The 72,089-nt window shown below is 41.9% G+C and overlaps 3 protein-coding genes across 3 annotated transcripts; all 3 read left to right on the forward strand.

Moving 5' to 3' along the window:
- Window positions 1-20,483: 20,483 nt before the first annotated feature.
- LOC114565160 (trace amine-associated receptor 13c-like) lies at window positions 20,484-21,775 on the forward strand. Its single transcript, XM_028593051.1, has 2 exons — window positions 20,484-20,659; window positions 20,959-21,775. The coding sequence occupies exons 1-2, from the start codon at window positions 20,484-20,486 to the stop codon at window positions 21,773-21,775; spliced, it is 993 nt and encodes a 330-aa protein (XP_028448852.1).
- An 11,227-nt stretch (window positions 21,776-33,002) lies between these two features.
- LOC114565161 (trace amine-associated receptor 13c-like) lies at window positions 33,003-34,315 on the forward strand. The gene is given in 3 exon segments (XM_028593052.1): window positions 33,003-33,178; window positions 33,497-34,223; window positions 34,226-34,315. Coding segments are annotated over 3 exon segments (993 nt in total).
- A 17,765-nt stretch (window positions 34,316-52,080) lies between these two features.
- Window positions 52,081-52,824, forward strand: LOC114565162 (trace amine-associated receptor 9-like). Its single transcript, XM_028593053.1, has 2 exons — window positions 52,081-52,352; window positions 52,560-52,824. Exons 1-2 carry the CDS (start codon window positions 52,081-52,083, stop codon window positions 52,822-52,824), a joined length of 537 nt encoding a protein of 178 aa, XP_028448854.1.
- Window positions 52,825-72,089: the final 19,265 nt, after the last annotated feature.

Here is a 72,089-nt window from a genome sequence, read left to right on the forward strand (position 1 = left end):
TAACTATGTATGTTCACTTTTCAACAGCACTAGAATTGTTGATATTCTTATATATATATATATATATATATATATATATATATATATATATATATGTGTGTTTGGGTTAAAGGTTTGTCAAGACTTATTTATTTCTAAATTGATAATATGAAGCATCTTCTTAAAGATATCATAGTGTGGATGTGGTGGAAGTGTCCTCAATGCAGACGGATCATTAAGCATTATTATTTTGAAAAAGCACTGTAGGATCAAATTAGGCCATATTATTTACTGTATTAACAAGCAACACAAGTGTCACTGAAATAATTGATATGTTCCCATTCTTGAACTTATTACTTGTCCTGAAGAATCCATACTACAAAGTGCTCAGCAACACGTGCGTCTGTGGCCTAAATAAAAATGAACGATGCCTCCTCATATGACGCAGCCAGGCGTATACCAGGAGACCAAAGTCAATGCCCGTTCTAAATGGATTCTGTAAAAAACAAATAGCTGTTTTCTGAACAAGCGCTCTTCAATGGTTTTGTTTTTAAGGACAACGTTAATTTCCCTGTTGTGGCCGTTTGTGGCGTTTCATTTCCCCGTTGTTGCGTCCCCCCAGAGCAGCCCAGTGTCATGGCAGCAAATCGTGACCTGTACACAAATCAATGAATCCAAATAACGTGACCATTTCCCGAACTGGCGTGAGACCGGGTTGCAGCACACAGACTAAATCCACGAGGCAACCTGAGAGCTGATGAACAGGTGAAACACATCAGGGTGAACAGATAATCACATTGGCAGGAAAAAAAAACACAAGGAAGGAAGTCCAACAACATCAAACAAGACAGGACACATAGGAAGTTCTAGTAGGCAGTAGATGTTGTATAAGGTGTGGTAACTCTCCAGCTGGTTCCCCATCAGCGCTGTAAAATGTATGCTTTATTGTTTATGTTACAGATATTAGTTTTGCTTATTGCAGTTGACGTTGGGAGGTGATGGCATGTGGCTACGAGTCATTTATCAAGATCGGGAAATCAACCTACCATTCTCCCGATGGTCAGTGGCCTGTACTATGAAGCAAGATTCGGGGATACTGAGGTAACTTCAGGTTCAACCCAGGGTTTTCTGTATCACGACGGTGGATCAGTTGTTACCGGGTTCAATCGCCGTGGTAACTTATGCTGAACACCTAACCTGGTCGGGAACAGGTTATGTTGGAGTTCAGAGATCAACCGGTGTTAAAGCACCGCCTACTGACCAATCAATACTTGATTGATAACGGTGTCGCCTTAGAAGATCCGGTGGAGCTCTGTACGCCGAGAGAGAGAGAGAGAGAGAGAGAGAGAGAGAGAGAGAGAGAGAGAGAGAGAGAGAGAGAGAGAGAGAGGTGTGCTCAGAAAAGTTCAAACATTTAGAGACCGACAACCCCGTTAACATTCCCTGATGGGTATTTTTATGAAAGATATAGATTTTCAGCGGAGGGAATTACGTATAGGCTATTTATCGGCTTGTTAAGCCGTGTGTTGACAATACGCACATCGGTTTGAATTATGTTTTTATATTTTTTATTTGCTCTCACGATCGCTTACCACTGCCAGGGTTGCAACTGAAATAATAAGGACAAGTGTAATTATAGTCAGATCTTGTGCCTGACTGATGGGGAAGTGATATTGAAGCGTTGTGATTTACCAGTCTACAGCGTTGGCTATTTTTTTGCCAGCTTTCCTCCTGCTTTAGGAAGCAGCAACTTAATAGTATTTTTTTTTGCCAGCTTTCCTTCCTGCATTTTGCCTGATTGGTCATGATTGGTCATGCTGTGCAAATGCCACCTCTTTTATGTGAACGCGCGCCGCTGGATTGGGAAACCCTGATGGTTGATTGAACTGGTTGATAACCACTGTCGTGACCTCGGTTGTTAGGGTTAGCGAAGCCGTGTAACTGAAAGAAATCCAAGACATGTTGATCTTGATTCCTAGTACAGGCCTCTGGTCGGTCAAATTTTCACCAACATCAGAGCAAACAGAGGAAATACGACCCACGGGAGCATTTTCTGCCTTCATATCTAACCCTAACTGACGCGGTTTTAAACAGTCACAGTTTGGTAAATGCACCAAAATACAGGAAATACAGGAAATGCACCAGCATTGTTCTACCTGGCAGGTAGAACAATGCTGGTGCATTTCCTGTATTTCCCTAGCCTCGTGAGACCGTCCTGATCTCGCGAGCTCCAGTTTTCCACTTGCAGATCAGTCTGGCATCTTGAGGTAGAGAAAATTTGGAGCCGTTAGCCAAACGACCGGGCCAATCAGCGTTGGTTTTGAGGTGGGTTTAGGTGGTGATAGACAGATGGTTTATCCAATCAGCTAACCAGTATTTTCAGACAGCGGTAGCCACTCGCTAATGCTTTTTTTCTCTTGGATCCTTGTTTTGGAATATGGTCCATGAACCTGAAATGGTTCCTTTTATTCCTAAATTCTCGTTACACAAACGGCAAATATCCTTTACCGACATGTTTGCATGCTGAGTTAACGAGCTATGCTTTGCCTGCAGCAGCAGGGGCGGGCTTGTGGTTGTATTTTCATACGCTTCGTGGATCTGATTGGTTGATTTGGCCCGTCTATCACCAACATAGGTGATAGACAGATGGTTCATCCAATCAGCTAACCAGTATTTCCGCCCCTTCCCAAAAGTTCTCAAACGGAAAGTTCCCAGATGGATATGCCGAGCAAATGCGAAGCAATCCATCTGGCGGAGTCAGGTTAGTATTTCACCTTCATCAGGCAAAACATTGGCTGATAAAAAGCCTGAGTGGCTGGTGGCCAAAAAAGTTAACTTCAGGCCCTGTTTACAATCATATGATATGAAAAATAAAACCTGCATGAAAAGTTAAGTTGAGTCAAGTTAAATGAGGCAAAGTGTGTGTGTGTATGCTTATTAGCAGAGCTAAAACTGAAGTGCCAAAACTCATCTCCCAATAGATCAGTGTTTGATGGGCTAAATGACCATTTACTTTGTTGTGTATAGTGGGCATCGTCAGACACACAAACAGTCAGGTCCCGTGGGATTTAATTTGCCTCTCTATGAACAATGTTTTGCAGCCCATTAGTGGCTCCTAAAGGGGTGTGCTGAACCCCTCTGGACAGGAAGTTTGTTCACACCTGCATGGGTTAGTCAGATGATGACATCTCGACCGATGAGGCGTCACTGCCAGCAGAGGTGTGAAGACAAACAAGCATCAGTATGAACTCATTAACATATGATGTAATCATTACTAAACAGTGATATTTTTTCAGTTGATACTGTGTCTGAGAATGCAATAAGTTAATCAAATTGGAATTTTTTATATTTAAAAAAAAAAGGGATTCAATTAGCATGTGTAATGTGAGAGGGGTTGCTGCCAGTCACAAATCCCCAGAGAATTATCTCCTGACTGTGCAGCTCCTCTCAGCTCTACAGTGTGTTTTTAACTCACTGGTATTTTGGTTGTAAGGCCCAAACCTTTACTGTTTTTGTTTGATTTCACAGCTCTAATGATAATAATAATAATTCCATACATTTATATAGCGCTTTATCATAGATGCTCACCACTCATCAGAGTCCATTTCAGGACTCTAAAACCCACTGTACCAAAGAGTTTGGTGTAGCTCAGCAGCAAATAGACAGTTAGAGACCAGCTGGTGAATAAAGTGGAGGATTTAGCAGGTAAAGAGGGTTGTAGTGCTGCCATAGTACACCAAAATGTACGGAAGGGGCCATAGCAATTGAACAAAGAATTAAATAAGGACACAAAGTATAAGAGCTCCAAATTCCGTGTAAGAAAGCAGGTTGGGGTGGTGGATGGGTCAAACAAACACAGGACTTTCAGCCAGGAGATCGGGGACCGTGTCCTCTTTGAAAATGAAGGTAGTGGGGCGTATTTTCTTGCCAACAATAGGACGTTAATTCACATAATGATCCTATGGGTCGTATTAGAGGGTGGGAATAAGAAAACTGTATTGTCATATGGTTTGGAAGACATGTTGGACCCTTTATTATCCTACTGGTTCTACTTCTGCATCTTTTGGTCCTGCAGGGTGGGTGGTGAAGATCCAATAGTGTTATTTTTTAGTGCTTAACAACAAGACAACGCCAGCCAAATTCAATCAGACTGCAATGGAGAGGATAGATGGGAGGTGGGAAGGCCCGAGGCTTGCTGACTGTTAGGCTATGCTCGCAGGCCGAGAATCTGAATAGTTATAAGTCGGCAGGAAATCAAGCAGGGGGCTAGCGTTCCACCTGCTTGACTCCAGAGAGGTGCTACAGGGCCCATGAAGGCACTGGAGGTCTGGGAGCAGAGTTTGGAAGATTTAGAGGAGACTGGAACAGGCTAAAGAGAGCCAGGTTCTGGAGCAGAACTTTCACCTGAAGAATGCCACTTGTTGGCCAAACTCTGGCACCCGCTCACAGATGGCAGTGAAGAGCTTCAGGAAGTAGTGCACAGGTGGATGGGAGACCGATGGTAAAGTGTGAGGGCATCTGGTGGCAAGTCTGGAAAGTTCCTTAGAAGTGCATGGGCCTGGGGGCATTGGCAAGAACAGAGGGCCTGACTGAGCAGAATAAACTGCTGAGGCAGCCGTCGAGACACTGAGATGGCCTAGCAAGATCAAACCAGACCGGCTGTTCTCATAAACCATACCTACATATAGCTATGAATAGTAAACTACTGTAATTCGTATGTATACCAGGTATTTATTACCGTCAGGGCCAGTGTCCCCCTCGGTATCCCCCTCCACAATGTCAAAAGTCAGTTTCATTTGAGCGAGCAGAATTGTCTAAGGATTAAAGTGCTTATACCTGCTCCAGACCATACTGTTGCATGTGTTCAGCTGGGTCGAGATCTGAAAATCTGGAATCTGGGGGTGACAGAAGATTGACAGAAAGGCAGAACACCGGAGGATTGAAAAGAAAAAGGATTATTGAAAGTCTTGTGGACTAACAGAGAAAGTGTAGGAGGTGACGTTGTGATGTGTAGAGCAAGAAAAGGACATCAGTGTCCAACAGAGACTGAGAGGGAGAAAATGAAGGGTGGGGACAGCAGTAGAAAGAGAGAAATCATTTGTACGACAGAGTTTGAAGCAAAGAGCTGAGGCCTCTCTCATCCTCCCACTGATGACGGAGACACAGGACGGAGCAGAGCTCTGCTTTCCACAACTCTTCAACACCTCCTGCAGGAAGCTGACATCTCCTTGGTTTAAAGTGATGCTCATTCACATTTTTCTCTACTCCATCTCTCTGCTCACTGTAGCTCTCAACCTGCTCGTCATCATCTCAGTCTCCCACTTCAGGTTAAGATTATTGTCTCAACACTTGAAGTTAGTGATATATGAACACTGTGTGTCAGTTTCATGGTCCTGGTATTGTGCATGCTGGCTTGATGTCTCAATGTCATGGCTTAGTGGGATATTTGAAGGAGCTATTGCTGATGTTATTATAATGTAACACATTTTCTTCTCATACTGTGATAATCAAACTGACTGCTCAGAATAAGGCCTGTTTCTACGACAGATCAGAAAAAAACTCGTGTGTTTTTGGAATGATTATTTCGATTGTTTCAGAAAGAACTAAAATAAAATGATTGTTTGTCATTTAGATATGAGGACTTGTTGTTTAAATGGTGCTTTTCTCTTTCCCTCCAGGCAGCTCCACACACCCACCAACATCCTCCTCCTCTCTCTGGCTGTCTCAGACTTTCTAGTGGGCCTCGTGGTGATGCCGGGAGAAATCCTCCGAAGAACATCCTGCTGGTTTCTTAGTGACTTTGTGTGTTTTCTTTATAATCTTCTATCAGCCATCATTCCCACATCCTCAATAGGTGACATAGTGCTCATATCAGTTGACTGTTACGTTGCCATTTGTGACCCTCTGCACTACATCACCAGAATCACTGTCAACAGAGTTAAACTCTGTGTTTGTCTTTTTTGGCTCTATTCTGTTTCCTACTGCTTTCTCTGTGTAAAGGATGACCTGACTCAACCAGGGAGGTATAATTCCTGCTACGGAGAATGTGTGTTGGTCGTTGACTCTGTCTTAGGAGCTGTAGATGTTGTTTTGAGCTTTATTGTTCCAGTTATTCTCATCATAGCTCTGTATCTGAGAATATTTGCCGTAGCTGTGTCTCAGGCTCGTGCCATGCGCGCTCACATTACAGCTGTCACACTCCAGCTTTCAGTGACTCCAAAGGCAAAGAAATCAGAGCTGAAAGCAGCCAGGACTCTTGGTGTTCTTGTAGTTGTGTTTCTAATGTGTTTCTGCCCATATTACTCTGTCTCTCTTACAGGTGACAGCTTGGTCAATGCTTCATCTGCATCCTATGTTCTCTTTGTGTTCTATTGTAACTCTTGTCTAAACCCTGTGATATATGCCTTGTTTTACCCCTGGTTCAGAAAATCAGTTAAACTCATTGTAACTCTTCAGATACTGCAGCCTGGCTCCTGTGGGACCAACATGCTGTAGAGAGGCTGTGGATGGACTGAGATCAGACTCGGTCTGAGGAAAAAAGGAATGGAAATGTTCCTACTGTTCAGTTATCAGTTGTTGTATACAGAATGTGAAAATATGCTTTCCTCTCTAAAAGTCTAAATTGTGTATGAACAACAGATGAAAGGCCTGTGCTTCAGCTTTATCTTGTTGTGTATTTTGTCTCTCTGATGCTGCTGCATTCAAAGAAACAGTCACAAGCACCATATACTATTAATCACCCAGTTTAATGCAAGCTTTAAATTCATGTCATGTATGACACTTGGCCCATTTACAAAGTTGTTTTAATCATTTCTGTTTAGTGTCATTCATATTTGATCCCAGTATGACATTTCTTGTCTTTATGACAGAATTATGTTTTATGTATATTAACGTAAAGCACTATGAAGTCCTATTGCGAGAAGTAAAAAAATAGATTAATTTAAAAAGACAGGATTATTTACAGTTCATCAGATCATTGAAGTCACACTTCCAGAGAAATATGTAATCATAGGACAGAGAAAGTTAAGTTTCACAAATTATGTAAAGTGTAATGGGCTGCAATTTTAAATCAATTTTATTACAAAGAGATCAGAATTAGCATCATTTATTTAATTTTACATAGCATAGTGATTTGTTGTGAAGTGACATATGATAATAAACAGACATATTCACAATGTAATATTGTGTGTTTTTATCGATTTTTCACACTGATGTGAAATGACAAGAGACAATAATGACATGTTGAAAACTAGGTGTTTTATTAGCCTTCATACTCCTGGGCATCTGAGTGGGATTGCCGCATTCAAACCTGCCCAAAAGAACCGCACCAAGGGGGAAAACCAACCCTAGTGTGATTCAACCAAACTAAATGAGCCAGCTGTTAAAACCTGAGTCTGTTTTTGGTGGTCCACTTTTCGGTCCACTTGGACAGATGCCTTCAAAAACACCCTTAGTGTAGCAGCCTGTGCCATGCAACAATTATTGTTCAGTGTAGAGTTACATTATCTGAACACTTAAACTGCCACAGTTATTCATGAAATGCTCTGCTGACTTGCCAGAAGATGGAGCTGTTGACTTGTATTTTTCAGGATAGTAATGAAGTAAAGCAGTAAAGGTGAATAGTGGGGTAGTCAAGTCAACCGAGTCCTCTTCAAGACAACTTAGATAATTGTTCATAATGTATGTGATTCAAGAGACACTATATATTTTAATTTAAGATAATAATTTTGCATTATGTTTTGTAATGATCCAAACGCAAGTACAGTGTAACAACACTGTAGGATCAAATGAGGCTATAGACAGGTGTCACAGGTGTCACTAAAAACACAGGTCTCCCTAAAAAATACAAATCTTCCCATTTTTGAATTTTATCACTTGTCTTGAAGAATCCACGGTACAAAGTGCTCAGTGACATTGTGTCTGTATTTATCATCAAGGGATTTATTGGAAATGTCCTCGGATATCTAAGGTATATGAAATGTGGCCAACCGCACTCATCCCAGAGCTAAGAAATATAGTACACCCAAAAGTAAGTGAAAGAGCAAGACACTCCAATGGGGTTATTCACTGAAAAAAACAGCTACCATGGAAACAGTGTTTTTTTGCACTTCATCAAAGGACCAAAAATGTAGTCTATTTAGCAAAATTGTGATAAGATGTATGTGGGTACATACACCACAAGGATGAGAGCACAATAGTAGCATCAGACATAATGATGACATAATCTTTAAGAAGTGTGAATGGATCAAACTGACACTCCAAAATCCACTATGAAAACTAAAGATCAAGATGAAAGAGTAACATCAATATTGAACAGGCTGGCCTGTTTTGTCAAGTTCAAATCAAGCTAAAAGAGGTGAAGAAAACAGCAAACACTTATTAGATAGTTAAGTAAAATAGGTCAAACTATGCTAAGCCAAATGAAGCTATGGACTCGTGTGCAGAAAGGGTTTTCAAGCAGGAACAGGTGTAAAATTATAAATACATGGTCTATAATCATAACCATACAAACTGTTATTTAAATCTTCTAAATTAAAATATCTTTGATTTTGTGTCTCCATTCCCCACTTAAGCATAATGCCAGAGTACACAGTGGCATGTTAACCTAGGACACAAACTAATGAGCTGATCATTTCAGACAGGTGTGTTGATGCTCTGAAACATCTCAAACATGCAGGGAAGGTTTCTAAAGAACAATGGCTGATCATATAGAAGATGTGACATTATGACCGTTTGAACTTTCAATCTTCAGGTCCAAAGGCAAAGCTGATCTCAGTGAGCTATTGTCCAGGTGATAACTCCTCTAGATATTTGGCTATATTTTATTGAGTCAGCCTGAGTTGACTCAATAACATGACTTTCTTTAACTGGAACTGGACTGATTGTTAATCAGAATCAGATGTGTTAATGCAGACACACATTTAAAATATGCAGGGCAGTTGTCCACAGCACAAAGCCTTATTAGATACATGTATAATCATCTTGCAACACCATGGCCTCGAACTCAGAACCTCTGAGGCCGAAGGAAAGTTCTGATCTCATGTTATGTTTACACGTAGCCGGCTATTTTCATAAAGGGACATTTCAACCTCTCCGTTTTCAAAAATAACATTGTGCCCAGCTGTCAGTTTTCAGAAAAGTGTTTGTTTACATGTACCCGTGTATATATGCTGCCAATGCCGTCAAGAGCATGCCAAACCTGAGGTGGCAGTGTAACAAGAAACTCAAGCCAATCTAAGCTCTTAGCCAATCAGAATCCCGAAAATAGCAACAACAGCAACAAATCACTTCCTCTCTCTTCTCTTTCTCACTTCCTCGGCTGCCTTAACCTCCGTTTGTCTCAGTTTACATGCAAACGAAGATTTCATGTAGCATGTACGGCTGATTTGTTATGAATTTTTAAAGTTTAGAATTTGAAATGGCTGTTGTAGCGCCACCCTCAGGACTGTTAGCACACAAATCGCACTGATTGCGTTTGGCATAGGAGTGGACTTATGTGCAAAGTTTGGTGAGTTTTTCATGCATGGGAACATGGATTTCTTTGGAAGAAGAAGAATACAGGCAAATAAAATATTGCCGCTGCTGGTTGGATGGTTGCATTAGAGCTTGCCACGATCGGCCGTGAGAGACGACAGAGAATTCATAAATTATGGACATTAAGTGTATCAATCTTGTATGTAACAGTTTGGATTTATTGCACAAAGACCCCGAAAAAACTCCGGATTTCCAGGCTGGATAAAAAACCATCTGTAAGGGCTATGATGAAACCAAAGACATCAGCAGAATGGCAGAACATTTCTTTCAACAAAATTGCCCAAAAATTAACACAGATTCATGAATGTACGTTGTATGGAACCATAATGATGGGAGCAAAGCAGGAAGTAAGGTGACGAAGTATAAGAGTGCCAGATTTCAGTGTGACAGACTGATCTCATTAAGTGGCGTATGTATGACACGCCAATCCGTATGCCATTTCAACGTGTTATTAAGATGCCGTTTGGCCTCCGTTGACCTACATTATGCGTGAATTATCGGCGTAGCGAGTAGTATGAAAGGACGGAAGTCCGCGGATGGGTAAAACACAGGACTTTCACCCAGGAGAACCGGGATTGCGTCCCACGTGTGGCGAGAGACGCAATCCCCACGCAATTTAAAGGGTTATTTCACCGTTGGGAAGATGAATATCTTTAAATTGGGTCACTTATGTAGTAGAAATGTGAATTTTTTTTTAAATTGGTGGCTTCTATGCCGAGGAAAGCCAGAGACCAACTAGAATATTGGGCAAGACCAATGGCCAAGTCTGAGTGCAATTACCAAGGAGTCCAAGAGAAATCTGAGGCAATAGGAAAATGTCTGGAGTCCAAACTCGAGTCCAGCCTCGGACTATGGCACTGCAAGGTGTGTGACGAATGAGTTAGTGGCAAAGGTTTACCCACATCCCAAGAGATACTTCTTAAAAGGGATATTTCACCATTGGAAAGATGATCTTTAAATTGGGTCACTTATGTAGTAGAAATGTGAACCTTTTTTAGAAATTGGTGGCTTCTAGGGCAAGAAAAGCCAGAAAATGTGTTTTTGGCTCATGTGGATGAAAGACATCAAATCCCAGAATGCACTTGCTTCGCTGCTTTAGCGTCTACTCCCAAGCCACGCCTACCGTTTCCAGACAGACAGTGAGACAGTCAACTCAACTCAAGTGTGTCTTATTGTCATTTCAACCATATACACGAAACGTTTCACCATGGCTCAAGTGATTACACAATTAAAATATATAAAATCGACATTACATAAAAACGGCATACGAAACAGGCTACATTAAGTGCACACACATTATAGGCTCCTAAAGTTCAGCTAATACATAGCTACTAGCATTAGCGCTTGGTGGGCTGTAAACACTGAGAAAAAACACAGCCATAATTTTACGTGGAATGTAGAATGGTCGGCATTTAACAGTCACAAACTCCACCAGCAGTTAGCAGTTAGTTGGATACAAGCACCCCATTTCTGCACCAGTCAATGTTAACACAGCCCACCTCCACTAGTCTTACCCGGCAACAGAGCAGCCGGCCTGGTAGCTGGATAGTCCGGTACACTGTTGTTCAGCAATGTCTCCACAACAACAAAAACACAGCAGTCTCTGAACTTGCGTTGGGAGTTTCGTTGAAGTTGGATGTAGTCCAGTTTGTTGTTTTTTTTGAACATTTTTATTTACGTAAATGCACATCTTAATTGACTTTTGTTTTTTACAAACATAGAAGAACAATGGTATATTCGGCAGTATCTTACACTAACATAAAAAAAAAAAAAAATATATATATATAGCATACATAATAAGTAAGTAATCGTGAAGTGTCAATCGGTATCTAAAGTATTAGTTACATTTTTTCAGCAGTATTCTTTATCTACATATTGTTGCATTAAAGAGAAAAAAATAAATAAAAAAAATAAAAATAAAAATAAAAAAAAGGGGCAAGAGAATCCCTCTTCACTCACACCTTATTATGTCCAGCCAAAATAATGAATAGCCGGGTCCCAAAGATCCTTAAACTGATCGACTTTCAAGTGAAGTTGGGCCGTGATTTTCTCCATACAGTATATCTCCTTCAACCCCTTCTGCCATTGTTCAAGTGTAGGGGGTTGGACCTTGAGCCAGGACCTAGTAATCATTTTTCTTGCAACTAAGAGTAATATCTGAATCAATTTAGTGTACTGTCTGTTAAGACTCTCACTTGGGGCCACTCCTATTACACAGTGAACAAATTCTAATGCCAGGTTACATTTTAATATGACTTGAATTTCCCGTGTAACTCCTTGCCAAAAGGGTCTCAGGATGGGGCAATCCCAAAAAATGTGAGTATGATCTCCAATTTGGTTACAATTTCTCCAAAATAAATTTGATTTACTATTGTCAAAACTGGACATAATTAAAGGAGTCCTAAAGAATCTCATCACAACTTTCCAACCGAATTCTTTCCACACGGGACTATTTGTGGTTCTGTGACTAATTTCACATGCCTTAATCCAATCCTCATCTTCAATAATAATATTCGCTTCTAATTCCCATTTGCCTTTTATTTCAAAGGAATTATCTGACAATTGTGTCTGTAGGAGATTATATAAATTTGAGACCGTTTTTTTCTTATTTTTTTCAGTGATATTTTTGATCAAATAGGATTCCATTAAAGTAGGCAATTTTTTCAAGGCTTCCCATTTCCCACTCGACCTTATATAGTCCCGTATCTGCAAATATCGAAAGAAATCTTTGGAGGATAGTCCATGTTTGTCTTGTAATTGTTTGAAGGATTTTAGGATTTCCCCATCAAACATCTGGTGTACAGTTATCAGTCCCCTCCCCGCCCAAATCAAGAAACCAGGATCTGTTTTACTTGGGGGAAAGTCATTCAGTTTGGCTATTTGAAGTGCACGTGAAGTTGTTAGAGGGATACCCAATCTCTTCCTCAACATTGACCATATACGATAAGTACAGGCAATCCATTCATTTTGTATTTTAAGTTCTCTCCATTTCTTTTGTTCAAAAAATAATGCCGTCTCCAAGGGAACCAATGGGCTCGAGAAGTTCTCCAACCACAGCCAATTTGTATCCACATCTTGAGTCACCCACTCTACTATTGCTCGTAACTGTGCTGCCCCATAATACAGTTTAAAATTAGCTAGACTCAAGCCACCAACTCCCTTAGGGCTGCACAGTAATCCCTTCCGGATCCTGGGTTTTTTCCCCTGCCACACAAATGTAGAAATCATCTTATCCAGATTTTTAAAGACAGATGTCGGTATCCATATAGGCAAGGCTTGGAAAAGATACAAAAGACGGGGGAGGATGTTCATCTTTACCACTTTTATTCTGCCTATTAAAGACAAGGGGAGAATATCCCAATGCCCCATATCTGCTTTGATTTTGGACATTAGTTTACCATAATTTTCATTATACAATTGGGAAGCATGAGGCGTAATAACCACACCCAAATACTTGAAGCCCCGGGTGGGCCAGTTAAATGGAGCTATTTTGTCCAATTCCTTTGGTTTGTCCCCTACCAACCACAAAGCTTGTGACTTGGTTTCATTGACTTTATAACCCGAAACTAATCCAAATTCTCTCAGGCATTCTAACAATGCAGGAACAGAAGTCAATGGGTTAGAAATATATAAAATAACGTCATTGGCATACAGTGACAGTTTGAACTCTGTGTCCCCGACAATTACTCCTTGTACTCTTTGATCTTCCCTAATCAACTCTGCCAGTGGTTCTATACTAATTGCGAACAACAGGGGGCTGAGGGGACAACCCTGTCTGGTTCCCCTTTTAAGCCCAAATTCATCCGAGATATAGCCATTCACCCTAACTTTGGAGGTAGGGTTCAGATACATCACTCCAATCCAATTGATAAATGTAGAATGAAATCCCAACTTCTTTAAAGTATACTCTAAAAACAACCAGTCCACTCTGTCGAATGCTTTCTCAGCATCAAGGCTGAGAAGCATTGATGGGTCTGTTTTTTTCCTAGCTATTGTCATTATATTTAATGTTCTCCTAATGTTATTAATTCCCAATCGACCTGGTATGAAGCCAGTTTGGTCAGTACCAATCACATGTTTTGTGCACTCCTGTAATCTTTTGGCCAATATAGATGTTAATATTTTCATGTCGCAGCATAACAGACTTATTGGTCTATATGAAGAGCAACTTATTGGGTCTTTGCCTTCTTTGTGGATTACGGATATTGTTGCTTGAGACCAAGATTTAGGTGGATCATTTTGAGTGAGAGCATAATTAAAGGTCCTTTGTAATAGAGGGGTGATTTCATCTTTGAAACATTTATAGAACTCACCTGGATAGCCATCCACCCCTGGGGACTTATTATTTTTTAAATTCTTAATGGCCCCTTCAATTTCTTTTATTGAGATTGGTTTTATCAATGTTTCAGATTGGGTGTCAGTTATTGAAGGTAGGTTAATATTTTCCAAAAATCTTTCAATCTTAATTGCCTTGTCAGTGGCTTCCGGTGAGTCATACAGTGCTTCATAATAAGAGGAGAATGCATCGGCAATGTCCTTAGGATGAGTTATGACTTTTTTGGAATGTGGATGTTGAATTTTCGCTATTGTACGACTGGCCTGTGCTTTGCGTAATTGAAAAGCTAGTAGTCGACTAGCTCGATTTCCCGATTCATAATACCGCTGATTAGCGAATCGTAGGGCCCCCTCCGCTTTATATGTTAACAGGTCATTAAGCTCTTGTCTGCGCTTCTTTAAAGCTTGAAGAGTATTTTCTTGACTAGTCTCCTTGTGTTCCTTTTCTAAGTCTGAAATCTTTCTTTCCAATTTTTGTTGTTCCTTAATCCTTTCTTTCTTAATTTTAGATGCTAGTGCTATCAATTTTCCTCTTATAACCACTTTTGCTGCCTCCCATAACGTAGAGGCCGAGACCTCTACATTATCATTATGATCTAAATAATCCTTCCATTCTTGTTTAATCCTTTGTACAACACTCAAATTATTAAGGAGGGAGACATTTAACCGCCACTGTTTTAAGTTGATACTTTTATCCAGAACCAACGAAAGGACTAACGGAGCATGATCCGAGATTGTTATTGGTTCAATATGGCAGCTGGTCGCTTTGTAAACATCTCCCTTTAACATACATAACATATCTATTCTGGAGTAGCTACCATGTACTTTAGAGAAAAATGTGTAATCTCGTTCTTTAGGATGTTTTTGGCGCCACACATCTACTAAACCCATCTCTTCCATCATACTCCGCAGTACCCTAGTTTTCCTTGATATTGGACCAGCCTCAAAAGGATGTTTATCTAATTGTTTGTTCAACACGCAGTTGAAATCCCCCCCCAATATGAGCAACCCCTCAACTAATGAGGTTAGAACGACTGAGATGTCTTTGAAAAAAGCAATGTCGTCTTCGTTTGGGGCATACAAATTTAAAATGGATATTTTTATCTCCCCTATTGTTCCAACAATCAGGACGTACCGACCTGCTTTGTCGGCATGCGTTTTCTCAACAGTGAGGCCCAGAGCTTTATGCACTAATATGGCAACCCCTCGCTTTCTTCCCTCTTTATGTGCCGAACTAAAAACCTGTCCTACCCATTCCCTCCGTAGCTTTTGGTGTTCTTTATCATCAAGATGGGTTTCTTGAAGTAAAGCAATTGAACAATTTAGTGTTTTTAGCTGGGACAAAATTTTTTTCCTTTTGATGGGATGATTGATACCATTTATGTTATAACTAACTATATTGAGATTACTCATACTATGTTTTTAGAGATAGAAAACAAATATCTCCATATATGATACTGCCGAGTGCCAAAACAAAAGGAACAGATATTAACAGTGTGAATAGCAATGATGAACAAACCTTTATAGACTTCCAGAAAACCAGTGGATAGCCCTTGAAATAAGAACAACTGAAGAACAAGTAAAGGGCCTCCCACTCCCGGTGTCCATTGGGCAGAGAGCACTTGCTCTCCGGGTAAAGTGCACATTGTGCAGTGGAGACGATCTTCCAGGCAAACCTGTGGTTGCATTCAGACCGTCCTAAGGCCAAGATCAAATACAAGCCCACCCCCCCTCCAGACAGACCCATTCCCAATGTACCTCAGTGCAAAATGTCAAGCCTAACCTGTCCAGTTTCAATCATCTGCATCCCTTCCATAAATGAACTCCCTTATATCCGATGTCTTCAGGTGTTGCCGGTTTTTTTTCCTCCTGTTGGGCTGTGTTGTCCAAGCTTCACGCGCCATCTCCATCTCAAAGACATCTCTGTCCTCCAAGGCGATGTCCACCCCCAAGTCCTTCAGTGTAGGTTGTGCTTCAAGCAATGTTGCAAAAATGCGGGTACCTGATTCCAGGGAAACCTTCAGCTGGGCAGGGTACAGTGTCTGGGCCTTTATATTCTTCTCTTTGAGCTTTTTTATTGCCTCCCGGACCTTTTTCCTCTTCCTCTGCACTTCAGACGAATAATCATGGTCAAAATAGATCGTGTGGCCTTCAAACTGGATATTGCGTTGTTTCCATGCTTGTTGTAGCACTGTCTGCTTCACCTGAAAGTCCAAAAAGCGGACTATGATAGACCGTGGCGGTGCCGCGCCACTGGGTTTTGGCCCAAGGGCTCGGTGTGCTCTTTCCACTTTAAGTACAAGACCCTCTGGCAGTTTCACCATACTCCTCAGAAAGTGTATCACAAAGTCAATCATGCCATCTTTCTCTGATTCCTCCGGGATCCCATATAAACGGATATTGTTGCGGCGCAGTCGGTTCTCCATATCGTCGCATTTACTCGTGAGATCAGCTTCCCTGCGCAGCAGGTATCTTAGCGACGACTATCTTCTGTAACACTTACTCTGTTCTCAGCGTCGGTCATTCTTTGTTCCAAGTCTTCTGTGCGTGTTGCTATCTCGGTCAACTTGGTCTCCATTCTGGTGAGGGAGGATTTTAGATCTCGAAACGAGTCCGTGTTTTCTTGACGGAGTTTGCGTAACTCCGCTAGCACATCGTTCGCCCCCGTGTTAGCCATGTTGTTAGCATCCCCGCTGGTGTTCACTGGAGTAGCTTCAGCTAACGTTAACTGTTTGGGGCCTGGTCTTCTCTCCTCCATTTTGCTCCCTTTTCCTACTTCTTTCCTGCTCGGGTTTTGGATCGGCATATCCACTGAGTTTTCTCTTTCACGTAGTCTTGTATTCATTTATCAATAAACTCTTTTAACGGCTATTTTTAATGGGTCTGTCGGAGCTGAGGAGTCTACCTACAGTTCTCGGCCATGACGTAGGCGGAAGTCCTCCAGTTTGTTGTTTAATGAGCGGACACTTGCAAGCAGAATTGATGGATCAGGTGGCCGGCTAGCGTTAGCTTTCCACCGGCACACTGGTTCAACGTTCCCCGCTGATGATGTCCCTTTACCGGCCAGAGTCATCGAGCAACACCGCTGGTCTCCATAGCAGGCGGGCGAAGCTGTGTTGAGTATTCCGTCTGTAATAAAGTGTCCTGCATATTCTCCAATCTGTACCACGTTTGCGGTAGTTTGAATGCACATAATTGTTGTTCTAAAATTTCCTTCGGGATGAATATATATCTATCTATCTATCTATCTATCTATCTATCTATCTATCTATCTATCTATCTATCTATCTAAAAGTTTTCTGCTGAGAAGCCAGTAGCGAAGATTCAAGATGGCTGACGCTTGTTTTGGTTCGGGAATCTTCAGAGAAAGACGACAGTCCAACCCCCTATGGGCTGGTTTAAAACATGCAGAAGTAGCTCCTACCACTGGCTGTAGTCCATTGCCTCTGGACTACAGCCAGTAGTAGGAGCTACTTCCGCATGTTTTCAAGAATCAAACCTCTCTGATCTGAACCATCCTTCCGACATTTTTCACACAGTTGTGTCTGGCCGGAGGTTTTATCTGTGAGTTCTGCAGAGAAAGAGACATCATCTTTCCTTTTCACAGTGACACATGTTAGCGCTGTCCAGGTAAGCACTGACACATGGTTTTTACTGTTAAAGTAAAGGACAGGGTTCCCTCCTAGAAAGGTTGTTTAGCACGGTGGCTAGTGCTGTTTTTTTTCCAGTGAGGGCCCAGCTGGGGACAGTCACAGACTGATTGCAGCTTTAGTGAACAGCCCAATAGTGTCTGTGATAACGAGACACAGACGGATTCGCGAAATTGATAATTAAAAAATGCTATAAAACAGATCACCTAGGGAGGTGTTCCAGGCACGTCCAGCTGGGAGGAGGCCTCGGGGAAGACCCAGGACTAGGTGGAGGGATTATATCTTGAACCTGGCCTGGGAACGCCCTGGGATCCCCCGCGACCCAACACCGGATAAGCGGACAAAGATGGATGGATGGATGGGAACATAGGGCCCTCTGGAAACAGATTCCAGAGGGCCCTATATTAAATCAGTGCTAAAACTTAACTGTAGATTAGGGTTAGAACCTAAATGGGGATTAGAGTTAGTTGTTAGAGTCTAACAGGGGATTTAGGGTTAGGGGTTAGGGTTACAATCTAACTGGAGATCAGGGTTTATGATTAGGGTCAGAATCTAACTAGAGATTTGAAAGTATGACTACGTCTAAGTTTCCAACCAAGCCAACCCAATGTCAAAGTAGTTGAAAAATGTCTTAAAAATACATAAACAATTCCCAGTGACTTAGGCCTGGTGGGTTACCAGGCTTGCAATACCCTGAAGAAGCTATGCAAAATATAGGACTGATAGAGGCAAAAGGGCGGCAAAATGGAGGGGAATTTTGCAATTGGTGGGTAAAACATTGGCTGGTAGCCAATGAAAACTGAGTGACTCAGTTATTTTTTGCCACTTCTTTTCACATTTCAACCAAGTCTGTGATTTCCTTGCATTGAGCTAAAAAATGTGGCAGCACATCATTGGGGTTAAGAGGCTGTCTAAAACAATCAACCAACGAAAAGATGAGGATTATTCAAAGAAAAGTAAAAGAAGACGTTTTCATTACCAAGTGGACAGTTGGCGACAATGGCGAGGTTCGTGGCTGATTAACAGCAGCAGTTAATCGTAATAACTTGACAACTCTTAAATGTGTAGTTCAAGAACAATGCTGGTGATTCCTTTGAGGCAAACGTTGGCTGGTAAAAAGCCTGTGTGTCCAAAAAAGTTAACTTCAGGCCCTGCTTACAACCATATGGTTCATTCAAACAATGTAGTCTTCAGCAAGTTTAAAGAGACAAAGTTTATGTGAATGCTACAGTATGGTGTCTTAATTAGCAGAGCTAAAACTGAAGTGCCAAACTCATCTCCCAATAGATCAGTGTTTGATGGGCTAAATGACCATTTACTTTGTGGTGTATAGTGGGCATCATCAGACACACAAACAGTCAGGTTCCGTGAGATTTAATTTGCCTCTATATGAACAATGTTTTGCAGCCCATTAGTGGCTCCTAAAGGCGGTGTGCTGAACCCCTCTGGACAAGAAGTTTGCATGGGTTAGTCAGATGATACATCTCGACCAATGAGGCGTCACTGCCAGCAGAGGTGTGAAGATAAACAAACATCAACATGAACCCATCAACATATGATGTAATCATTACTGAACAGTGATGTTTTTTCAGTTGACATTGTGTCTGACAATGCAATAATTTAATCAAGTGGAATTGTTTTGATTTTTTTTTAACATAAAAAGGGATTCAATTACCATGTGTAATGTGAGAGGGGTTGCTGTCAGTCACAAATCCACAGATAATTATCTCCCGACTGTGGAGCTCCTCTCAGCTCTACAGACTGTTTTTATCTTTACTGTTTTTGTTCACTCTCACAGCTCTTACAATAATAATAATTCCATACATTTATATAGCGCTCTATCATAGACACTCAAGGTGCTTTGGGGGGGACCGCACTCTACCACCACCAATATGCCTTACGATGCCAGACGCTCACCTCTCATCAGACTGCAATGGAGAGGATAGATGGGAGGTGGGAAGGCCCGAGGCTTGCTGACTGTTAGGCTATGCTCGCAGGCCGAGAATCTGAATAGTTATAAGTCGGCAGGAAATCAAGCAGGGGGCTAGCGGTCCACCTGCTTGACTCCAGAGAGGTGCTAGAGGGCCCATGAAGGCACTGGAGGTCTGGGAGCAGAGTTTGGAAGATTTAGAGGGGACTGGAACAGGCTAAAGAGAGCCAGGTTCTGGAGCAGAACTTTCACCTGAAGAATGCCACTTGTTGGCCAAACTCTGGCACCCGCTCACAGATGGCAGTGAAGAGCTTCAGGAAGTAGTGCACAGGTGGATGGGAGACCGATGGTAAAGTGTGAGGGCATCTGGTGGCAAGTCTGGAAAGTTCCTTAGAAGTGCATGGGCCTGGTGGAAGTGGCAGGAACAGAGGGCCTGACTGAGCAGAATAAACTGCTGAGGCAGCCGTCGAGACACTGAGATGGCCTAACAAGATTAAACCAGACCGGCTGTTCTCATAAACCATACCTACATATAGCTACGAAAAGTAAACTGTAATTCATACGAACTGTAATTCGTATGTATACCAGGTATTTATTACCGTCAGGGCCAGTGTCTCCCTCGGTATCCCCCTCCACAATGTCAAAAGTCAGTTTCATTTGAGCGAGCAGAAATCAACTTTGAGAGGAGAGTTTACCTGCGAGAGTGTGTCTGCTCTCAAGATCACGCAAATCAGACAGTCACGGAAACATGGTGGCTGCTCTGTGTGCGTGATGCTTGGTTTTACACGCAAAGGCACCATTCTTTCCCTCCCCGATTGTTGAAATCAGAACACCAGAGGATTGAGAAGAAAAATGATTATTGAAAGTCTTGTGGACTAACAGAGAAAGTGTAGGAGGTGACGTTGTGATGTGTAGAGGAAAAAAGGAAGGACATCAGTGTCCAACGGAGACTGAGAGGGAGAAAGGGAGGGGTGGAGACAAGGGTAGAAAGAGAGAAATCATTTGTACGACAGAGTTTGAAGCAGAGAGCTGAGGTCTCTCTCATCCTCCCACTGATGACGGAGACACAGGACGGAGCAGAGCTCTGCTTTCCACAACTCTTCAACACCTCCTGCAGGAAGCTGAAATCTCCTTGGTTTGAAGTGATGCTCATTCACATTTTTCTCTACTCCATCTCTCTGCTCACTGTAGCTCTCAACCTGCTCGTCATCATCTCAGTCTCCCACTTCAGGTTTAGATTATTGTCTCAACACTTGAAGTTATTGATATATGAACACTGTGTGTCAGTTTCAGGGTCCTGGTATTGTGTATGCTGGCTTGATGTCTCAATGTCATGGCTTAGTGGATGCTTGAGGGAGCTATTGCTGATGTTATTGTAATGTAACACCTGTTCTTTTCATACTATGATAATCAAACTGTCTGCTCAGAATAAGGCCTGTTTCTATGAAAGAACTAACATAAAATGTTTGTTTATCATCATTTAGATATTAGGACTTGTTGGTTAAATGGTGCTTTTCTCTTTCCCTCCAGGCAGCTCCACACACCCACCAACATCCTCCTCCTCTCTCTGGCTGTCTCAGACCTTCTAGTGGGCCTCGTGGTGATGCCGGGAGAAATCCTCCGAAAAACATCCTGCTGGTTTCTTGGTGACTTTGTGTGTGCTCTGTATAATTATGTTTCAAACATCATTTCCGTATCCTCAATAGGTGACATAGTGCTCATATCAGTTGACCGTTACGTTGCTATTTGTGACCCTCTGCATTACAACAACAGAATCACTGTGAATAGAGTTAAACTCTGTGTTTGTCTGTGTTGGCTCTATTCTGTTTCCTACAGCTTTCTATTTATAAAGGATGACTTGACTCAACCAGGGAGGTATAATTCCTGCTACGGAGAATGTGTGTTGGCCATTGACTATGTTGCAGCAGCTGTAGATGTTGTTTTGAGCTTTATTGTTCCAGTTACTGTCATCATAGCTCTGTATCTGAGAATATTTGCCGTGGCTGTGTCTCAGGCTCGTGCCATGCGCTCTCACATTACAGCTGTCACACTCCAGCTTTCAGTGACTCCAAAGGCAAAGAAATCAGAGCTGAAAGCAGCCAGGACTCTTGGTGTTCTTGTAGTTGTGTTTCTAATGTGTTTCTGCCCATATTACTCTGTCTCTCTTGCAGGTGACAGCTTGGTCAATGCTTCATCTGCAACCTATTTTCTCTTTGTGTTGTATTGTAACTCTTGTCTAAACCCTGTGATCTATGCCTTGTTTTACCCCTGGTTTAGAAAATCAGTTAAACTCATTGTAACTCTTCAGATACTGCAGCCTGGCTCCTGTGGGACCAACATGCTGTAGAGAGGCTGTGGAGGGACTGAGATCAGACTCGGTCTAAGGATAAATGAATGAATATGTTCCTGATGTTAAGTGAGTGAAATGTCAAATACAGAAGGTGAAGATATTCTTTCCTGTCTTTAAGTCTAAATTGTGTCTGAACAACAATTGAAAGGCCTGTGCTTTAGCTTTATCTTGTTGTGTATTGTTTCTCTCTGATGCTGCTGCATTTAAAGAAAGAGTCATAAGCACCATATACTGTTTCTAGGTAATCACCCAGTCACTTATGTCTTTTTTTCCCTAGGGAACCTTTCATGTGTGAATGTATGTTTCCAGTATAGAATAGTATAAAAATTCACTGTTGTGTTTCAGATAAAACTGTCGGTATCATCATCTTCCCTTTCAGCTTAGGAACAAAAGTTGTTTTAATCATTTCAGTTAAGTGTAATTTATATTTGATCCCAGTATAAAATGTATTGTCTTTATGACAGAATGATGTTTTATGTATATTAACGTAAAGCACTATGAAGTCCTATTAAAAAATAGATTATTTAAAAGGACAGGATTATCTACAGTTAATCTGATCATTGCAGTCACATTTCCAGAGAAACATGTAATCATAGGACAGAGAAAGTTAAAGTTTCAAAAATTATGTAAAGTGTAATTTAGCAATTTTAAATCAGTTTTATTACAAAGAGATCAGAATTATCGTCATTTATTTAATTTTACATAGTGTAGCATTTGTTGTAAAGTTTCATATGATAATAAACAGACATTCACAATGTAATATTGTGTCTTTTTATCAATTTTTCACACTGATGTGAAATGACAAGAGACAATAATGACATGTTGAAAACTAGGTGTTTTATTAGCCTTCATACTCCTGGGCATCTGAGTGGGATTGCTGCATTCAAACCTGCCCAAAAGAACCGCACCAAGGGGGAAAACCAACCCTAGTGTGATTCAACCAAACTAAATGAGCCAGCTGTTAAAGCCTGAGTCCGTTTTTTGGTGGTCCACTTTTCGGTCCACTTGGATGACAGATTCTTTCAAAAACACCCTTAGTGTAGCAGCCTGTGCCATGCAACAATTATTGTTCAGTGTAGAGCTACATTATATGAACACTTAAACTGCCACAGTTATTCATGAAATCCTCTGCTGACTTGCCAGAAGATGGAGCTGTTGACTTGTATTTTGAAGGATAGTAATGGAGTAAATTGGGATGACAACGTGAATAGTGGTGTAGTCAAGTCAGCCTTTGTCAAGTCGAAGACCAGCACTAGTCAAGGCCAGTCCAAATGAGAGACAGAAAAATAGAATCTTCTTCAAGACCACTTAGATACTTGTTCTTAATGTATGTGATGTAAGAGACTATATCTTTTATTCAACCCGGTTTCACGCCAGGTCGTTATATAGTTACGTTATTTTGATTTATTAATTCATGTACAGGTTACGATTTTGACGTTTTTTTTCGTGTACATGCAACGATTTTTGAACATGTACAGGTCACGTTTTTTGAACCTGCTCCGGGGGACGCAACAACGCGGAAATGAGGCGCCACAGGCCGGCCACAACAACGGGACGGGGCCGCCTACTCGCGGGACGCAACAGCGGGCGCAGGGGCACACAACAACGGGGAAATGAAACGCCACAACGGGGAAATAAAACACCGCAAAACGGGACGGTTATGGTTAAGAAAAAGTAGAACGGGGAAAGTTTTGTGACCCATCCACCACCCCAACCAACCTCCTTGCGCGGCCTTTCGCCTTATCAATACTACTACTACTACTATACTATATGCTTCCCATTAAAATGTATTGTTTTCAATTGCGTAATCGCCACACGAAAAAAACGCCACTTACGTGTCCTGTCCACGACTTAATAGATTACATAACGTAACTATATAACGAACTGCCATGAGACCTGGCTGCTTTTATTTTAAGATAATAATTTTGCATTTTTTTTTGTAATGATCCAAAAGCAAGTACAGTGTTAACAACACTGTAGGATCAAATGAGGCTATAGACAGGTGTCACAGGTGTCACTAAAAACACAGGTGTCCCTAAAAAATACAAATTTTTGAAACTTATCACTTGTCCTGAAGAATCCACGGTACAAAGTGCTCAGTGACATTGTGTCTGCGGCCGAAATCAAAAAAAGCTTTGCTACCCGGCCCCTAATTATCATCAAGGGATTTATTGGAAATGTCCTCGGATATGTAAGGTATATCAAATGTGGCCAACCGCACTCATCCCAGAGCTGAGAAATATAGTACACCCAAAAGTAAGTGAAAGAGAAAGACACTCCAATGGGGTTATTCACTGAAAAAACAGCTACCATGGAAACAATGTTTGTTTGCACTTCATCAAAGGACCAAAAATGTAGTCTATTTAGCAAACTTGTGATAAGATGAATGTGGGTACACGTAACATACACCACAAGGAAGAGAGCACAATAGTAGCATCAGACATAATGATGACATAATCTTTAATAAGTGTGAATGGATCAAACTGACAATCCAAAATCCACTATGAAAACTAAAGACCAAGATGAAAGACTAACATCAATATTAAACAGGCTGGCCTGTTTTGTAGCTCACTTGCACAAATCAAGCAAAAGGAGGTGAAGAAAACAGCAAACACTTATAAGATAGTAAAGTAAAATAGGTCAAACTATGCTAAGCCAAATGAAGCTATGGACTCGTATGCAGAAAAGGTTTATTAAGCAGGAAGAGGTGTAAAATTATAAATACATGGTCTATAATCATAAACATACAAACTGTTAATTATTTAAATCTTCTAAATTCAAATATCTTTGATTTTGTGTCTCCAATCCCCACATAAGCATAATGCCAGATTACACAGTGGCATGTTAACCTAGGACACAAACTAATGAGCTGATCATTTCAGACAGGTGTGTTGATGCTCTGAAACATCTCAAACATGCAGGGAAGGTTTCTAAAGAACAATGGCTGATCATATAGAAGACGTGACATTGTGACTGCTCGAACTCTCAATCTTCAGGTCCAAAGGCAAACACTGATCTCAGTGAGCTATTGTCCAGGGGCCTCATTTATGTAGCTCAGCGTAAATTCAGTCAGGTAGACTCCTATTACGTTGTCGCTCTTCTCTTTAACTGATCAGCTGGGCAGTGGGTCTTTCGGTTCTGTATACCAATTAGAATCGGGCAATTATGTTCTAACCAATCACAGCAGTCTACCTTGTTTTAAATCTGTTCTCTCTCCTGCTTCTGTCAGTTGTGTTTTCAGACGAGTGCGACCCGCCTCCTCCCCTTCCACCTCCATGCCTTTTCGAGGGTTTTCTCGGTCTTCTCCCGGCTGGCGGCTCGTGTTCCGTCTTTGGATTCTGCTCACCACCACCAGTGTCTAGTTTCCATTGGTGGATGTGTTTGGTTTTCCTACACATTAGATTTGTATAGATACCCCTTTACAATGGAGACTAATCTCCAATTAAATGTTTGTACCTACGTGGATATATCTTAGTAATAAATGCTTGCATATCTGCAACGGAGTCTCTCCTGATTGAAATAAAAGATTGCGCAGCTTTCATACCAGAAGATGGCGTAACTTGAAAAGTATCTACGCACAGAAATATTCACATGTATAAAACCGGTCGTACGCCAGGTCCTGCGCACCTTTCCTTTATACATCACAATCAACGTGAGATTGAGCGCACATGAATGAGTGACCGACCCCGCCTTGCCTCCTCCCATAAATGAATATGGAAATTACTATAAATGCGCCCCCGACGTCATTCTTTGTCCAATCACAACGGGTGCTAATCGCGGAGGTGGAGGCAAGAAAAATGTTTTTATGTTTGGAGGTTTGTCATCTTAGATAAGCAATAAAAGAAAATGGTGACCGGGCAGTGAATGCACCGAACCATGGTAGAAATAATACAAAAAAAAGTTTAATATCGAAGTGGAAATGAAGAGAATAGCGGCAGCGCCACACCTGTTACAGAACAACATGCATCTCAGTGTTACGCATAATAAGCAGTTTGAACTCACTGATCAAATGCGATTTATTTTATTTATTAAGTGTTAGTATGCTCAGTGAAACTGAGTCCAGCGCGAGAGAGACCTGACTCAGAGGAGGAGAGGTTAGTGAGGCCAGCGTCCCCACGGCAGGGAAGAGTGCGCACAGATCCGCTGCGCCACACATGGATGAAATAATGAAATAGTAAATAGGACTACAGTAACCGAAATATGTGCAGATTCAAGACAGTCAAAACGGCCCAGTGTTTGGTGGACCGGGTACACCTTGTTCACTTAATAGCCTACAAATCATCCACGGGATCAACTTCGCATCACATGAGTTAGCCCCCGCCCACACAGCATTTGTTCCTGGGGAGATGGCTCCGTGTGTCCCGCCTCCTGTGTGCCATGGATGTCTGAGCCTCAGCTACTAAAGACTCACAGACACTACTGCATTTTCCGTGCGATCTTTTGTTGCCAGTAATTTATTTCATCTATGGGAAATACAGAGGATGACTGAAAGTATTTTCTAAGTGGATTTATCATTCATTTTCCGTACTCATGTTTAACAGAGATTAAGTAGCCTGCGAATTAAACAGTTGATAGTGTGAAAGATGTGAAACATTTTCCACATAATATGATCTAACTTTTATGGAGTATCAGCGGATATAATTATGTTTTTTCATAGACAACATCACAGACTTATGCCAGTAACTGTAGTGCAAACATTATTTTGTAATGTTTCAGTTAGATTGAGCCACGTTACAGAGCCAGAAAAGACTTTGCGGACGGCCCGCACATTCTCACGTCAAGTTAATTTTTCATACATCACAAAGTGTCCGTGAAAACCAGCGTACGCAAGCTTTTCGAGCGTACGCAACGTTTATACATGAGGCCCCAGGTGATGACTGCTTTAAATATTTGGTTATATTTTATAGAGTCAGCCAGACTCAATAACATAACTTCCCTTAACTGGAACTGGGCTGATTGTTAATCAGAATCAGGTGTGTTAATGCAGACACACATTTAAAATATGGAGGGCAGTTCTCCACAGCACAATGCCTCATTAGATACATGTATGATCATCTTGCAACACCATGGACTCAAACTCAGAACCTTTGAGGCCGAAGGAAGGTTCTGATCTCATGTTACGTTTACATGTAGCCGGCTATTTTCATAAAGGGACATTTTAACCTCTCCGTTTTCAAAAATAACATTGTGCCCAGCTGTCAGTTTTCAGAAAAGTGTTTATTTCATGTACCCGTGTATATATGCTGCCAATGCCGTCAAGAGCATGCCAAACCTGTAGGTGGCAGTGTAACGAGAAGCTCAAGTCCACGTTAGCCAATCAGAATCCCGAAAATAGCAACAACAGCAACTAATCACTTCCTCTCTCTTCTCTTCCTCACTTCCTCTGCCCCTAATGAACATCAGAAAACTTATATAATGGACAAACTATTTACATTTCTTCACAGAAAGGCCAAAACTCAAAACAGTAATGCCATTCTTCTCTGTAGAACGGTTTAGAACGGTTATGTATAGATGATCTTTGGTCATTTCTAACTATTCTGCCCTCGGGTGATCCCTCTTCACAATATAGAATCTTTGTTTCGTCCCTCGGATGACGTATTGCTGGACCAGCCTTCCATTGGTTAACAAGACATAAAGAAGTGTCTCCCAGAGCATGATGGGAAAAAATTTATGGTTGCATTAGAGCTTTCCACGATCGGCCGTGAGAGACAACAGAGAATTCATAAACTATGGACATTAAGTGTATCAATCTTGTATGTAACAGTTTGGATTTATTGCACAAAGACCCCGAAAAACTCTGTAACATCTGTAAGGGCTATGATGACACCAAAGACATCAGCAGAATGGCAGAACATTTCTTTCAACAAAATTGCCCAAAAATTAACACAGATTCATGAATGTACGTTGTATGGAACCATAATGATGGGAGCAAAGCAGGAGGTAAGGTGACGAAGTATAAGAGTGCCAAATTTCAGCGTGACAGACTGATCTCATTAAGTGGCATATGTATGACACACCAATCTGTATGCCATTTTGGCGTGTTATCAAGATGCCATTTGGCCTGCCTCAACCTACATTACGTGTGAATTATCGGCGTAGCGAGTAGTATGAAAGGACGGAAGTCCGCGGATGGGTAAAACACAGGACTTTCACCCAGGAGAACCGGGATTGCGTCCCACGTGTGGCGAGAGACGCAATCCCCACGCAATTTAAAGGGTTATTTCACCGTTGGGAAGATGAATATCTTTAAATTGGGTCACTTATGTAGTAGAAATGTGAATTTTTTTTTAAATTGGTGGCTTCTATGCCGAGGAAAGCCAGAGACCAACTAGAATATTGGGCAAGACCAATGGCCAAGTCTGAGTGCAATTACCAAGGAGTCCAAGAGAAATCTGAGGCAATAGGAAAATGTCTGGAGTCCAAACTCGAGTCCAGCCTCGGACTATGGCACTGCAAGGTGTGTGACGAATGAGTTAGTGGCAAAGGTTTACCCACATCCCAAGAGATACTTCTTAAAGGGATATTTCACCGTTGGAAAGATGATCTTTAAATTGGGTCACTTATGTAGTAGAAATGTGAACCTTTTTTAGAAATTGGTGGCTTCTAGGGCAAGAAAAGCCAGAAAATGTGTTTTTGGCTCATGTGGATGAAAGACATCAAATCCCAGAATGCACTTGCTTCGCTGCTTTAGCGTCTACTCCCAAGCCACGCCTACCGTTTCCAGACAGACAGTGAGACAGTCAACTAAACTCAAGTGTGTCTTATTGTCATTTCAACCATATACACGAAACGTTTCACCATGGCTCAAGTGATTACACAATTAAAATATATAAAATCGACATTACATAAAAACGGCATACGAAACAGGCTACATTAAGTGCACACACATTATAGGCTCCTAAAGTTCAGCTAATACATAGCTACTAGCATTAGCGCTTGGTGGGCTGTAAACACTGAGTATAAACACAGCTGTAAATTTGCGTGGAATGTAGAATGGTCGGCATTTAACAGTCACAAACTCCACCAGCAGTTAGCAGTTAGTTGGATACAAGAACCCCATTTCTGCACCAGTCAATGTTAACACAGCCCACCTCCACTAGTCTTACCCGGCGACAGAGCAGCAGGCCTGGTAGCTGGATAGTCCGGTACACTGTTGTTCAGCCATGTTTCCACAACAACAAAAACACAGCAGTCTCTGAACTTGCGTTGGGAGTTTCGTTGAAGTTGGATGTAGTCCAGTTTGTTGTTTAATGAGCGGACACTTGCAAGCAGAATTGATGGATCAGGTGGCTGGCTAGCGTTCCCGGCTTTCCACCGGCACACTGGTTCAACGTTCCCCGCTGATGGTGTCCCTTTACCGGCCAGAGGCATTGAGCAACACCGCTGGTCTCCATAGCAGGCGGGCGAAGCTGTGTTGAGTATTCCGTCTGTAATAAAGTGTCCTGCATATTCTCCAATCTGTACCACGTTTGCGGTAGTTTGAATGCACATAATTGTTGTTCTAAAATTTCCTTCGGGATGAATAAATCTATCTATCTATCTATCTATCTATCTATCTATCTATCTATCTATCTATCTATCTATCTATCTAAAAGTTTTCTGCCGAGAAGCCAGTAGCGAAGATTCAAGATGGCTGACGCTTGTTTTGGTTCGGGAATCTTCAGAGAAAGACGACAGTCCAACCTGCTATGGGCTGGTTGAAAACATGCAGAAGTAGCTTCTACTACTGGCTGTAGTCCATTGCCTCTGGACTACAGCCAGTAGTAGGAGCTACTTCTGCATGTTTTCAAGAATCAAACCTGAACCTGAAATCTGAACCATCCTTCCGACTTTTTTCAAACAGTTGTGTCTGGCCAGAGGTTTTATCTGTGAGTTCTGCAGAGAAAGAGACATCATCTTTCCTTTTCAGAGTGACACATGTTAGCGCTGTCCAGGTAAGCACTGACACATGGTTTTTACTGTTAAAGTAAAGGACAGGGTTCCCTCCTAGAAAGGTTGTTCCAGTGAAGGCCCAGCTGGGGACAGTCACAGACTGATTGCAGCTTTAGTGAACAGCCCAATAGTGTCTGTGATAACGAGACACAGACGGATTCGCGAAATTGATCATTAAAAAATGCTATAAAACAGATCACCTAGGGAGGTGTTCCAGGCACGTCCAGCTGGGAGGAGGCCTCGGGGAAGACCCAGGACTAGGTGGAGGGATTATATCTTGAACCTGGCCTGGGAACGCCTTGGGATCCCCCAGTCGGAGCTGGTCAATGTGGCTCGGGAAAGGGAAGTTTGGGGTCCCCTGCTGGAGCTGCTCCCCCCGCGACCCAACACCGGATAAGCGGACAAAGATGGATGGATGGATGGGATAAAACAGATTCCATAGGGCCCTATATTAAGTCAGTACTAAAACTTAACTGTAGATTAGGGTTAGAATCTAACTGGGGATTAGAGTTAGGTGTTAGAGTCTAACTGGGGATTTAGGGTTAGGGGTTAGGGTTACAATCTAACTGGAGATCAGGGTTTATGATTAGGGTCAGAATCTAACTAGAGATTTGAAAGTATGACTACGTCTAAGTTTCCAACCAAGCCAACCCAATGTCAAAGTAGTTTAAAAATGTCTTAAAAATACATAAACAATTCCCAGTGACTTAGGCCTGGTCGGTGCCAAGGCTTGCAATACCTGAAGGAGCTATGAAGGACTGATAGAGGCAAAAGGGGGCAAAATAATTTGGCAAGGACTGAAACATTGGCAAATGATAATTGAGTGACTCAGTTCTTTTTTGCCACTTCTTTTCACATTTCAACCAAGTCTGTGATTTCCTTGCATTGAGCTAAAAAATGTGGCAGCACATCATTGGGGTTAAGAGGCTGTCTAAAACAATCAACCAACGAAAAGATGAGGATTATTCAAAGAAAAGTAAAAGAAGAGATGTTTTCATTACCAAGTGGACAGTTGGCGACAATGGCGAGGTTCGTGGCTGATTAACAGCAGCAGTTAATCGTAATAACTTGACAACTCTTAAATGTGTAGTTCAAGAACAATGCTGGTGATTCCTTTGAGGCAAACCTTGGCTGGTAAAAAGCCTGTGTCCAAAAAAGTTAACTTCAGGCTCTACTTACAACCATATGGTTCATTCAAACAATGTAGTCTTCAGCAAGTTTAAAGAGACAAAGTTTATGTGAATGCTACAGTATGGTGTCTTAATTAGCAGAGCTAAAACTGAAGTGCCAAACTCATCTCCCAATAGATCAGTGTTTGATGGGCTAAATGACCATTTACTTTGTGATGTATAGTGGGCATCATCAGACACACAAACAGTCAGGTTCCGTGAGATTTAATTTGCCTCTATATGAACAATGTTTTGCAGCCCATTTGTGGCTCCTAAAGGCGGTGTGCTGAACCCCTCTGGACAGGAAGTTTGCATGGGTTAGTCAGATGATACATCTCGACCAATGAGGCGTCACTGCCAGCAGAGGTGTGAAGATAAACAAACATCACCATGAACCCATCAACATATGATGTAATCATTACTGAACAATGATGTTTTTTCAGTTGATATTGTTTCTGACAATGCAATAATTTAATCAAGTGGAATTGTTTTGATTTTTTTTAACATAAAAAGGGATTCAATTACCATGTGTAATGTGAGAGGGGTTGCTGTCAGTCACAAATCCACAGATAATTATCTCCCGACTGTGGAGCTCCTCTCAGCTCTACAGACTGTTTTTATCTTTACTGTTTTTGTTCACTCTCACAGCTCTTACAATGATAATAATTCCATACATTTATATAGCGCTCTATCATAGACACTCAAAGTGCTTTGGGGGGGACCGCACTCTACCACCACCAATATGCCTTACGATGCCAGACGCTCACCTCTCATCAGACTGCAATGGAGAGGATAGATGGGAGGTGGGAAGGCCCGAGGCTTGCTGACTGTTAGGCTATGCTCGCAGGCCGAGAATCTGAATAGTTATAAGTCGGCAGGAAATCAAGCAGGGGGCTAGCGGTCCACCTGCTTGACTCCAGAGAGGTGCTAGAGGGCCCATGAAGGCACTGGAGGTCTGGGAGCAGAGTTTGGAAGATTTAGAGGGGACTGGAACAGGCTAAAGAGAGCCAGGTTCTGGAGCAGAACTTTCACCTGAATAATGCCACTTGTTGGCCAAACTCTGGCACCCGCTCACAGATGGCAGTGAATAGCTTCAGGAAGTAGTGCACAGGTGGATGGGAGACCGATGGTAAAGTGTGAGGGCATCTGGTGGCAACTCTGGAAAGTTCCTTAGAAGTGCATTGCCCTGGTGGAAGTGGCAGGAACAGAGGGCCTGACTGAGCAGAATAAACTGCTGAGGCAGCCGTCGAGACACTGAGATGGCCTAACAAGATCAAACCAGACCGGCTGTTCTCATAAACCATACCTACATATAGCTACAAAAACTACTGTAATTCGTATGTATACCAGGTATTTATTACCGTCAGGGCCAGTGTCTCCCTCGGTATCCCCCTCCACAATGTCAAAAGTCAGTTTCATTTGAGAGAGCAGAAATCAACTTTGAGAGGAGAGTTTACCTGCGAGAGTGTGTCTGCTCTCAAGATCACGCAAATCAGACAGTCACGGGCACATGGTGGCTGCTGTGTGGCGTGATCCTTGGTTTTACACGCTAAGGCACCATTCTTTGCCTCTCCTTGTGTTTTGTTTCACGCTCGCAGCTGCCTGTACAACTCTCAATTGTTGAAATTATATAATTTCTTCATGAGCATGTTTTATCGGGAGATATGACATAAACCTGACGCTATAAAAGAAAATGCATGGGGCTTTTACTAGGAAGCTGTTGAAGACTTAAGGGTTCGGTAAGCTTGAAACAAACTGAATCACTGACCTGCCGCCCAACTGTCTAAGTATTAAAGTTCTTATACCTGCTCCAGACCATGCTGTTACACTTGTTCAGATAGGTCGAGATCTGGAAGTCTGGAATCTGGGGGTGACAGAAGATTGAAAGAAAGCCAGAACACAGGAGGATTGAAAAGAAAAATGATTATTGAAAGTCTTGTGGACTAACAGAGAAAGTGTAGGAGGTGACGTTGTGATGTGTAGAGGTAAAAAGGAAGGACATCAGTGTCCAACAGAGACTGAGAGGGAGAAAATGAAGGGTGGGGACAGCAGTAGAAAGAGAGAAATCATTTGTACGACAGAGTTTGAAGCAAAGAGCTGAGGTCTCTCTCATCCTCCCACTGATGACGGAGACACAGGACGGAGCAGAGCTCTGCTTTCCACAACTCTTCAACACCTCCTGCAGGAAGCTGACATCTCCTTGGTTTGAAGTGATGCTCATTCACATTTTTCTCTACTCCATCTCTCTGCTCACTGTAGCTCTCAACCTGCTCGTCATCATCTCAGTCTCCCACTTCAGGTTAAGATTATTGTCTCAACACTTGAAGTTAGTGATATATGAACACTGTGTGTCAGTTTCATGGTCCTGGTATTGTGCATGCTGGCTTGATGTATCAATGTCATGGCTTAGAAGGATGCTTGGTGGAGCTATTTATGATGTTATTATAATGTTACACCTGTTCTTTTCATACTGTGATAATCAAACTGACTGCTCTAAAACGAGTGTTTTTGGAATAATTTTTTTCAAGTGTTTAAGAAAGAACTAACATAAAATGTTTGTTTGTCATTAAGATAGGAGGACTTGTTGGTTTAATAATACCTTTCTCTTTCCCTCCAGGCAGCTCCACACACCCACCAACATCCTCCTCCTCTCTCTGGCTGTCTCAGACCTTCTAGTGGGCCTCGTGGTGATGCCGGGAGAAATCTTCAGAAAAACATCCTGCTGGTTTCTTGGTGACTTTGTGTGTTTTCTTTATAATCTTCTATCAGCCATCATTCCCGCATCCTCAATAGGTGACATAGTGCTCATATCAGTTGACCGTTACGTTGCTATTTGTGACCCTCTGCATTACAACAACAGAATCACTGTGAATAGAGTTAAACTCTGTGTTTGTCTGTGTTGGCTCTGTTCTGTTTCCTACAGCTTTCTCTATGTGAAGGATGACCTGACTCAACCAGGGAGGTATAATTCCTGCTACGGAGAATGTGTGTTCGTCATTGACAATATCTCAGTGAATATTGATCTTGTTTTGAACTTTATTGTTCCAGTTACTGTCATCGTAGCTCTGTATCTGAGAGTATTTGCCGTGGCTGTGTCTCAGGCTCGTGCCATGCGCTCTCACATTACAGCTGTCACACTCCAGCTTTCAGTGACTCCAAAGGCAAAGAAATCAGAGCTGAAAGCAGCCAGGACTCTTGGTGTTCTTGTAGTTGTGTTTCTAATGTGTTTCTGCCCATATTACTCTGTCTCTCTTGCAGGTGACAGCCTGGGCAATTCTTCAGCTGTATCCTATGTTATATTTGTGTTATTTTGTAACTCTTGTCTAAACCCTGTGATCTATGCATTTTTTTTTACCCCTGGTTTAGAAAAGCAGTTAAACTCATTGTAACTCTTCAGATACTGCAGCCTGGCTCCTGTGGGACCAACATGCTGTAGAGAGGCTGTGGAGGGACTGAGATCAGACTTGGTCTAAGAATTAAATTAATGAATATGATCCTGCTGTTCAGTGAGTGAAATGTCAAAGCTTTAAATTCACACATGTATGACACTTTTTTTTTCCTAGGGAACCTTTCATGTGTATGTATGTTTCCAGTATAGAAAAAATCCACTGCTGTGTTTCAGAAAAAAAACTGTTGGTTCACTTTCAGCTTAGGAACAAAAGTTGTTTTAATCATTTCAGTTAAGTGTCATTCATATTTGACCCCGGTATAACATTCATTGATGATCTATGCCTTGTTTTACTCCTGCTTTAACTCATCGGTGACAACTTGATAGTTGCATCATCTGCATCATTTGCAGTCCATCTGTATTATTTTAACTATTGTCTAAACCCTGTGATCTATGCCTTGTTTTAGATTCAGATACTGCAGCCTGGCTCCTGTGAGACCCACATACTGTAGAGAGGCTGTGGAGGGACTGAGATCAGACTCGGTCTGCGGAAAAAAGGAATGGAAATGTTCCTACTGTTCAGTGATCAGTTGTTGTATACAGAATGTGAAAATATGCTTTCCTCTCTAAAAGTCAAAATTGTGTATGAACAACAGATGAAAGGCCTGTGCTTCAGCTTTATCTTGTTGTGTATTTTGTCTCCCTGATGCTGCTGCATTCAAAGAAACAGTCACAAGCACCATATACTATTAATCACCTAGTTTAATGCAAGCTTTAAATTCACATTCAAATGCATGACACTTGGCCCATGTACAAAGTTGTTTTAATCATTTCAGTTTAATGTCATTCATATTTGATCCCTGTATAACATATCTTGTCTTTATTACAGAATTATGTTTTATGTACTGTATATTAATGTAAAGCACTATGAAGTCCTATTGCAAGAAGTAAAAAAATAGATTATTTAAAAGGACAGGATTATCTACAGTTCATCAGATCATTGCAGTCACATTTCCAGAGAAACATGTAATCATAGGACAGAGAAAGTTAAAGTTTCACTAATTATGTGAAGTGTAATGGGTTCCAATTTAAATCAGTTTTATTACAAAGAGATCAGAATGATCGTCATTTATTTAATTTTACATAGCGTAGTGATTTGTTGTAAAGTTTCATATGATAAAAAACGTACATATTCACAATAAAAGTAATATTGTGTCTTTTTATCGATTGTTCACACTGATGTGAAATGACAAGAGACAATAATGACATGTTGAAAACTCCAGAACAAAAACAAAACTAGGAGTTTTATTAGCCTTCATACTCCTGGGCATCTGAGTTGGATTGCTGCATTCAAACCTGCCCAAAAGAACCGCATCAAGGGGGTGGTCCACTTGGATGACACATGCCTGGAAAAACACCCTTAGTATAGCAGCCTGTGCCATGGAACAATTATTGTTAAGTGTAGAGCTACATTATCTGAACACTTAAATTCAATTCAATTTTATTTATAGTATCAAATCATAACAAGAGTTATCTTGAGACACTTTACAGATAGAGTAGGTCTAGACCACACTCTATAATTTACAAAGCCCCAACAATTCCAATAATTCCCACAAGAGCAAGCATTAGCAGTGGCGAGGAGAAACTCCCTTTTAGGAAGAAACCTCGGCAGACCCAGACTCTTGGTAGGCGGTGTCTGACGGTGCCGGTTGGGGTTATGATGAACAGTGGCGTAATAGTCACAATAAAGATAATGGAATAGTGACTACAATGGTAGTCTTAGTAGTTAATGTCATAGCTGGGCACAGCAGGGCGTTACAGGATGTAACGTGGCACAGCAGAGCATGGGTGACACAGCAGGACGAAGCAGGACATTGCAGGGAATCGCAGAGCTATGCTCTGCGATAAGAAGAAACATAAGGACTCCGGGGAGTTAACTCCCCAGAGCTAGGTTAGTAACAAGCATTTCTAGGAAAGGATGCACATAAAAGGAAAAAAAAGAAAAGAGAGAGCAGCTCATTGTGTCATAAGAAGGAAGGAACTTCCCCGGCAGTATAAAATAATAATAGAATGACTAAGAGAGGCAGGTTAAAGAGAGGTGCCTGGTCGGGCTATTACTCTCCCCAACCGGATCGGGCTGTACTGGCCTGCCTGCCTCTACTCTCACTATATTATTGAATATATGATAGGTAAATCTGATGACTATAAAGAGAAGCAGAGAAAAGCAGGAGTGCTGTGTCTGAGGCTATACACCCTGCCCCGCCGGGCTAGGCGTACACTGCAACTCCTCACTCCTTAACTATAAGCTTTATCAAAGAGGAGAGTTTTCAGTTTAGTCTTAAATGTGGTGATGGTGTCTGCCCCCCGAACCCAGATTGGGAGCTGGTTGCACAGGAGAGGAGCTTGGTAGCTGAAGGCTCTGGCTCGCATTCTACTTTTAGAGACTCTAGCAACGACAAGTAACTCTGCATTCTGGGAGCACAGTGCTCTAGTGGGACAGTAAGGTACTAAGAGCTCCTCAAGATATGAAGGTGCTTGACCATTTAGAGCTTCGTAGGTCAGGAGAAGGATTTTAAAGTCAATCCTGGATTTTACAGGAAGCCAATGCAGAGAAGCTAATACAGGAGAAATATGATCTCTTTTCTTAGTTTTTGTCAGAACATGCGTGCAGCATTCTGGATCAGCTGGAGAGTCTTAAGGGTTTTATTTGAGCATCCTGATAATAGGGAATTACAATAGTCCAGCCTGGAAGTAACGAATGAATGGACTAGTTTTTCAGCATCATTTGAGATAGGATGTTCCTAATTTTAGCAATGTTACGAAGGTGAAAAAAAGCTGTTCTAGAGGTTTGTTTTAAGCTTAGAGCAATTCCTTTAATGCCAACTAAATGTTCCAATCTCTGTAACAGGATGGTATGGTCAATAGTGTCAAATGCAGCACTAAGATCGAATAAGACAAGAATGGAATCAAGTCCTTTGTCTGCAGCAGTTAGAAGGTCGTTAGTAATTTTCACCAGTGCCGTCTCTGTGCTATGATTCTTTCTAAATCCTGACTGAAAGTCCTCAAATAAGCTATTGCTATGTAGAAAATCACATAACTGATTGGCAACTACCTTCTCAAGGATCTTGGAGAGAAAGGAAAGGTTAGATATAGGTCTATAGTTTGCTAAGACCTCAGGATCGAGGGTGGGTTTTTTCAGAAGAGGTTTTATCACAGCTACTTTAAATGACTGCGGTACATAACCTGTTAATAGAGACATATTGATCATATCTAGTAACGAAGTGTTAACCACGGGTAACGCTTCTTTAAGTAGCCTCTTTGGGATGGGGTCTAAGAGACAGGTAGATGGCTTTGCTGAAAAGACCTTTAACATTATTTGTTGAGGGTTTATAGGATAAAAGCCGTTTAAGTATAAGCAGTCTGCCATTTAAAGGTGAACCGTTAGAGGTTGAGGGCAAGAAGTGATGAATAGTATCTCTAATTGTTTTTATTTTATCATTAAAAAAGCTCATGAAGTCATCACTACTCAGAGCTATCGGAATAGAAGGCTCCGTAGAGCTGTGGCTATCTGTCAGCCTGGCTACAGTGCTGAAAAGAAACCTTGGGTTGTTCTTATTTTTTTCTATCAGTGATGAATATTAGTCTGATCTGGCCTTTCTTGGGGCCTTCCTATAGGTTTTCAGGCTGTTTTGCCAATCTAAACAAGATTCTTCCTTTGACTGATTAGGCAGGGTGTGACCTGTACCAAACACTGATCTCCTCCTTGTATTTAACATTGGCATTTGCGTGAAGCGGCAGCTTCAGCAGCAGCCTCTTCGGACGAAGACTTGGAGGACAAAGACAAAGGAGTCTACGCAGGAGGCTAAGTGGCAAGATAAGTGGACTCGATATCTTATATCTCACTCACATTGCTCAGTGTCTTCATCCGTAAATGTGCTGCTTTTCCATTCCTATAAACCACCCACTAGCTTGCAACATTTCCGCAACCTCTCCTCTCTTACCTATCCCACCCGTTCCACACACACCCAACACCTTGTTGCAGGTGGCCTATGGAATTGCCAGTCTGCCACTCGCAAGACTGAGTTCATCTCTGGCCTTGCCAGCCTGAAATCCCTTGACTTCCTTGCTCTCACTGAGACCTGGATTACAACCAACACATCCACCCCTGCTGCTCTCTCTTGTGCCTACTCTTTCACCCACACACCCAGACCCACTGGGAGAGGCGGGGGGACAGGCCTACTCATTAACCCCAAGTGGAGATTTTCTCTCTATACACTGCCACAGTTTACTCCACTCTCTTTTGAACTTCATGCTGTCACCATAACACATCCGGTACAACTAGTCATCATTGTTATCTACCGCCCACCAGGTCCTCTGGGGGAGTTTCTGGAGGAGCTGGATGTCCTTCTTTCAAACATCCCTGAAACTGGTGCCCCGCTGGTACTTCTGGGCGACTTCAACATCCAGACAGAGAAGTCGGCTTCCTTTCTTCACCTTCTCTCTTCTTTTGCCCTTTCACTCTCTCCTTCACCACCCACTCACAAAGCTGGCAACCACCTAGATCTCATATTCACCAGAAACTTTCAGCCAGGAGATCGGGGACCGTGTCTTGTTTGAAAATAAAAATAGTGGGGTATTTTCTTGCCAACAATAGGGCGTTAATTCATATAATGCTCCTATGAGTCGTATTAGAGGGTAGGAATAAGAAAACTGTATTGACATATGGTTTGGAAGACTTGTTGGACCCCTTATTATGCTACTGGTTCTACTTCTGCATCTTTTGGTCCTGCAGGGTGGGTGGTGAACATCCAATGGTGTTACTTTTTAGTGCTTAACAACAAGACTGCGCCAGCCAAATTCAATCAGACTGCAATGGAGAGGATAGATGGGAGGTGGGAAGGCCCGAGGCTTGCTGACTGTTAGGCTATGCTCGCAGGCCGAGAATCTGAATAGTTATAAGTCAGCAGGAAATCAAGCCGGGGGCTAGCGTTCCACCTGCTTGACTCCAGAGAGGTGCTAGAAGGCCCATGAAAGCACTGGAGGTCTGGGAGCAGAGTTTGGAAGATTAAGAGGGGACAGGCTAAAGAGAGCCAGGTTCTGGAGCAGAACTTTCACCTTGTTGGCCAAACTCTGGCACCCACTCACAAAGCTGGCAACCACCTAGATCTCATATTCACCAGAAACTGCTCTACATCCAACCTCACTGTTACTCCACTCCATACCTCAGACCATTTCTTCATCTCTATAATAATATTCCCAAGCTCACAACCATCCTTCATCTCTGGCGTACCTGCATGTGCTCGCTCCTTCATCTGGCGGCACCCTCCCTCCATCTGACTATTTCTTACTCATGCCTCCTAATGCTGCCACAGACACTCTACTCTCTACTCTATCCTCCTCTCTTGACTCTCTCTGCCCTCTTACTTCATGACCGGCTCGTAAGTCCTCCCCAGCGCCGTGGTTATCTGACTCAGTACGTGCTGAAAGATCAACTATACGGGCAGCGGAAAGGAAATGGCAGAAATCTAAACACCCTGATGATCTGCTTACCTATCAGTCTCTTCTTTCCTCCTTCGCTGCCTCCATTTCTGCAGCAAAAAGCACTTTTTATCAAACCACAATTGAATCCTCTTTCTCAAACCCCAAACATTTTTTTTCCATCTTCACTAACCTGCTAGATACCCCCAGTCCACCTCCTCCCTCCTACCAACCCACTTTGTCAACTACTTTGTAAAAAAGATAGATGACATACGCTCTTCCTTCTCCACCACACCTCCTGAAATCACCATACCATCCATCACATCCAGTACTCTTTCCTCTTTCACCCCTCTATCTCCAAATCAAATTCTTACTTTGATTACCTCTGCCCCTCCAACCACCTGCCCCCTGGATCCTATCCCTTCTCACCTTCTCCAGTCCATTGTACCTGACCTTCTTCCTTTCCTCACTCATCTCATTAACATTTCCATGTCAACTGGCTGTTTCCCCAATGCCCTTAAAAAGGCAAGAGTGACCCCACTACTCAAAAAACCAACACTTGACTCCCCGGATGTAAATAACTATAGACCCGTCTCCCTTCTTCCATTTCTATCTAAGACTCTTGAGCGTGCCATTAATAATCAACTCTCTACCTATCTCCACCAGAACAACCTTCTTGATCCCCACCAGTCTGGCTTCAAGGCTGGTCACTCAACAGAAACTGCCCTCCTTGCTGTCACTGAGCAGCTTCACATCGCTAGAACAACCTCTCTCTCTTCCATCATCATCTTTCTGGACCTTTCTGCTGCCTTTGACACAGTGAACCACCAGATCCTCATTTCGACACTCCAGGATCTGGGTGTTTCAGGCTCTGCACTCTCTTTGCTGACATCTTACCTGGCAGACCGAACCTACCGGGTAACTTGGAGAGGATCAAGCTCAGAACTTTGCCCACTCAAAACTGGGGTTCCCCAGGGATCAGTCCTGGGTCCCCTCCTCTTTTCTCTGTACACCAACTCTCTTGGATTTGTCATTCAGTCGCACGGCTTTTCTTATCACAGCTACGCAGATGACACCAAACTATTTCTTTCCTTTCCTGAGTCTGAAACTCAAGTAGCAGCACGTATCTCGGCCTGTCTGACTGACATCTCTTCTTGGATGTCCGCACACCATCTGAAACTCAACCTTGACAAGACTGAGCTCCTTTTCCTTCCAGGGAATGGCTCTCCTACCCAAGACCTGACTATAACAATTGACAACTCTGTGGTAGTCCCCACCCAGACTGCTAGAAACCTGGGTGTGACACTTGACGACCAACTCTCCTTCACTGCTAACATTGCTGCAACTACCCAATCGTGTAGATACATGCTACATAACATCAGAAGGATACGTCCCCTTCTAACGCAGAAAGCGGCTCAGGTTCTGGTTCAGGCTCTAGTCATCTCACGTCTAGACTACTGCAACTCCCTCCTGATTGGCCTGCCTGCATGTGCCATCCGACCCCTGCAGCTCATTCAGAACGCAGCAGCTCGACTTGTCTTCAACCTCCTCAAGTTCTCTCACACTACACCGCTCCTCCGCTCTCTTCACTGGCTACCAATTGCAGCCCGCATCTGCTTCAAGACACTAGTACTTACATACAGGGCCATGAACAGATCAGCCCCAGCTTACATCCAGGACATGGTCAAATCATATACCCCAACCCGCTCACTTCGCTCTGCATCAGCCAAACTGCTTGCTGCCCCCTCACGGCGAGGGAGAACTAATCACTCAACGAAATCCAGACTGTTCACTGTCCTGGCTCCCAAATGGTGGAACGAGCTCCCTATCGACATCAGGATAGCTGACAGCCTACACATCTTCCGCCGAAGGCTAAAAACACATCTCTTCTGACTACACCTCGGATAAAAAAATAAAAAAAAACTCTTAAACCTGCACTTTCATGTCTCTTTGGAGCTTTGCTGATTTAAAGCTGATGTACTTCCAGTTACTACTTGTTGTCTCGAGTTTGTACCTTCAAAGTTGAAAACACTTAATTGTAAGTCGCTTTGGATAAAAGCGTCAGCTAAATGACATGTAATGTAATGTAATATACCAGCACAACGTCGAGGGTGTGGTTAAAACAGTGTGTGGCCTCATGCACACTCTGACTGAAACCAATTGAATCTAGTAGTGAGTTGAAAGCAGTACTAAGGCTATTGCTGTCAACGTCCACATGGATATTAAAATCACCAACAATAAGTACTTTGTCTGATTCAAGGACTACACATGATAAAAACTCTGAGGATTCCGATAAAAATTCAGAATATGGACCTGGTGCTCGGTAGACAACAACAAATATAATTGCCTGTACTTTTTTCCATGTTAGATGTTGAAGGTTAAGAACAAGGCTTTCAAAACAGTTATAATTTAGTTTAGGTTTAGGATTAATTAACAGGCTTGAATCAAATATGGCCGCAACTCCCCCCTCCTCGGCCTGAGCCTCTAGGAATTTGAGTATTATTATGACTGGGAGGAGTCGCTTCATTAAGACTAATATATTCTTCATGGCCCAGCCAGGTTTCAGTAATACAGAATAGATCAATTTGATTATCGGATATCAATTTGTTTACTAGTACTGCTTTCGAAGACCGAGATTTAGTAGTCCACATCTAATTTTCCTATCCTGTTCTATCATTGCAGTGGTAGAACAGGATAGGAAAATTAAATGTGGACTACTAAATATCAGATCTTGCCACAGTTATTCATGAAATGCTCTGCTGACTTGCCAGAAGATGGAGCTGTTGACTTGTATTTTGCAGGATAGTAATGGAGTAAAGCAGTTTGAGATGATAAGGTGAATAGTGGGGTAGTCAAGTCAACCTTTGTCAAGTCCAAGACCAGCACTAGACAAGACCGAGTCCAAATGAGAGACAGAAAAATAGAATCCTAAGACCACTTAGTTAACAGTTCATAATGTATGTGATGCAAGAGACACTATATCTTTTATTTTAAAATAATTATTTTGCATTATTTTTTGTAATGATCCAAAAGCAAGTACAGTGTAGCAACATTGTTGGATAAAATGAGGCGATAGACAGGTGTCACAGGTGTCACTAAAATCATAAGTGTCCCTAAAAATACAAATGTTCCCATTTTTTAAACTTATCACTTGTCTTGAAGAGTGCTCAGTGACATTGTGCCAAAATAAAAAAAAAAGCTTCGCTGCTCGGCCCCTAATAAAACAGGCAAAAACAACAGGGTCCACGCAGCTTCGCTGCTCGGCCCCAAATTATCATCAGGGGATTTACTGGAAATGTCCTCAGGTATGTAAGGTATATCAAATGTGGCCAACATGGTGGTCATCCCAGGGACCAAAAATGTAGTCTATTTAGCAAAATTGTCATAAGATGTATGTGGGTAACATACACCACAAGGATGAGAGCACAATAGTAGCATCAGACATAATGATGACATAATCTTTAAGAAGTGTGAATGGATCAAACTGACAATCCAAAATCCACTATGAAAACTAAAGACCAAGATGAAAGAGTAACATTAATATTGAACAGGCTGGCCTGTTTTGTAGCTCACTTGAACAAATCAAGCTAAAAGAGGTGAAGAAAACAGCAAACACTTATAAGATAGTTAAGTAAAATAGGTCAAACTAAGCCAAATGAAGCTATGGAGTCTGTGTGCAGAAAGGGTTTTTAAGCAGGAAAGGGTTACAAATACATGGTCTATAATCATAACAACACTAACTGTTAATTATATAAATCTTCTAAATTAAAATATCTTTGATTTTGTGTCTCCAATCCAGTGGCATGTTAACCTAGGACACAAACTAATGAGCTGATCATTTCAGACAGGTGTGTTGATGCTGTGAAACATCTCAAACATGCAGGGAAGGTTTCTAAAGAACAATGGCTGATCATGTAGAATATGTGATATTGTGACAGCTTGAACTCTCAATCTTCAGGTCCAAAGGCAAACACTGATCTCAGTGAGATATTGTCCAGGTGATAACTCCTCTAGATATTTTGCTATATTTTATTGAGTCAGCCTGAGTTGACTCAATAAAATGACTTTCTTTAACTGGAACTGGACTGATTGTTAATCAGAATCAGCTGTGTTAATGGAGACACACATTTAAAATCAGCCCCCCCCGAAAAACAAGATTATGCGATTGCATGATTCAATGAATAATCAGCCAAAGTCCACATATTCATGCGGGGGCCGCATTTTTTCAAATATGCCGCACTTTCGCCGCATAAATTGGCGATTTCTGTGCAAAATATGCGGTGCTCGCATGATTTCATAATCCCCGCATTTTCGTTGCAAAAAAGTCACATATATCTTAGCAGAAAGTTGAAAAAATGTTGCGTTTACTTCACACAAGAGCAGCCATTTCCCCCTGTTGCCATGGGAACGTTATGAATTGACGTAATTACGCGACGTGAACATCATCGAAAAGCAGGTGTTGGAGGTTGATACTTTGAGTCTCTTGTGGTATCCAATAAGAAAGCTATCTTAATATCTGATGTCTACTCAAATTTCTTTGTTTAAGTGCTCCTGCTGTCTATATTAGTAAAGTGAAAGTCTGTCTCTTTTGTATCTTTTTTTCCCTCTGTTTAGACTATTACTTTTATTTTTACTTTAATATTATATTATTTGTATATATTTTTGTATCTTATTTGTTTACTTATTGCAATGACTGAATATCTGTAATCTATTTTTGGAAATTAAGTTTAAAAAAAGCAGGGTGTTGGGGGAATCACTTTTTCTTCTCTTTTTCATCAAATCGCAGTTTTTGCAAGTTCCTGCATTTTTTGCAAGTTCCTAAATTTTTTGCAAGTTCCCGCAATTTCAGCGCATAAAATTGCATAAATATCCCGCATATTCCATCGCATTTTTTAAGAAAACGTGCCGCATAATCAAGGATTTTTGCCCGCAACAATCTCAGCGTTTTTCTGGAAGGACTGTAAAATATGCAGGGCAGTTGTCCACAGCACAAAGCCTTATTAGATACATGTATAATCATCTTGCAACACCATGGACTCGAACTCAGAACCTTTGAGGCCGAATGAAGGTTCTGATCTCATGTTATGTTTACACGTAGCCGGCTATTTTCATAAAGGGACATTTCAACCTCTCCGTTTACAAAAATAACATTGTGCCCAGCTGTCAGTTTTCAGAAAAGTGTTTATTTACATGTACCCATGTATATATGCTGCCAATGCCGTCAAGAGCATGCCAAACCTGATTGTGGCAGTGTAACGAAAAAGCTCAAGCCCACGTTAGCCAATCAGAATCCCGAAAATAGCAACAACAGCAACCAATCACTTCCTCTCTCTTCTCTTCCTCACTTCCTCTGCTGCCTAAACCTCACTTTGTCTCAGTTTACATGCAAATGTGCAAACGAAGATTTCATGTAGCATGTACGGCTGATTTGTTATGATTTTTTAAAGTTTAGAATTTGAAATGGCTGTTGTAGCGCCACCATCAGGACTATTAGCACACAAATCGCACTGATTGCGTTTGGCATAGGACTGGACTTATATGCAAAGTTTGGTGAGTTTTCATGCATGGGAACATGGATTTCTTTGGAAGAAGAAGAAGAAGAACAATATAATACAGGAAAATACAATATTGCCGCTGCTCGGCCCGTAATGAACATCAGAAAACTATTTACATTTCTTCACAGAAAGCCCAAACTTATGCCAAAATTCAAAACAGTAATGCCATTCTTCTCTGTAGAACGGTTTAGAACGGTTATGTATAGATGATCTTTGGTCATATCTAACTATTCTGCCCTCGGGTGATCCCTCTTCACAATATAGAATCTTTGTGTCGTCCCTCTGTATTGCTGGCCTAATGTATGACCGACCAGCCTTCCATTGGTTAACAAGACATAAAGAAGTGTCTCCCAGAGCATGATGGAAAAAAAAAAGGGATGGTTGCATTAGAGCTTGCCACGATCGCCCATGATAAACGAGAGAGAATTCATAAATTATGGACATTAGGGGAATCTGTTTTTTCAGGCTGGATTAAAAACCATCTGTAAGGGCTACGATGACACCAAAGACATCAGTAGAATGGCAGAACATTTCTTTCAACAAAATTGCCCAAATATTAACACGGATGCATGAATTTACATTGTATGGAACCATAATAATGGGAGCAAAGCAGGAAGTAAGGTGACGAAGTATAAGAGCGCCAGATTTCAGTGTGACAGACTGATCTCATTAAGTGGCATATGTATGACACGCCAATCCGTATGCCATTTTGGCGTGTTATTAAGACGCCGTTTGGCCTCCATTGACCTACATTATGCGTGAATTATCGGCGTAGCGAGTAGTATGAAAGGACAGAAGTCCGCGGATGGGTAAAACACAGGACTTTCACCCAGGAGAGCCAGGATTGCGTCCCACGTGTGGCGTTTATTAACAATTAAATTGGGTCACTTATGTACCGTATTTTTTGGACTATAAGTTGCTCCGGAGTATAAGTAGCATCAGTCAAAAAATGCGTCATGAAGAGAAAAAAAACATATATAAGTCGCACCGGACTATAAGTCGCATTTATTTAGATTATAAATACAAGAGTTATTCAACTACACAATAGCACACAGAACAATACGCTGAATACGGTAGGTGTCCGGTATGTTAACGTAACACATTAACAGTTATTGAACTATACAATAGCACACAGAACAACTAGCTACCAGGGCGTGGAGCATGGAGGTATTAAAAGGCGTGGAGACGTAGCTGCACCGTTGACGAGCCCCTCCCGACTCGTTCCTCCACCTCTGGCCATCTAGCTTTCAGCCCACGATTAGCCGATTAGCTTTCTTTGATTTCTTCATTGCAGTAAGAGTCACCTTTTCGCCAGTCTCCCTCATAAGTTTCTCCCTCATTTCAAACTCTCTTTCTGCTGCTCGATTACCGTTTTCGGCTGCATATTTTACTACCATCTTTTCTTTCTCAGTTGTCTTTAGGAGGAGCGTTCTAGTTGTCACAAGCCTAGAGCGCCCTCTTGCGGCTGTAGACGGTAATGTTTTCATGTAAAAACATGTTAAATTATATATATTTTGATATATAAGTCGCACCTGACTATAAGTCGCAGGACCAGCCAAAGTAGGAAAAAAAGTGCGACTTATAGTCCGGAAAATACGGTAGTAGAAATGTGAAATTTTTCTTGAAATTGGTGGCTTCTATGCCGAAGAAAGCCAGACACCAACTAGAATATTGGGCAAGACCAATGGCCAAGTCTGAGTGCAATTACCAACCAGTCCAAGAGAAATCTGAAGCAATAGGAAAACGTCTGGAGTCCAAACTCGAGTCCAGCCTCGGACTACGGCACTGCAAGGTGTGTGACGAATGAATTAGTGGCAAAGGTTTACCCCCATCCCAAGAGATACTTCTTAAAGGGATATTTCACCATTGGAAAGATGAATATATCTTTAAATTGGGTCAGTTATGTAGTAGAAATGTGAACCTTTTTTAGAAATTGGTGGCTTCTAGGCCGAGAAAAGACAGAAAATGGGTTTTTGGCTCATGTGGATGAAAGACATCAAATCCCAGAATGCACTTGCTTCGCTGCTTTAGCGTCTACTCCTAAGCCACGCCTACCGTTTACAGACAGACAGTGAGACAGTCAACTCAACTCAAGTGTGTTTTATTGTCATTTCAACCATATACACGAAATAACGTTTCACCATGGCTCAAGTGTTTACACAGTTAAAATATATAAAAACGACATTACATAAAGATGACATACGAAACAGGCTACATTTAGTGCACACACATTATATGCTCCGTAAAGTTCAGCTAACAGATAGCTACTAGCATTAGCGCTTGGTGGGCTGTACACACTGACTATGAACTCAGCTGTAAAATTGCATGGAATGTAGAATGGTCGGCATTTAACAGTCACAAACTCCACCAACAGTTAGTTGGATACAAGCACCCCATTTCTGCACCAGTCCGTGTTAACACAGCCCACCTCCACTAGTCTTAACCGAAAACAGAGCAGCAGGCCTGGTAGCTGGATAGTCCGGTACACTGTTGTTCAGCAATGTCTCCACAACAACAAAAACACAGCAGTTTCTGAACTCGTCTTGGGAGTTTCGTTGAAGTTGGATTGTAGTCCAGTTTGTTGTCTAATGAGCGGACACTTGCAAGCCGGATTGATGGAATAGGTGGCCGGCTAGCGTTAGCTTTCCACCGGCACACTCGTTTAATGAATAGCCCAATAGTTTCTGTGATAACGAGACATAGACAGATTCGCGAAATTGAGAATTTAAAAACGCTATAAAACAGATTCCATAGGGCCCTATTTTAAGTCAGTGCTAAAAGGTAACCGGGGATTAGGGTTAGGTGTTAGGGTTCACGAAACCCTATGAATCATCGAGGAAGAGGTGGAAGTTACCCTGCCCGGAGGAAGCCCGGGGCCCCCGTCTGGAGCCAGGCCCAAATGGAGGGCTTGTCAGCGAGCGTCTGGTGGCTGGGTTTTCCCATGGAGCCCGGTTGTGCACAGCCCGAAGAAGCAACGTGGCAACTCCTTCTCCATCCCATGGGCAAACCACCTGTGGGAGGAACCGCTGGGGTCGGGTGCGCTGCCACACGGGTGGCAGTGAAGGTCAGGGGCCTCGACGGACCAGACCCGGGCAGCAGACGCTGGCTCTGGGGACGTGGAATGTCACCTCTCTGTGGGGGAAGGAGCCGGAACTAGTGCGGGAGGTGGAGCGCTACTGGTTAGATCTGGTGGGGCTTACCTCTACGCACGGTCTCGGTTCTGGAACCGTACTCCTGGATAGGGGTTGGACTCTTTTCTTCTCCAGAGTTGCCCAGGGTGTGAGGCGCCGGGCGGGTGTGGGGATACTCACGAGCCCCCAGCTGAGCGCCGCTACGTTGGAGTTTACCCCGGTGGACGAGAGGGTCGCCTCCCTACACCTGCGGGTTGTGGGGGGGAAAACTCTGACTGTTGTTTGTGCATATGCACCAAACAAGAGTTCGGAGTATTCGGCCTTCTTGGAGACCTTGAGTGGAGTCCTGCATGGGGCTCCAGTGGGGGACTCCATTGTTCTGCTGGGGGACTTTAATGCGCACGTGGGCAATGATGGAGACACATGGAGAGGCGTGATTGGGAGGAACGGCATCCCTGATCCAAACCAGAGTGGTTGTTTGTTGTTGGATTTCTGTGCAAGTCATGGATTGTCTATAACAAACACCATGTTCGAACATAGGGATGCTCATAAGTGTACCTGGTACCAGAGCACCCTAGGACCAAGGTCAATGATCGATTATGGTACTAAAAAGAAAAACTTAATTCAAACAATGTAGTCTTCAGCAAGTTTAAAGAGACAAAGTTCATGTGAATGCTACAGTATGGTGTCTTAATTAGCAGAGCTAAAACTGAAGTGCCAAACTCATCTCCCAACAGATCAGTGTTTGATGGGCTAAATTACCATTTACTTGTGTATAGTGGGCATCGTTAGACAAACAAACAGGTCAGGTCCCGTGAGATTTAATTTGCCTCTCTATGAACAATGTTTTACAGCCCATTAGTGGCTCCTAAAGGCCGTGAGATTTAATTTGCCTCTCTATGAACAATGTTTTGCAGCCCATTAGTAGCTCCTAAAGACGGTGTGCTGAACCCCTCTGGACAGGAAGTTTGTTCACACCTGCATGGGTTAGTCAGATGATACATCTCGACCAATGAGGTGTCCCTGAATCAGAGGTGTGAAGACAAACAAGCATCAGCATGAACCCATCAAGATATGATGTAATCAATACTGAACAGTGATGTTTTTTCAGCTCTTACAATAATAATAATAATTCCATACATTTATATAGCGCTTTATCATAGGATAGGATATTCAGGACTCTAAAACCCACTGTACCAAAGAGTTTGGTGTAGCTCAGCAGCAAATAGACAGTTAGAGACCAGCTGGTGAATAAAGTGGAGGATTTAGCAGGTAAAGAGGGTTGTAGTGCTGCCGGAGTGCACCAGAACGTACGGAAGGGGACATAGCAATTGAAGAAAGAATTATATAAGGACACAAAGTATAAGAGTGCCAAATTCCTTGTAATAAAGCAGGTTGGAGTGGTGGATGGGTCAAACAAACACAGGACTTTCAGCCAGGAGATCGGGGACCGTGTCGTGTTTGAAAATAAAAGTAGTGGGGTATTTTCTTGCCAACGATAGGGCGTTAATTCATATAATGCTCCTATGGGTCGTATTAGAGGGTGGGAATAAGAAAACTGTTTTGTCATATGGTTTGGAAGACTTCTTGGACCATTTATTATCCTACTGGTTCTACTTGGTCCTGCAGGGTGGGTGGTGAACATCCAATAGTGTTATTTTTTAGTGCATAACAACAAGACAACGCCAGCCAAATTCAATCAGACTGCAATGGAGAGGATAGATGGGAGGTGGGAAGGCCCGAGGCTTGCTGACTGTTAGGCTATGCTCGCAGGCCGAGAATCTGAATAGTTATAAGTCGGCAGGAAATCAAGCAGGGGGCTAGCGTTCCACCTGCTTGACTCCAGAGAGGTGCTAGAGGGCCCATGAAGGCACTGGAGGTCTGGGAGCAGAGTTTGGAAGATTTAGAGGAGACTGGAACAGGCTAAAGAGAGCCAGGTTCTGGAGCAGAACTTGCTCCAGAAGAGAATGCCACTTGTTGGCCAAACTCTGGCACCCGCTCACAGATGGCAGTGAAGAGCTTCAGAAGTAGTGCACAGGTGGATGGGAGACCGATGGTAAAGTGTGAGGGCATCTGGTGGCAAGTCTGGAAAGTTCCTTAGAAGTGCATGGGCCTGGTGGAAGTGGCAGGAACAGAGGGCCTGACTGAGCAGAATAAACTGCTGAGGCAGCCGTCTAGACACTGAGATGGCCTAGCAAGATCAAACCAGACCGGCTGTTCTCATAAACCATACCTACATATAGCTACAAACAGTAAAATACTGTAATTTGTATGTATACCAGGTATTTATTACCGTCAGGGCCAGTGTCTCCCTCGGTATCCCCCTCCACAATGTCAAAAGTCAGTTTCATTTGAGAGAGCAGAAATCAACTTTGAGAGGAGAGTTTACCTGCGAGAGTGTGTCTGCTCTCAAGATCACGCAAATCAGACAGTCACGGGCACATGGTGGCTGCTGTGTGGCGTGATCCTTGGTTTTACACGCAAAGGCACCATTCTTTGCCTCTCCTTGTGTTTTGTTTCACGCTCGCAGCTGCCTGTACAACTCTCGATTGTTGAAATTATATAATTTCTTCATGAGCATGTTTTATCGGGAGATATGACATAAACCTGACGCCATAAAAGAAAATGCATGGGGCTTTTACTAGGAAGCTGTTGAAGACTTAAGGGTTCGGTAAGCTTGAAACTAACTGAATCACTGACCTGCCGCCCAACTGTCTAAGGATTAAAGTTCTTATACCTGCTCCAGTCAATGCTGTTGCACATGTTCAGTTGGGTCGAGATCTGAAAATCTGGAATCTGGGGGTGACAGAAGATTGACAGAAAGGCAGAACACAGGGGATTGAAAAGAAAAATGATTATTGAAAGTCTTGTGCACTAACAGAGAAAGTGTAGGAGGTGACGTTGTGATGTGTAGAGGTAAAAAGGAAGGACATCAGTGTCCAACAGAGACTGAGAGGGAGAAAATGAAGGGTGGGGACAGCAGTAGAAAGAGAGAAATCATTTGTACGACAGAGTTTGAAGCAAAGAGCTGAGGCCTCTCTCATCCTCCCACTGATGACGGAGACACAGGACGGAGCAGAGCTCTGCTTTCCACAACTCTTCAACACCTCCTGCAGGAAGCTGACATCTCCTTGGTTTGAAGTGATGCTCATTCACATTTTTCTCTACTCCATCTCTCTGCTCACTGTAGCTCTCAACCTGCTCGTCATCATCTCAGTCTCCCACTTCAGGTTTAGATTATTGTCTCAACACTTGAAGTTATTGATATATGAACACTGTGTGTCAGTTTCATGGTCCTGGTATTGTGCATGCTGGCTTGATGTCTCAATGTCATGGCTTAGAGGGATATTTGAAGGAGCTATTGATGATGTTATTATAATGTAACACATTTTCTTCTCAAACTGTGATAATCAAACTGACTGCTCAGAATAAGGCCTGTTTCTACGACAGATCATAAAAAATCTGATTGTTTTTGGAATGTTTCGATTGTTTCAGAAAGAACTAACATAACATGTTTGTTTGTCATTTAGATATGAGGACTTTTTGTTTAAATGGTGCTTTTCTCTTTCCCTCCAGGCAGCTCCACACACCCACCAACATCCTCCTCCTCTCTCTGGCTGTCTCAGACTTTCTAGTGGGCCTCGTGGTGATGCCGGGAGAAATCCTCCGAAGAACATCCTGCTGGTATTTTGGTGACTTTGTGTGTTTACTTTATAATTATCTTTCAAGCATCATTCCCGCATCCTCAATAGGTGACATGGTGCTCATATCAGTTGACCGTTATGTGGCTATTTGTGACCCTCTGCACTACACCACTAGAATCACTGTCAACAGAGTTAAACTCTGTGTTTATCTGTGTTGGCTCTATTCTGTTTCCTACTGCTTTCTCTTTGTGAAGGATGACCTGACTCAACCGGGGAGGTATAATTCCTGCTACAGAGAATGTGTGTTTGTCGTTGACTCTGTCTTAGGAGCTGTAGATGTTGTTTTGAGCTTTATTGTTCCAGTTATTCTCATCATAGCTCTGTATCTGAGAATATTTGCCGTAGCTGTGTCTCAGGCTCGTGCCATGCGCGCTCACATTACAGCTGTCACACTCCAGCTTTCAGTGACTCCAAAGGCAAAGAAATCAGAGCTGAAAGCAGCCAGGACTCTTGGTGTTCTTGTAGTTGTGTTTCTAATGTGTTTCTGCCCATATTACTCTGTCTCTCTTGCAAGTGACAGCTTGGTCAATGCTTCATCTGCATCCTATGTTCTCTTTGTGTTCTATTGTAACTCTTGTCTAAACCCTATTATATATGCCTTGTTTTACCCCTGGTTTAGAAAATCACTTAAACTCATTGTAACTCTTCAGATACTGCAGCCTGGCTCCTGTGAGACCAACATACTGTAGAGAGGCTGTGGAGGAACTGAGATCGGACTCGGTCTAAGGATAAATGAATGAATATGTTCCTGCTGTTCAGTGATTGAAATATCAAATACAGAAGGTGAAGATATGCTCACCTGTCTTTAAGTCTAAATTGTGTATGAACAACAGATGAAAGGCCTGTGCTTCAGCTTCATCTTGTTGTCTATTTTGTCTCTCAGATGCTGCTGCATTACAAAAAGTGTAATGGGTTGCAATTTTTAAATCAGTTTTATTACAAAGAGATCAGAATTATCGTCATTTATTTAATTTTACATAGTGATTTGTTGTAAAGTTTCGTATGATAAAAAACGTACATATTCACAATGTAATAGTGTGTCTTTTTATTGATTTTTCACACTGATGTGAAATGACAAGAGACAATAATGACATGTTGAAAACTCCAGAACAAAAACAAAACTAGGAGTTTTATCAGCCTTCATACTCCTGGGCATCTGAGTGTGATTGCTGCATTCAAACCTGCCCAAAAGAACCGCACCAAGGGGGAAAACCAACCCTAGTGTGATTCAACCAAACTAAATGAGCCAGGTGTTAAAGCCTGAGTCCGTTTTAAAATAGAATCCTCTTCAAGACCACTTAGATACTTGTTCATAATGTATGTGATGTAAGAGACACTATATCTTTTATTTTAAGATAATCATTTTTGCATTATTTTTTGTAATGATCCAAAAGCAAGTACAGTGTAACAACACTGTAGGATCAAATGAGGCTGTAGACAGGTGTCACTAAAAACACAGGTGTCCATAAAATACAAATGTTCCCATTTTTGAATTTGATCACTTGTCTTGAAGAATTCACAGTACAAAGTGCTCAGTGACATTGTCTCTGTGGCCGAAATCAAAAAAAGCTTCGCTGCTCGGCCCCTAATAATACAGGCAAAAACAATAGGGTCCACCCAGCTTCACTGCTCGGCCCCTAATTATCATCAAGGGATTCATTGGAAATGTCCTCGGGTATGTAAGGTATATGAAATGTGGCCAACCACACTCATCCCAGAGCTGAGAAATATAGTACACCCGAAAGTAAGTGAAAGAGCAAGACACTCCAATGGGGTTATTCACTGAAAAAAAAGCTACCATGGAAACAATGTTTTTTTGCACTTCATCAAAGCACCAAAAATGTAGTCTATTTAGCAAAATTGTGATAAGATGTATGTGGGTACACGTAACATACACCACAAGGATGAGAGCACAATAGTAACATCAGACATAATGATGACATAATCTTTAAGAAGTGTGAATGGATCAAACTGACAATCCAAAATCCACTATGACAACTAAAGATCAAGATGAAAGAGTAACATCAATATTGAACAGGCTGGCCTGTTTTGTAGCTCACTTGAACAAATCAAGCTAAAAGAGGTGAAGAAAACCAGTGTTGGTCATCATGCTTTAAAAAAGTAATTAGTTAAAGTTACAAATTACTTCTCCCCAAAAGAGTTAGTAACTTCGTTACCACATTGTAAAAGTAATAAGTTACTCAGCAAAGTAACTGTAACGTTATTTTTTATGTTCTATAACGCTATTACGTTCTATAACATCTTTAACGTCAAAGAAAGAAAAATCAATTGGGCTTGAGGTTGGTGTCGTGCTAGCTTGTGTTGATGTGAGGTGCTTCATAAGCTTCGAGTTGCTTGAGGCAGATGTGGATACGTCTTTTTTTCCTGGGCATTTCCTGGTGCATGTTACATAAACATTCTTGCCTTTAATTTCAATGAGCGAGAAGTAGTGCCGGTACTTCCAGTTCGAGAACGCTACCTTTGAATTTCCCTGGCTCGTCGCCATCGTCGCTGTCTTGCAATAGGGTCTAGTGTGTCTAGTGGTAGTCAGAGCATGCAGTGAGACAGCGTGAGCAGGGCATCCGCCCACCCAGCCAATCATCATCGCATTTGAAACTATGTCATCATCCCCACCCCCGCTCTCTCCATGCAGCTGATGTGTAGCCAAAGCCTGACACCTCGCACATTCAACCAAATTGTAGTAACGCGCCACTTTACATTCTCAGTAACGATAACGGCGTTGCAACTATGGGAAAAGTAATTAATTAGATTACTCTGTTACTGAAAAAATAAGGCCATTAGCAGAGGTGTCAAAAGTATTCACATTCATTACTCAAGTAGAAGTATAGATACTAGGGTTTCAACTTCAAGTATCAACTCAAGCTTTTTACTTAAGTAAAAGTGTAAAAGTACTGGTTTCAAAACTACTTAAAGTATAAAAGTAAAAGTAATGTAAGGCAGAGATCTTCAACAGGGGTCCTCAGAGTCATTGCAGGGGTGCCTCCAAATTATTGTACATTTTTGAGTCTTTAAAAAAAATAAAAATAAAATGCCTTAACATAATTCCAACATATTATTAGCAAATATAAATTCCCACTGATGATAGGCTTACTGGCCTATAGGTAAGGTAGTCACTAAGATATCAGCCCACAGATACAGTTAATCCTAGATTTACTGTGCCACATATGTAACATTAAAATATGATTTATAAAATCATGCCAACAATTAATATTTTAATAGCTTATGAAAAAACGTATGTTAGAAGGCTTTAGGTTACCCTAACAATTATTGTAGGCCCAGTTTAATATGCAACTTAATTTCATACAATATGTAGGGGGTCCCTGCTACATCTCACTTTAAGTTAAGGGGTCCTTGGCTTAAAACACGTTCAAGACCCCTGATGTAAGGGGGGGAAATGCCATTAAGGACAACAGCTTAACTCTAAAACGCGGGGACAAAATCATATGACTATAATAATGTTACAGTATATTAAAATCATACCTGCAAACTCAGAAGGGCTGAAAAAGGTGACACGTAGGCTACATCTCTTCTGTGTTTTTCAGACAATGGCAGCTACAGTCTGGTGTCAGACTCCTCTCCAGTGAAATATAGACACACTTTTACACCGTTTATCTCTCAGCATTTTATCATGTTTACTCCATCTTCTAGCTAACACTAGGCTAACCTGCTTCCAACTGTAGTGTTGACTAGCGTCCCGTGCGGCGATGTTCAGTTCCCTCTAACGTCCGTTTTCGGAGCATCGCGCAGGCACCTAAGGCACCGAAATCCGTGTTGCTATTCAGTCCGGTAGATAACGGTCGTTAAGGCACCGGTGTCGTATTAGCACCGGGTCTGTACAGGTGTTATGGATCGCGTACAAACCAATAGGGTGTCGGAATAGCTATGTTTATACTTCTCATCCAACCACAATCAAATTCACTCTCTCCGGATGGAGCGATTTGGATAGGGTTTTTGTGTGTTTTTTTGAACGATGACTGACGAGCTGGAATGAAAACAAACCGAACTGAAATATGAGTAACGAGGCTATTTTTAAAATTTACGGAGTAGAAAGTACAGATAATTGCGTGAAAATGTAAGGAGTAGAAGTAAAAAGTATGCTGTAAAATAATTACTCCAGTAAAGTATAGATACCCAAAATTTCTACTTAAGTAAGGTAACGAAGTATTTGTACTTCGTTACTTGACACCTCTGGCCATTAGTAACGCTGTTATACTTAATCGCTGTTACTCCCAACACTGAAGAAAACAGCAAACACTTATAAGATAGTTAAGTAAAATAGGTCAAACTATGCTAAGCCAAATGAAGCTATGGACTCTGTGTCCAGAAAGGGTTTTTAAGCAGGAAGAGGTGTAACAATATGAATACGTGGCCTATAATCATAAACATACAAACTGTTATTTAAATCTTCTAAATTAAAATATCTTTGATGTTGTGTCTCCATTCCCCACTTAAGCATAATGCCAGATTACACAGTGGCATGTTAACCTAGGACACAAACTAATGAGCTGATCATTTCAGACAGGTGTGTTGATGCTCTGAAACATCTCAAACATGCAGGGAAGGATTCTAAAGAACAATGGCTGATCATGTAGAAGATGTGACATTGTGACCGTTTGATCTCGCAGTCTTCAGGTCCAAAAGCAAACGCTGATCTCAGTGAGCTATTGTCCACTCAAGGTGATTGCTTGTAATCGTACAGGAGGATGTTAACCTGCAACAGCTCATTTTAATGGAGGATTGTTTTAATAAACCAACCAGCCAGGAAACCTAAGAGGTGAGTTGTGTGCTTTTTATTTTACTTTTAACCGTTTATATTTACAGGTGGTCTCTTTTTTTCTTATCTGCGGGCCTGGTCGGCCATTTTATATTCACACCGCTGGTGTTGGCCCCAGGGGGTGGGGCTGAGAGGGTGGCAAACCATGCTCCTCTTCTGCCCTTCCCCCGGGGGTCAACAGCCAGCCTCCAAACATTACAGTCCACCATAATTACCTCCACACCAAAACATATTTCAAACTTCTACAGGCCATCCATCACTCAGAAGTCATAAATAAAACACTACACATAGGCACCTTCCCACAGGGAATGATGAGACAAATTAATAGGCTTCCATCTTTCATCAAACCCTCTTCACCTAACAATAATACATTAGAACTGGTTAAACTCAACAGACACATGGATGCACAATAACATGAACATACTTAGGGATCACTATGACACAGTCATTGGGATACAACTGCAGGACCTTCCACCATTCACACAGGCATCTTTTAATAAAGCTGTTCAGTGGGGGAGAGAGAGATACAGTAGGAAACTCACGGCCTCCTCTGTCCCCATACTGAGGGACCTCATATCCAGGGGGCCCTAGGCGCAGGAGGACCCTCCGCCATCTCAGCTCTCTCCCGACCATTGTTTTCTGTTTCCGTTCCTGTGGTTCAGGAGTTGTGAGCCATAAAGGGAATTCTGTGATGTCAGAAGTGCAACACACTGTAAACACACTCCTCTGGCCTATGTGGTAGTGTTTAACTCAACATGTCTGGAGCTGCTGCTGCACATTCCTCCATCTGTCTAACGGGAAGGAGGCTCAGCAGGGCAGCTCATTGTCACAATGTAGCCAGGGCTGTATCTCATCACCCTTATTTGATAGCTCCTCGACTCCTCGGTCCTCGGCTGAACTGGAAGTTGTTCTGTCCCTCCTCGGTGAAGGCCGTCTCAAAGTTCTTATTTCTGCCCAGAGGACCGAGGGCTGAGCATCAAGGAGCTATTGGGCGAGGATACACAAGAGCAGCCTTCCTGGAAGCCTTGCAGCTGAAGGAGCTGCTAACTCCGCCATTACAACCAACGTGTTCACGTAACGCTTCAGAAAGGACAGCTCATCCCTCTAAAAACACATTTCCTCTGTTTCTCTCTCCTGCCATGATTTCCTGGCTTCTCTCCCGTGCCTCCTCGGTGGGAGGTACTAAGACGCGAGGAAGGTAGGCAAGTGGAGGAGTCGAGGAGGAAATTGAAGCGACATGAGATGCAGCCCAGATATACACAGCGTGAAGTGCCTGGCAGGTGCATTTAGGGCGTGTCCAAATACACTTTTACTTGTTTGACAGCGGAAAAAAGGGTCCGTGCGCCGGGCGCATGGTTCAAAAGGGTTGTACTTAGTGTCTTCATTAATTCATAGGTGTGTTTTGGGCATAACATGAAATAAACCAATCAGTGTCATCTCCCATTCCCTTTAAAAGCCAGGTTAGGTGTTCAGCAAAAGTTACTGCAGCGATTTAACTTGGTAACAAGTAATCCACCGTCTGAACCTGAAGTTAACTTCAAATCTTGCTCCGTAGTACAGCCCTTTGGTGTTCTTGTAGTTGTGTTTCTATTATTTTTTCTTTCTTTTACAGGTGACCGCTTGTTCAATGCTTCATTTGCATCTTTTGTTGTCTGTGTGTGTTATTTAAACTCTTGTCTAAACCCTGTGATCTATGCCTTGTTTTACCCCTGGTTTAGATAAACAGTTAAACTCATAGTTACTCTTCAGATACAGCAGAACCTAGGCCTGTGTGTGTGTGTGTGTGTGTGTGTGTGTGTGTGTGTGTGTGTGTGTGTATGTGTGTGTGGTCATAGCAGTGAGTAACAATGTGTTATGGTGCGCCGTCACCAGCATTGTTTTTTTTTGTTGTTGTGGTGTGCGTAGACTACTCCTGATTTTGTCAGTCATCTCATCTCTTATATGCTGTGTCTCTATGATCCTATCCTGTCCTATTCATGGTAGCTTTCTCGTGGACATTGCGTCATCACGTGCTGTAGTAGGGGGGGCCCACTTTGATAATCCTACATAAAGGCCTGGTGTTGGCTCGTTACGCCACTGAACTTATTACTTGTCCTGAAGAATCCATACTACAAAATGCTCAACAACATGTGCGTCTGTGGCCTAAATGAAAATGAACGATGCCTCCTCAAATGATGCAGCCAGGCGTATACCAGGCAACCAATGTCAATGCCCATTCTCGAGGGATTTTGAATTGAAAAAATACCTGTTTTCTGAACAAGCGTGATTGAATGGTTTTGAAATCTGAGGCAATAGGAAAATGTCTGGAGTCCAGACTCTAGTCCAGCCTCGGACTATGACACTGCAAGGTGTGTGACAGATGAGTTAGTGGCAAAGGTTTACCCACATCCCAAGAGATACTTCTTAAAAAGGGATATATCACTGTTGGAAAGATGAATATATCTTTTAAATTGGGTCACTTATGTAGTAGAAATGTGAATTTGGATGTTTTGCTGCTTTAGAGTCCACTCCCAAGCCACGCCTACCGTTTACAGACTGACAGTGAGACAGTCAACTCAACTCAAGTGTGTTTTATTGTTATTTAAACCATATACACGAAACAGCGTTTCACCGTGGCTGAAAGTGGTGTTACACATTAAAAATATATAAAAACGACATTATATAAAAACGACATACGAAAGGCTCGTAAAGTTCAGCTAACACATACTAGCATTAGCGCTTGGTGGGCTGTAAACACTGAGTATAAACACAGCCGTAAATTTGCGTGGAATGTAGAATGGTCGGCATTTAACAGTCACAAACTCCACCAGCAGTTAGCAGTTAGTTGGATACAAGCACCCCATTTCTGCACCAGTCCGTGTTAACACAGCCCACCTCCACTAGTCTTACGACAGAGCAGCAGGCCTGGTAGCTGGATAGTCCGGTACACTGTTGTTCAGCAATGTCTCCACAACAACAAAAACACAGCAGTCTCTGAACTTGCCTTGGGAGTTTCGTTGAAGTTGGATGTAGTCCAGTTTGTTGTCTAATGAGCGGACACTTGCAAGCAGGACTGATGGAACAGGTGGCCGGCTAGCGTTGGCTTTCCACCTAGCTAGCCCTCGTTCCGCGTTTCACCGCTGAGGATGTCCCCTTACCGGCTAGCGGCATAGAGCGAGACCGCAGGCTGATGTGCTGGTCTCTGTAGCAGGCGAAGCTCGCGTAGCGTGTCGAGTATTCCGTCTGTAATAAAGTTTCCTGCATATTCTCCGATCTGTACCTATGTATCCCGGTGGTACACATGTGCGGTAGTTTGAATGCACATGATTGTTGTAAAAGTTTTCTGCTGAAAAGACAGAGCCTGTTTAGCGAAGCTTCAAGCTGGCTGACACTCGTTTAGCTTCGGCAAGCTTCGGGTAAAGACGACGGTCCAACCCCCTATGGGTGGGTTGAAAACATGCGGAAGTAGCTCCTACTACTGGCTGTAGTCCATTGCCTCTGGGCAAAAAATGTTACGATGACGCAACAATCTGCGTTTTCCGTCATCGGAAGATATTTTCCAGAACCACAATTACGGAGATCTCTCATCTCAGGGGGACATGAGGGAGAGAAGCACGGTCATTCAAAAATACTACCGTGTTTCTACTGATTCAAAGCTTAATGCTAAATCGGTGAAATATCCCTTTAATTATACAAAATATTATGAACAATCTATGATGCGTGGGATGAGCAGAGTGAGGAAGGAGGGGCTTCAGAGTCAAACAGGTGCTGAGAGAGAGGAGGGGATGAAGAGAATGTGAGAGAGATAAATCAGTTACATGACTCAGGTTAGTTCAGAAAGCTGCCAGAGTTGCAGCTATCTGCAGATTTCTGCAGATGGAGGTTGAGGACGGAGCTGAGCTCTGCTTTCCACAGTTCCCAAACACCTCCTGTAAGAAGCCCTTGCCTCCTTGGCCCCAAACACTTACCATTGTGTTCTACTCCATCTCTCCGATCACTGTGGCTCTCAACCTGCTCATCATCATCTCAATCTCCCACTTCAGGCAGATATTAACTTTTCAGCTTCTCTCTACAGGAATTGTAACTTAAAAATGTGAACAGCTGCTCTACATTTAGAAGAATTGTCTTTGAGCTAGTACTGAATAATGTTGCTCCAAATGTCTGACTTTGATGCCAGAGACTGTTGTTCATGTCCACTCTCTTACCAATATTAAGCATTGTTTCTGTCCACTGTGACCTCAACCAAGACATTTTAACTGTATACACTTAAACATATGGTAACTACTGATGTGGTGGAATGGAAAATATACAAACTCATTTTGATTTTCATTTTCATTTTGAATGCTGGTTTTGGTTGTTTTGTCACTCTTGTTGGTTAAATGGTGCTTTTCTCTTTCCCTCCAGGCAGCTCCACACACCCACCAACATCCTCCTCCTCTCTCTGGCTGTCTCTGACCTTCTAGTGGGCCTCGTGCTGATGCCTGTAGAAGTTCTCCGAAAAACATCCTGCTGGTTTCTTGGTGAATTTGTGTGTTCTACGTTTACTCTTCTTTCAGTCAACATTCCCTCAGCCTCAATAGGTGACATAGTGCTCATATCAGTTGACCGTTATGTGGCTATTTGTGACCCTCTGCATTACACCACTAAAGTCACTGCAACAAGAGTTAAACTCTGTTTATTTGTGTTGGCTCTATTCTGTTTCCTACAGCTTTCTCTATTTAAAAGATCTCCCGACTCAACCAGGGAGTTATAAATCTTGCTACGGAGCATGTGTGTTTTTCATTGACAATATCTCAGTTACTTTTGATCTTGTTTTGACCTTTTTTCTTCCAGTTACTGTCATCATAGCTCTGTATCTGAGAGTATTTGCCGTGGCTGTGTCTCAGGCTCGTGCTATGCGCTCTCACATACTTACAGCTGTCACGCAAAGAAATCAGAGCTGAAAGCAGCCAGGACTCTTGGTGTTCTTGTACTTGTGTTTCTAATATGTTTCTTCCCATATTACTGTTTCTTTATTGCAGGAGACAACTTGCTCAGTGACTTATCTGCATCCTTTATAATCTATCTGTTTTATTTAAACTCTTGTCTAAACCCTGTGATATATGCCTTGTTTTACCCCTGGTTTAGAAAATCAGTTAAACTCATTGTTACTCTTCAGATACTGCAGCCTGGCTCCTCTGAGACCAACATGCTGTAGAGAGGCTCTGGAGGGACTGAGATCAGACTCAGTCTAAGGATTAAAGGAATGAATGTGTTCCTGTTGTTCAATGATCAATTATCATATTCAAAACGTGAAGATATGCTTTCCTGTCTAAAAGTCTAAACTGTTCATGAGCAACAATTGAAAGGCCTGTGCTTCAGCTTTATCTTGTTGAGTATTTGTCCTCACTGATGCTGCTGCATTTAAAGAATGAGTCATAAGCACCATATACTGTTTTTTTAACTAATCACATAATTACACATGTACGACACGTATAAACCTTTTTTTCTTTTGTGATAGGAAACATTTCAACCCAACACAACAAAATAGCTACTAAAGCTTTATATTAATGTTACTAATGTTTGGTGAAAGCATCATCCGAGTAATTTGTGCCCATTAAGTAGCAAACAGAAATCACAGGCCTGCAGGGCTCCTGTTTCACTGAGACAAAAAGATGCCCCTGAACAGTCACACTTTCCCATCAAGTATAGAAAAACATCACCTGTGAAATGTAGTTGTGTTTCACATAACACTATCACTACAAAATTTTCTTTGCCCCTTTACAAAGTTGTTCTAATCATTTCAGTCTAGTGTCATTCATATGTGATCCCTGTATAACATATCTTGTCTTTATGACAGAATTATTTAAAGCACTATGAAGTCCTGTTGCGAGAAGTAAAAAAATAGATTATTTGAAAGGACAGGATTATCTACAGTTCATCAGATCGGTGTAGTCACATTTCCAGAGAAACATGTAATCATAGGACAGAGAAAGTTAAAGTTACACAAATTATGTAAAGTGTAATGGGATGCAATTTTAAATCAGTTTTATTACAAAGAGATAAGAATTATTGTCATTTCATTTTACACAGCATAGTGATTTGTTGTGAAGTGACATAATAAACCGTCGTTCACAATGTAATATTGTGTCTTTTTATCGATTTTTCACACTGATGTGAAATGACAAGAGATGTTCTGACCTCTCTAAAGTAAATTAAGAAAGAGTTTGGTTTTTAACATAATTGTGTGTACAGCAGCGCCCCCTTTTGGCTAATCAGCAGCAGTAGCTTTAGTTTAAACTAAATGGTGGTGGTAGAGTGTGGTCCCCCCTGAAGCGCTTTGTGTGTCTATGGTAAAGCGCTATATAAATGTATGGAATTATTATTATTATCATTAGAGCTGTGAAATCAAACAAAAACAGTAAAGGTTTGGGCCTTACAACCAAAATACCAGTGAGTTAAAAACAGTCTGTAGAGCTGAGAGGAGCTGCACAGGAGATACATTACACATTGCACATGGTAATTGAATGCCTTTTTTATTTAAAAAAAATCTAAAATCTAAAAAATTCCACTTGATTAAATTATTGCATTGTCAGACACAATATCAACTAAAAAAACATCACTGTTCAGTAATGATTGCATCACATGTTGATGGGTTCATGCTGATGCTTGTTTGTCTTCACACCTCTGCTGCCAGGGACACCTCATTGGTCGAGATGTCATCATCTGACTAACCCATGCAGGTGTGAACAAACTTCCTGTCCAGAGGGGTTCAGCACACCGCCTTTAGGAGCCACTAATGGGCTGCAAAACATTGTTCATAGAGAGACAAATTAAATCTCACGGGACCTGACTGTTTGTGTGTCTGACGATGCTCACTATACACAACAAAGTAAATTGTAATTTAGCCCAAACACTGATCTATTGAGAGATGAGTTTGGCACACAGTTTTAGCTCTTCTTATTAAGACACCATACAGTAGCAATCATAAAAACTCTGCCTGATTGAACTTTCTGAAGACTACATTGTTGTAATGCAGTTTTTCTTTTTAGATTTTAATTGGACACCAAGCCAACGTTGTGCCTGATAAAGATGAAATACCGGAAATGCACGAGCATTGTTCTTGAACTTGTTAAGAATACACATTTAAGTGCTGTCAAGTTATTAACGATTAACTGCTGTCGTAAATCAGCCACTTACGAACCTGACCATTGTTCCCATTTTTTTTTTACTTTTCTCTAAATCATCCTTCATTTTGTTGGCTGCTTCTTTCAGCCGGCCTTTTCACCGCAGTAATGTACCTGCTCATTATGTACTTCCGTTTACTTTGTTGAGAATAACATGCCACTGTGTACTCTGGCATTATGCTTATGTGGGGATTGGAGACACAACATCAAAGATATTTTAATTTAGAAGATTTAAATAACAGTTTGTGTGGTTATGATTATAGACCATGTATTTATAATTTTACACCTCTTCCTGCTTAAAAACCCTTTCTGCACACGAGCCCATAGCTTCATTTGGCTTAGCATAGTTTGACCTATTTTACTTAACTATCTTATAAGTGTTTACTGTTTTCTTCAACTCTTTTAACTTGATTTGTTCAAGTGAGCTACAAAAACAGGCCAGCCTGTTCAATATTGATGTTACTCTTTAATCTTGGTCTTTAGTTTTCATAGTGGATTTTGGATTGTCAGTTTGATCCATTCACACATATTCAAGATTATGTCATCCTAATGTCTGATGCTACTATTGTGCTCTCATCCTTGTGGTGTATGTTATGTGTAGTCACATACATCTTATCCCAATTTTGCTAAATCGACTAAATTTTTTGTCCTTTTGATGAAGTGCAAAAAAAACTTTTCAGCGAATAACCGTATTGGATTGTCTTGCTCTTTCACTTACTTTTGGGTGTACTATATTTCTCAGCTCTGGGATGACTGCAGTTGGCCACATTTGATATACCTTACATACCCGAGGAAATTTCCAATAAATCCCTTTATGATAATTGGGGGCCGAGCAGTGAAGCTGTGTGGACCCTTATTGTTTTTGGCTGTATTATTTGGAGCCTAGCTGCAAAGCTTTTTTGATTTCGGCCACAGACACAATGTCATTGAGCACTTTGTACTGTGGATTCTTCAAGAAATGTGATAAGTCTCTTGCATCACATACATTATGAACAAGTATCTAAGTAGTCTTGAAGAGAAATCTATTTTTCTGTCTCTTATTTGGACTCGGTCTTGACTAATGCTGGACTCGAAAAAGGTTGACTTGACTACACCACTATTCACCTTGTCATCTCAACTGCTTTACTCCATTACTATCCTGCAAAATACAAGTCAACAGCTCCATCTTCTGGCAAGTCAGCAGAGCATTTCATGAATAACTGTGGCAGTTTAAGTAGGTCTGTAGCGATGCGTCAATGAAGTCGACGCATCAACGTCTAATGTTGGCTTGAATGGTATCTAGCTTACGGCTGCAGAACACAGCTATCTATAGTAGCTAACGTTAGCTAACGTGAACGTTACCTACTAACCTAGTTAGCACGAACAAACTGCACAGAGAGCTAAGATGCGTTGGTTAGCCTAGCACCACCAAAGTGCACAGCTGCTAGATATAGCTAACGGTAGCAAGCAGATTGCAGTAGCTTTTAACGTTATCTGTCTAACTTTAGCTAACTTACGAGTCACGACTTAACGTTAGTTAGCTTTAACTCATGCTGTGGTCGTTTACGAGTCAAATACATAACATTAGACTAAGGTTAGCCAGCTTATAGTATCATGATTCAGTACGCTAGTTCACCAATGTCAACTAACGGAGCCAAGCAATGTCCAGGCCAGGGCTGCACATAACCTGGTGCGCAGTGCTCATGAATGAATGGATGTTTTTATGAGCACTGAAAACATTAAAATGAGCACCACATCCAAGTGTGATAGGGCTCATTTGAGTACCAAACATTTTACAGTGTAGATAGAGTACTCTACTCTAGATAAACATGAATGCATGAGCACCAAGAAACAAACTCTGGTGCTCCTGTGAGAACCAGATCAAAGCTGTTATGTGCACCCCTGGCAATTTCCATGTTACAAAACAACACAGACAGAGACACAGCTGCTACCTTAGCAGCTGGCTAGCCTAACCATGATGATGAAATGCATTGTTGGACATAACATTACTTTTAAAAGTAGCCACGTTAGCATTCAAGTAAACTAATCATAGCATAGCACTGCAATGAGGTTAATAGTAGATTTAAAATGCCCCACTGTCATAGCTGTTGTTCTAATATCGTTGCTTTTTTGTGTTTTCTAGGACAAAGCAAAGAACCTTGCCGTCCTATCTTGGGAAAGAGACGCAATGCAATCAACAGAAGGCAGCCGAACTGAGCAAAAGGATCTTGAGAGTAAGTAATTATTAGCTCACTGTTGCTTGCTTTGAGCATCTTTTAGGATGGAATGGCTTTGTCCATTTTTTGTGTCCTATATTTATTAGCTAGGTTATGGGTGTTTCTTCAGTTAACTTGGCCCTTTTCTTTGTGTCCTTGTTTGGATTGTCTAATAATTAATCTTCTTACACTGTAAGCAACATATGGCTCTATGAAAGGTGCTATGTTCATGTTGTTATTAATAATAATTTTATTTATCTTACAGGTGATTGTCAAAGACATGAGGCCTTTGTCTCTTGTTGAGGGTGAAACCTTCATAGACATGATGGAATATGCCTGCCCAGACTTCAAATGTCCCTCCAGGTGGTGGTTCACAAAGCAGTTGGAGAAGGCGTATTAACGTACTCTTGAAGATCTGAAGAAAGACCTACAGAAGAGGTCCTCAAAAATCACACTCACCACCGATGCTTGGACAAGTATTGCCACAGAGGCATACCTCGGTGTGACATCTACATCAACGACAACTTGGAGATGGTCTCATTCGTTTTGTGCACAAAGCCCCTTGAGGACCGACACACTGCAGAAAACATTGCTCGCTGGATTGAAGAGGTTGCTGAGAAGTTTGACTTCTCTCTCCGTGATGATGTCCAGGCGATTGTCCACGATAATGCAGCTAATGTGGTGAAAGCCCTTAGAATCCTCGAGGAGAGGCATGGCGTTGCCTCACTTTGATGTGCTGGCCATACCACTCAGTTGATCGTCAACCATGCTCTGAAAGATCCCCAGATCAACAAGGCACTTGGGGCAGCAAGGAGCCTGGTCGGTACTTCCATAGCAGCGATGTCGCCACCCTGAAGTTGAAACTCAAACAAGAGCAAATGGGCACAGCTCAGCACAAGTTGACCAGGATGTAGCTGTTAGATGGAATAGTTCTTACTATATGATCATACACCTCCTTGAGCAGTGGTGGCCTGTAACCGCAACCCTCTCAGACCCAGAGGTTACCAAGGCAGCAAAGCACTACCTGGATATGAAAGCTGAACAGTGGAGCCTCCTGGAGGAGCTACAGCAAGTCTTCCTGAGTGGAGAGGCATACGTTACAATCTCTGTCCTGTCTCTGCTGGTGAAAGGCCTACAGAAGTCCACGCAGACAGCCTTTGAGTCTGCTCCCATCGCCACCTTCCAAACAGCAGCCGCAGCAGAGATTGCTTCAAGGTTAGTTTAATTGTTCAGCTCTTTAAATCTCTTATAGTGAACTAACTGAATATTTGAATTAAGCTTTCCCAGTTTGCATATTTCAATGTGTTCCCATAGGCATTCTATCATGTAGAGCTATTGATTGTACTGTTATCTTTCTCTCTAAGCACCTTGAATTTCTTTGATCTTCAGTGTACAAAGCAAATCCATTATTTTTCAGATGGAAGATTGAGACAACATATTATGAAGACGGGCCCTTGATCCGAGATTCCGAAAACTCAAGTTCCTGTCCACAGACGACATCCTGAAGGTGAAAATCAAACTTCAGGCCCTTGCACTTGAAGCCAGACGAGTGCAAGTGAGGGAAGAGCCTGAAGAAGATGACTCCCCCAGTGGCCAGCCAGATCACTCCAGACAAAAGCCAAAGTCTGTTCTGGACACTTTGCTTGGCACAGATGATGAGGAGGAGCTGGAAGATGAAGACCCAGGCCAAGACCAGAGGGAAGACCATGCTGTCAGGAATGAGCTGCTTGTGTAGTTTGGGGAGAAAACCCATTCCAAAGGACAAAAACCCACTCCAATGGTGGAAGGAAAATGAAACGAAGTTCCCTGCCCTGGCTGTTATGGCGAAATCCTATCTGGCTACCCCTGCAACATCCACACCTTCTGAACGTCTGTTCTCAGCAGCAGAGACCATCGTGAGCAAAAAAGCAAGCCTCACCACAGAGCACGTGGGCATACTCACATTCCTCCACAGTAATTCAAAGTAGGTAGTGTAGAAGAGGAGTAAAGAGTGGTGATGGATGAGGGAGGAGAGAAGCGGAGGAAAGTGGACAGTACTATATTGCACATACTTCATTAGCATGTAAGCTTACAGAATAGCAGTTAAGAGAGTTTGATTGTGCATCAGGTTTTATGTTGGGACTGTTATATTTGTGTTAAGCACACTCAGGAATGTCTGTACTTTGCACTGCACAGTGTTTTTGCATTGCATGCTTTGTACAGGAGAGATTTATGTTGGGATTGTAAAATTGAAAACAGGAATTTTATATGGTGTTAAACACTCTCAGGAATGTCTATAATGTGCGCTACAACTTTAGAATTTTTTGGACAAGAGAGTTATGTTGGTACTGTAAAAGAGTAAACAGGCTGGCCTTTCATTTTGTATAACAGTAAAATATTTTTATTTATTTTATATTGTGTAAAGCAGAAGATTTTTCTGTGCAAAACTGTTGTTTAATAAAGTATATTATTAAGAATGTATTGGTATTTATTTGAGATACATTATGGTTTTTATTAATTGAGCAACACAAAAATAATCGTTATATTAATTATTTTAATTTGTTTTTAGTACTATCATGTAGCACTTTGGGATTTTGCGTAAATATAAAGTGCATTACAAATTAAATGTATGATTATTATTATTATTGTCTAATTAGTCGTTAGATTAGTCGACTAATCAATAAAATAATCGCCCGATTAATCGTTTAATAAATAATCGTTTACCCCCAGCCCTAAGTTTAAGTTTGCAGATAATGTAGCTCTGCACGGAACAATAATTGTTGCATGGCAATGGCTTTAACACCTGCCTCATTTAGTTTGGTTGAATTATTAACTAAAATTATTTTAAATGGCAACCCATCACATTCACATAATTTGTCTAAAATAAGTTAAATGTAACTGAAATTTTAATTTATAGTGCTTTAAGTATTCGTGTCATAGAGACAACAAATGTGATACAGGGATCAAACATGAATGTCACTAAACTGAAAAAAATACTTTTCTCCCTGAGCTGAAAGAGAACATGATCTTTTGTGCTGACAGTTGTATCTGATAATTAACAGCTGATGGTTTTCTCTACTTGACGGGAAAGTGTGGCTGTTCAGGGGCATCTTTTTTCTCTGTGAAACAGGAGCTCAGCAGGCCTGTACTTTCTGTTAGCAACAAAATGTACACAAATCACAGAGATGATGCTTTGACCAAACATAGAGACATGAGGTCAAAGCTGTAGTTGTGAAATGTTTCCATCAAAAGGAAAAACGGTTCCCTGGGAAGAAAACATCCTTCATAAGTGTCAGTGAATTTAAAACTTGCAGTAAACCGGGTAATTACCTAGCAACAGTATATGGTGCTTAGGACTCTTTGCACAGAGGAAAAGTGCACAACAAGCAATAGCTGAAGCACAGGTCTTTTAATTGACGGGTAATCATATCTTCACTTTCTATATTTGATAACTCACTCACTGAACAGCAGGAACATATTCACTCATTTATCCTTATCTGATCTCAGACCCTCCACAGTCTCTCTACAGCATGTTGGTCTCAGAGGAGCCAGGCTGCAGTATCTTAAGAGTTACAATGAGTTTAACTGCTTTTCTAAACCAGGGTACAAGAAGGCATATATCACAGGGTTTAGACAAGAGTTAAAAAATACAGAATGAGTATAAACTGTCCAATTGAAGTTCTAATCCAGTTGTAATCTATCCATCCTATGACAAAAAATGGGCAGAAACATATTAGAAACACAAGTACAAGAACACCAAGATTCCTGGCTGCTTTCAGCTCTGATTTCTTTGCCTTTGGAGTCACTGAAAGCTGGAGTGTGACAGCTGTAATGTGAGAGCGCATGGCACGAGCCTGAGACACAGCCACGGCAAATATTCTCAGATACAGAGCTATGATGACAGTAACTGGAACAATAAAGGTAAGTAAAAGATCAATAAACAGTGAGATGCCATCAGTGTTCATCAAACATTCTCCGTAGCAGTAGTTATGGTTCTGTGTTTGACTCGGAAGATCCTTTACAAAGTGAAGGCTGTAGGAAACAGCACAGAGCCAACACAGACAAACACAGAGTTTAACTCTCCTCGTAGTGACTTTAGTGGTGTAATGCAGAGGGTCACAAATAGCCACATAACGGTCAACTGATATGAGCACCATGTCACCTATTGAGGCTGAGGGAATGTTGACTGAAAGAAGAGTAAACGTAGAACACACAAATTCACCAAGAAACCAGCAGGATGTTTTTCGGAGAACTTCTACAGGCATCAGCACGAGGCCCACTAGAAGGTCAGAGACAGCCAGAGAGAGGAGGAGGATGTTGGTGGGTGTGTGGAGCTGCCTGGAGGAGAAAAGCACAATTAAACCAACAAGAGTGACAAAACAACCAAAACCAGTATTTTAAAATGAAAATACAAATCCATATCAGTTTGAACATTTTCCATTCCACCACATCAGTAGTTACCATATGTTTAAGTGTTGACAGTTAAAATGACTTGGTTGAGGTCACGGTGGACAGAAACAATGCTTAATATTGGTAAGAGAGTGGACATGAACAACAGTCTCTGGCATCAAAGTCAGACATTTGGAGCAACATTATTCAGTACTAGCTCAAAGACAATTCTTCTAAATGTAGAGCAGCTGTTCACATTTTTAAGTTACAAATCCTGTAGAGAGAAGCTGAAAAGTTAATATCTGCCTGAAGTGGGAGATTGAGATGATGATGAGCAGGTTGAGAGCCACAGTGATCGGAGAGATGGAGTAGAACACAATGGTAAGTGTTTGGGGCCAAGGAGGCAAGGGCTTCTTACAGGAGGTGTTTGGGAACTGTGGAAAGCAGAGCTCGGCTCCGTCCTCAACCTAAAAAAGCACTATGATAAAGCACGATATACTGTATATCGTGCTTTATCATAGTGCTTTTTTTTGGTGGTGCAGGCGCCAAACTCTCACCACATATAATTTCAGGACTCTGAAAGCCCTGACACACCAACCCGACGGCCGACCATTGGCAGAAAAGGCAGTCGGACTGATCAGTTGGCTCCCCGAGGTCCAAAAAGTGTCTTGGAACACACCAAAGCGACGCCGACTTGAGCTTACATTCTGTGCATGCGCCAGACGTAATACAAAAAATGAAAACCGGAAATGACGAACGCGTCCCGTGGGTCTTGCTTCTCCAGTTGACTGATAATGGCGGCTTGTTCGAAATACAACCTCGTATTTTACGAAAATAGTTCACTGAAACGTGTTTCTGAAAACATTTTAAGCAAGAAATAGGCCATACAGTTGCTGAATCTGTCTTCATTTCAGATCGACAAAGGTCAGTTTAAAAGATTTTCGTCAGATTTTGAGAGGCGTTCGTCACTCATCCCGCTCGCCAATTCCGGGTTAGCACTCCACCAATCAAATTGGTCATTGAGTCCAACTGCCCACCTTCAAACCCAGCCAGTCAAAATGAAGGTCGACGGCCCACACACCAAACAGACTCGAGTCACCGATCTCGCCAGACTGTCCGACGGCCGATTATTGGGTTGGTGTGCCAGGGCCTTAAAACCCTACTGAACCAAAGACTTTGGTGCAGCTCAGTGGCAAATAGGGACTGGCTGGTGAATAAAGTGGATGATTTAGCAGGTTAAGAGGGTTAGGGTAGTTCATCAGACGTGACATGACAAAAGCATGTTGTTTTCACGTGCGGGTAGGCCAAGGCGAGAAGAGGGAGATTAGCTAACATTTGCCAACATATTTGTTTAAAAAAAAAATCACATTTGAAAAGTAATTGCAGCATTTGAATAGTATTGATTTTTTTACTATTCAAATTATATTTGACTTTCGGAATTTGTTCCAACA

The sequence above is a fragment of the Perca flavescens genome, chromosome 12, assembly GCF_004354835.1.
Source record: "Perca flavescens isolate YP-PL-M2 chromosome 12, PFLA_1.0, whole genome shotgun sequence".
NCBI classification, from domain to species: domain Eukaryota; kingdom Metazoa; phylum Chordata; class Actinopteri; order Perciformes; family Percidae; genus Perca; species Perca flavescens.

Bases quoted from the DNA above. Each gene is read 5' to 3' on its own strand.
- LOC114565160 (XM_028593051.1), top strand. From the start codon at position 20,484: ATGACGGAGACACAGGACGGAGCAGAGCTCTGCTTTCCACAACTCTTC. The intron at 20,660-20,958 runs GTTTAGATTATT...CTTTCCCTCCAG, and splicing joins ATCTCAGTCTCCCACTTCAG to GCAGCTCCACACACCCACCA.
- LOC114565162 (XM_028593053.1), top strand. From the start codon at position 52,081: ATGCCGGGAGAAATCCTCCGAAGAACATCCTGCTGGTATTTTGGTGAC. The intron at 52,353-52,559 runs GTATAATTCCTG...AAAGGCAAAGAA, and splicing joins GACCTGACTCAACCGGGGAG to ATCAGAGCTGAAAGCAGCCA.